General features: G+C 38.6%; 1 protein-coding gene across 2 annotated transcripts; it reads right to left on the bottom strand.

Moving 5' to 3' along the window:
• Positions 1 to 19643: 19643 nt before the first annotated feature.
• Positions 19644 to 68397, bottom strand: LOC119782244 (growth/differentiation factor 11-like). Of its 2 annotated transcripts, none has more exons than XM_038283130.1 (3): positions 67629 to 68397; positions 36905 to 37278; positions 19644 to 23301 (listed from the first exon to the last, which is right to left on the bottom strand). In XM_038283130.1, exons 1-3 carry the CDS (start codon positions 68041 to 68043, stop codon positions 22921 to 22923), a joined length of 1170 nt encoding a protein of 389 aa, XP_038139058.1. In that variant the 5' UTR covers positions 68044 to 68397; the 3' UTR covers positions 19644 to 22920. The 2 variants fall into 2 exon arrangements, with proteins under 2 accessions (XP_038139058.1, XP_038139066.1); XM_038283138.1 differs by having other exon boundaries at positions 19644 to 23298.
• Between the last annotated feature and the right edge of the window lie 3692 nt (positions 68398 to 72089).

Genomic DNA, 72089 nt, shown 5'->3' with positions numbered 1-72089 from the left:
AGGACCCCCAAGCTGATTGTGAGATGGAGCGGGAACCCCCTAATTATATACAGTATATTGTATGAAATTGTGCTATATCAAACCGGTCCTACAGTCATGGATGGAGTCATGTAATGAAAGTAATGTCTCCCTGGGATTATTAAAGTATTTCTGATTATGATTCCTGGTTGATGGGACAGGTGTTGTGAATGAAACGGTGCCCAGCTTGAAAGAGCTCCTGTGTGTCGCTGAATGTGTGCATTGATGACTGAAAGACATCTTCTGCCTCCATTTATCTGTTTACTACAGCGTGTTGAATTCATGTTAATGTGTATTTAAAGACATTTCAATTAGTGGAAAAAATGGAAAAAAAAGAAGTCTAATTAACCAAAACATTCGCGACCCCCATGCAGTACCTCTGCGGACCACCTAGGGGTCACTGAACCCCTGTTGAAGACCTCTGCATTAATTGTTATGTCAGGGGCCATAACACGGTCACGACCAGTTCTACAGGGGCACTGGCCCCTGTTGGCCCCTGTTGGCCCCTATCCAGAACCGCCAATGATAGTCAGGTTATTTCAAAGACCCCTAATTTAAATCCAAATCAACTAAAACATCCCTTTTTCTTCTTCTTTTCTTGCTGTCATTTTAAGTGTTACAGTTTTATTAAGACTTTACATAAGCACCAGTTTAAAGACTTTTTGGCTAAAGTTATGTCATTATTAAACTCAAAGGCATGTTTGGAAATAGTTAATGGTTTCACTGATAGTCAGTGACAGTTTCACATTCTCGCTCTGAAAGATAATGATGTTGAGATCATGTTGGTTCCTAGCGGCTCACGATGGGAGCAGTTGGTTGACAGATACACTTATCTTATCTGAGCGACTCTGTCACCCAGGGCGCCGGCTTTTGGAGCAGATGGCTGCCTCAGTGGGCCAAGTTGAATGTCATTTAACAGTAAATGATCTTCTCAGTATGGGACCAAAACACTAGAAAAAAAAAAATGCAGAAGGAAGGCTGAGTTGTAACTAACTATAAGAAAAGAGATTTTCTTAGTTAAGGATGCAGGAGCGCATCTGCTGCTGAGCAGATTAGGTTTTGTTCCCAGCAAGATAAAAGTCTCAGCTGTGTCCACAATGATGGAGCCAATCTCCTGGGAAAGAGAGCGGCCATGCTCCTTTCTCAGGTCACTCTTCATTTGCTGATATAAATGTGCCTTTTTATATCACAAGTCAGATGTTCAACCATGATAAACTAGAGCTGCACTTCCTTCCTTAAATGCAAGGATAGCCATTAAGCATGAGTTCCATGAGGCAATCAGAGCCTTTATATCTGGATCTCTAATTCTTCATTTTCTGAACGTGGGGACCTGTTCACAATCAGTGTTCTGTGACATGAGGCCACGGGACAGGCTCAGCTACACCTGGGGGACACAGAGTTCAGCACTCGGAGAGCCTCTTAAAGAGCAGAAGGCCAAGACCCTCACCCTCAGCCGTGTTTGGAGACATAAAGGGAGGTAATCAGTGGGAACATGCATTTGCATGTGAGCTGTCCGGAGGTGGACCGAGGAAACATGTGCTTCACACAGGCAGAGGGCAGGCGCATGTCCAGCATGTTGATTTTGGAGAAGAATTGTTTTTTGAGTAGAAAAGAAAAGAAAAAAAAAGGCGGATTCAGAGGTGGAGTTGATGAATGTGTTGATGGTGGCGTTTTGATAGGGGTAATTTTGTCCTGACAGGGCCCAGGCTCTCTCATGAATCAAAATGTGTCAGGCAGGCGCTGGAGATGGAGGGTCGCTCATTGTGGCTCTGACACTCGTGTGAGGGGCCGAGGCTGCTGGGGGTCAAGTGTGACACCTCATTTGGGCGATGTTGATTTAGTGTGGCCACGGCGCAACAGACCTCCTCCCATGGGGTATGGAGAGGCTCTCTTAGCAAGGGGGTGGGGAGCGCCCTGCAACGAGGGGGAGAGGGGGGCTACTGCTCTTTATCTGCAACGCAGTCACAAGAAGCCTGCAAATCATGCACCTATGGTCCAAACGCAGCGCCACCCCACCGATACCCTGCTTGGGGTTCCTAAACTAGCATTTCATAAATCACAGAGGAGGCATGAGGAACTCCTTAAGGCATGAAGGATATGTGTATATAAAGGATTTGTGTTTCCTTGAAAGGAGCCCTGATTCGGTCAGTCCTCCCCCTCAATGACCCCTCTGCCCCTGACAGAATAATTCTGACCTTTCACCTTTGATCTTTCAATTTGAAATTGTTTTCCATAATGTCAAGATTGCTTCTGACAAGCTGCAATTGGTCTCACAGCCTGAAAGCAAACTGCTATTTGCTAAAGTAAGACCTAGTTTGTTTGCTGAGTAAAAAGCATGACGTGACATGATGTTTTTACACACCTCTGATGTAGGAGCGAAACTTATCAAAGGTTGTTCAGAAATTATTTTAGGGCCTAATCCTAATATTTTATTCTGTTCCTTTAACAGTTTGCTCATCACATGCAGATTAGCGTCCATATCATCATAGGCTACATTCCCACTGCAGGTCTTTATTCTCTAATCAGATATTTTCTTTAGGAATCACATTTTATTGTGTGGTTGTTCCCTTTACCTTTAAATGTTGCCTGTATCTGACTCCACTGTTTGCGGCTTCAAACTGACCTTCATGTGTGTAAAAACAATGAAGCGTTGTCACACGTAGCACAGAGGTAAACATGGGGAAATAGGTGTGATCTTTTCAATTTTCTCTGTTTAAAGATACGAAAGCTATAATGTTAACTATTTCCCATCTCCTGATGGTTCCTGTAAGCCATTTAAAACTGACCTGAATAAAGTTCTCACTCATATATTAACGAGCTCTAAGGTCGCGACGTCGCTACTCTGTCAATCACAGCAAAACTAAAACATGAGAAATTCAGTTTGTCTTAAATTAAGTGGATTACCCCTTGATTTTTTTTTTAATTCCAGCTTTTTATTGTCATTACACTGTCACAAGTACAGAGCAACGAAATTAACTCTCTGCATTTAACCCATCCCCTTGGGGAGCAGGGGGCTGCCATTGTGCAGCGGCCGGGGAGCAATTGAGGGATAAGGGTCTTGCTCAGTGACCCAGAGTGGCAGTCTGTGGAAGTGGGGCTCAACTCAGAACCTCAGGTTTCCAAGCTCTATGCCCTAATAACTAGACCGCTACTCTCCGGGTGAGCAGGTAAATGAGAAAATTAACCAAAGGAACAAAATTATTTATGCTTAAGATGGAAAATACAACCCTTTTATCTTATTTCAAATTCAAAACATCTAATTATCATGATTTTATGGCATAAATGCTCCTTCCATTGACAGATGATCGTATGTAGCTGCTTAAATTAATGGCAAAAACAATTAATATTTACAAATTTTCCATCAGTTATTGCAGTGTTACTATCCCAGTTTCTGTCGATTTAGCTAAATCCAAAAAGTTGGAAAGAAAGGGATGTCATAGTCACATCTAATCCACATTGGTCGTTCACACTAGAGCCACATTAAAGATCAGATATGAGTCGGATCAAGATCACATATGAATGTGGCTCAAATGTGGCTAGAAAAAGTCAGATGGGGGTCAGATGTGACCGTCCAGCCTGACCTGATGATTGGAACCAAAGAAAATTTCTTTTCAGTTTAATTCAGTTCAGTTTACTTCTATAGCGCCAATTCACAGCACATGTTATCTCAAGGCACTTTACAATTCACCAGATCATACAGTCACATTAATTCAAACTTTTCTATCTAAGGAAAATCCAGTTTATTGCATCGAATCTTTGACTCGAAGGCAATCCCTCACACTAAGCAGGCTTATAGCGACAGTGGAGAGGAAAAACTCCCTTTTAACAGGAAGAAACCTCCAGCATAACTAGGCTCAGTGTGTGCGGCCATCTGCTGAGGCTGACTGGGGTTCAAGGAGACAGAAGCAGAAATACAAAACGCAACACAAGGCGGCCCCATCCAGGAAACACACAGCTAGAAAGACAAGCTCCGAGCCAGCTCCCATGTCAGAGGATGAAGAGAGCACATCCAGCCAGTCACAGTCAGAGAAACAGGACTACACTGAAAAACAGGCCGATCTCCAACATCTATAAACAAAGGTGTTGATGGCAGCAGCACAGCTGATATTTCTATCCAGGATGGAGTCACAACCAAGCATGAAAAGATGAGGCAAAGCTACTATAAAAAAAAAAGCAGAGAGCAGAACATTAGAGATTGAACTAACAGAATTTGCATAGTGGGACAATAGAGAAATAATGAATCCTAATGATGAAATAGGGGTCTCTATGTCCTCCAGAAGTCTCAGCCTATAGCAGCTTAACTATAGAGATAGCTCAGGATAATCTGACACTTTAACTATAAGCTTTATCAAAAAGGAAAGTTTTAAGCCTAACTATAAATGTAGACCAGGTGTCTGCCTCACGGACTAAAACTGGAAGTTGTTTCCACAGGAGAGGAGCGTGATAACTAAAAATCCGACCTGGGTCACCTTTGCCTGCAGTCTGAATGGGGACATTTTATTTCACTTTTATGGTAATGAGAAACACTAAGCTGAACTTTCATCAGGCAAAGCTGAAACTACTGCAAGTCTTGATTTGAGTTGGAAAGATTTTAAAATGTTCCGCAAGGTGTTACCACTGTAAAAATAACCACTGTGCCAGTTTATTTTATATCAGTTTAAAACAGATGCAACCCAAACAAAAAATTAAATAAAAAATAAGTTGTTTCAGATGTACTGAAAAAGCAGGTGGAAAGGTCTGAGGTTGTGCCACGTTGGTTGAGGTTTGATTTGGCAGACCAGGACCACTTTGCCCCATCAGAAGTCTTTGATGGCGTTCCTCAGGGCTACACTCTTAGACCCTTTTTATTCAAAATATATTTACCCATCCATCTTTGGCTTTATAGCCGCATGTGACTTTTCACTACCGTTTCGTTGTATCACAAACCAAACATATGCCTAAAACGCTCAACTACGTTTCTGAATAATTATCTGTTCTAATGTCGTAGACTCAAACCTAAATCTAGCATCACAAAGGCTACTGCAAACTTAGCTTGCTAAAAATACGAGCATAAGAATAAACAGTTTCAGGTAAAAAAAAATGACAAAAAAAACAACAACAATGTGTGTTTTTTTTCTAAAGGGAAAATTATAGTAATGATGTCTTAAAGAGACATGCTGGAGCTGTTACCAGAGTCCTGACAAACACCAGGGACATTTCACACCGGTACTTCGGTCTCTACCTAGAAACCTGTTTGTTGAGAAATAGATCTGATAGCAACATTTTACCAAAATCACTAAAAAAACCTGTGACATGCAGAAACTGCTGGCCAAGTTAGGCCTGAAAAGCTATTATTGAAGCTAATTTTTATGCTGTCCTTATTGGTTTAAAATGTGCATTTTGACATTTCTTCAATTGCATCTGAGTCCTAAATTTAGTTTCTTTCAATTACATTTTCCTTAATGTAGTCTTTCACACATCTGTCTCCAATTTTCCTGTAAATCCCCTGTATGCCGCTGCAATTCAAATAAAACAGTTTTGTCTTTTTGTTTGTTTGTTTTATTAATCTATGTATGTAGTTTAGGTTCCATTAATTAGACCTGAGAGTATTTTTAATAATAAGGAGAAAAGCAACATTTCCGACAGACTTCAGTGAGCAGGCAGAGGAACGACTGACTGGCCTGTAGTTGTACTGCCCCTCTCTGGCCATATTACAAAACTGCATTTCAACTTTACAGTTACATGTAAGAAAAATGTCCCTTCCTGCTACTTTATGTAAAATTATTGAAATGCACTAAGAAAAGCATTTAGAGAATAATTTGTACATGATTCAAATGTGTTCAACTTGATCTGGATGATGTGCAAAATACCAAAAAGTAGCAATAAATCAACACATCAGATCCTCTGTGGAGTATTTTAATCACACCGTACAACCCCACGGTGCTGCATCTCAATGGTGCATTGAGAAAATGCACATCTGTCTCCTGCTGCTTTGGATGTGATTACACACGGCTTAGAGGCATCAGCTAAACATATCAGCTCGCCACAAACAATATTCCTAAAGAAAAGACATTAAGGGAACCTCTTTTGATGAATAGCTGAATTTAAAACCATAAAACACATGAACTAAATTAGAATATCACTGAATGCATGCGTGAATGATAAATTAGGCTTAACTCACTGCTTGTTTATTTACTGTTTAATCAGCAACACAGGGGTTATGTTTTCTATTTTGGGATGTGGTTTCTATGGAGGAATCGTGTTAAAAAAGCAAAAGTTAAAACAATAAAAGTGACCTTTTCCTTTTTCTATGGTTTGCACACTCGTGTATGCACCAATACGCACACACACACTTATACAAAACGCCCAGAGGACCATCTGTCTTCTCTGATGATGCAGATTTGAGAACACAATAAGGATTTAATGACATCTTATAGATTTTCCACAAAATATTTCAAACAACTAATGTTTTTTTTTTTTTGCATCTCATCTCAACTCTTACTGTAGAAAGAAATGCACAAGTTGCAGAAGATTATATTTCTCTCCAGTTTGCTGATGCATCCATTTTTTTTTTTGCAGATAATGAATGATTTATGAATGCTAGTATAGCTGATGTCACAGTCCACTTTTGTTGCCTTTTGAGATTTTACTCATTAGTCTGAATAATAACTGTCACTAATTCAAGCTGTTCTCAAATGGCTTTTTGAATAGAAAGAGAGGGAGAGAGCGCAAGCGAGAGAGGGGCAGCAATAGAGAAGAAGAAGAGAGGCCTGAGAGATTAACTCCAGTGAGCTCACTCTGTGAGGCCCAGGAACGGCTGAATATTGTTCTAGTGGTGGGGAGCTGGGGCTGCGGGGAGAGCTTGGTGGTGGTGGTGGGGAAGGAGAAAAAAAAAATCCCTATGCAACCAGAGAAATGAACTTGATGCTCTCAAGGGGGCGGGGGGAGGATCACAATTCCTTGCTCCTGACAATCAAAATTAGATTGGCCAGCACTGTGTCAACACTCGCCTCAGTTAAGGCATGACAGGAGAGGGAGGGAGGACGCCCTCCGTGGGTGTTTGAGAGTTTGCCATGTGAACTATGGAGACCCCACAGAGCCTTTCACTGACTGCTCAAGTCGCTCAAAGAAACGCACAAGCGCTTTTCATTGGCTGGCACTGTAGCCGATAGCATCTCTCTCCTGAGCTCTATGTTGGAAGCATCATCTTAGAAATAGATTTATTAGACATTTTTATACTTAGAATAAAACTAATTCAAGATTATTCTTTGAATTTCACTGGTGGCAATGAAGACATCTTTATATCAGCTCAAAATCATCAAGCGGACCTCTGACAACTAAATATGCTGCATTATACTTTTTGCACTATTTATAGCTTCGAAATACAGATAAAAACAGATAATAAACAGAGGTTACACCGTAATGCAAGATTTCAATGCATTGTTTATTTAATCCCAGTTTAAAAGAAAAAACTTCAGTCTGTTATTTTTCCTTCACATGGAGGTGAAGGGAAGGCTGAGCTGGTCCAAGGTTGTGTTTGTTTGGATGTTTGATCGGTGACCTGGATTATTTTGGTGTATCCAACGTTACCACATTAGAGAAAGAGAGAGTGCAGCTGTGTCCTCATATGACCTTCCTGGTTTTATTCACCCCCCACCCACCCCTCCCAAAAAAAAGAAACATCTCAAAAGAGCAGCCAACAACTCTTTAAGGGTTTCTCATTGCAGAAGCAAAGCTTGTCTTTTTATTACATTAGATTTTATTTGCTTTTTTTCAACCATCAGGAATGACTAACAAAGGTACAACAATATTTTCTCAAAAAATGAATAAAAAGAGAAGCATTAGAAATGCACCATGCTTTTTTTTCTCCCACACTTTACATTTGATCATTGCTAAACTTTATGGAATGGAAATCTTCATTTACTGTCTGAAAAGCTGTACTAAAATAATTTTACACTCATTGTATACAAAATCGCAATAAAAGTTGTCTAAGTTTAAGTAAAAAAGTGGACATGAGTTTGCAAATAATTGTGCGTCTGTAGAAGAAGGGCTTCTTCATCTTCTTGAAACAGATTGGTAGGATTTCTTTCCCCTTTTTTAATCTCTGCTTGCTTTTCAGATTCTTCATTCAATTCAATTCAGTTTATTTATATAGCGCCAAATTCACAACACATGTCATCTCAAGGCACTTTACAGTTCAACCAGATCATACAGTCAAATTGATACAAAGTTTTCTATCTAAGGAAAACCAGTTGATTGCATTGACTCATTGACTCAAATACAATCCCCCACACTAAGCATGCTTGTAGCGACAGTGGAGAGGAAAAACTCCCTTTTAACAGGAAGAAACCTCCAGCAGAACCAGGCTCAGTGTGAGCGGCCATCTGCCGAGGCCGACTGGGGTTCAAGGAGACAGAAGCAGAGATACAAAAAGCAGCTGTAAAAGGCGGCCCCGTCCAGGAAACACACAGCCAGGCAGACGAGCTCCAAGGCAGCTCCCATGCCAGAGGACGAAGAGAGCACATCCACTCAGTCACGGTCAGAGAAACAGGACCACACTGGAAAACCGGCCGATCTCCAACATCTATAAACAAGGGTGTTGATAGAAGGGTGTTGATTCTGTGCCTTGATGAATATATTTGCAGAAATCAACAGATTTTTTATGATACCTGAACAAAGAAAATGATAGATAGATCATACAGTGATGATCATACATTAATGTCTGGAGTTGTGGATCTAGAATGGACCTGTATGCAGACGGAGGCAAAACGGGGAGTTGAAACTTTAATTTTTTAAAAGAAAAATTAGCTTACAATCAGAATATTGGTTTTCCAGTGGGTAAATCTTTGCATGACTGAACATAGAAAACAGCATGGTATCAGTACAAAGATTCAAGGTCTGGAAAATGTGAAGGGTGAAAAAAAAACTGACAAGAAGTAGATGACAGGACAAATCAAGAGCCGGTAGGAGGTGGACTGAATTACACGATAAAGTGTCACACTCTGGAGTGAATTTTGTTTAGTTTTTGTTAAAGGAAAAGTCCGGTAATATTCTGAATTCAAACTTCTGAAAGTACTTTAAATATGAAATTATTTCAATAAATAATAAGTGTTTTTAATTAAGAGTAATTATCATTTGAATGTGCTTTACTGGAGACATCCATGTTTGTCAAAGAACACTACTGCCACCTACCGGTTTGTGACGTCACGGTGCGGTATCGGCTGTTGATCAAGTCCCAGTGCTGTATCTGGTGTTTGTCACAACGCGCTATTATCCAAGTCATCTTGAAAACATTCTTCTTCCAAATGTTGGCTACATATTACGTGTTTTTTCTCTGGCCAGAAGTTCGATGGCAAATCCTCCCTCTTCAAGTTGGCGATCCAACGACCAACCCGTCTGTGGAGGATCAGGAATCAGAAAGGTGAAATAACAAATTTTTTCACTTTTACGCGATGTATTACCGGACTTGTCCTTTAAAAGCAAAGACCACATTTTGTAAATTGAATAACAAAAAAAGGCAACCAAAAAAAAAATAAATTTTGATGGTTATTTTGCTGTTTCTTTTCCACATAATTTTTTTTTTATTTTCCTTTATTTCTTATTTTTTATATATATATATATATATATTTTTTTTTTTTACAGATTTTATAATTTAACGTTACTTTTTAACAGAAATGTTCTTTTACAGATTTTATATATGCATTCTTTTCATTTCTGTTTTTCAGATCGTGTTTTACTAATTGCATTCTTTTAAAACTATGTTTAAAAAAAAGATAAAAAGCATTCTGTTCTGTTTCATTCCTGGCCTGCAAGGACACATTTATTGGTCAAGATATCAGCAAGAGCAAGCATTTGTTTTGGGTTCAAGGTGAGGAAAATGTGATCTGTAAAACGCAGTTTGAAGATTTGCCATTTTTAAAACTTAACCTGAAAAAGACAGATATTAGAAAAACATTCAACATATGCATATGTAAAAATTGTAAAAAAAAAAAAAAAAAAAAAGTTTCAAAGAAGAAAGTTTGAAAAAATTAAAATAGTAAAGTAAAAAATATTCAAAACAGCAATTACTATCTTTTGGTTTAAAGGATTTTTTAAACTTTCAATTCTAGATTGTATTCTTTCAAATTTCCATTTACAAAATATGTTCTATACTGGAACAAAATTCACTCTGTGAAGATTGTGCTGATTACCGTGTTAGGTAAATAAAAATCAATAAAACAGAATTTTAACAAATGTGAGAAGATGCTAACAAATTAAAACACGATGATGAAGATGGAAGTAAAACAAAACAAAAAAACTGAGTGGAAAAATACTTAAGAATAAACTAATCCACGTGAAAAACACCTAAGAATACGAACATGGCGAAACCCAAAATGCAAAACTAATGACAGACTACTGCAAGACCAAAACACAGAATTCCTCAAGTTAAGGACTAACATATAACAAGAAAATAACTCCCATGAAAAATTATGAAAAAAATAAAACAAACTCTGAACACCTCAGAAAACTCCAGACCATGATAAAACAGACAAACGCATGGATGGGCTCAATGCCTTTAGTCATCGAAACATAGCAAAGATGACTTAAAGGAATAGTACACCCAAAGCATGATTAGCCTTCATTTTCTACTCACCCCCATGCTGAACAACACTCTGGAGTAATTTTTTGATATCTCAAATGCATCTGGAGATCTGGGAGGCTTCTTGCTGTCTGCTGACATTCAAATAATGGAGGTCTATGGTGCCCGAGGCAGAAAGGTCCATAAAAGTCCACAAAAAACGTGTCAATATTCCTCCATACTGCTCGTCCAATGTATTCCAAGGGTCCTGAGTGGGTAGCGTCCATAATTTACTCGAAACGAAGTCATTTAGAATGTTTTTAGAGCATAAACAGTAGTGTATAGGATTTCCTAAAAGCGCGTTCACGACTCTACGGAAACCGCGGCAGACCAAACCAGACGAAAGTGCGCATTCAGCTCGGCAAAGAACTCATGCTCTTCCTCAACACTGAAGTCCTCAGACATTTTTCTTTCGTTGTTTCTTTCTTTGCACAGGTAAACAGCACATTTCTTCTTCTACGCTTGCACTATCGGCAGAGCAGGCGCTGAATGCTAACTCTTATGCTTCAAGTCCCTCTTTTCTTTGGCTAAATCAAACTGCAGCCCCGACCTGTCGTTCCTAGCTCCTTTCCCTTCACCTTTTGCGGGGTCAGCAGCTAACCTCCATCCAGTGAATGAAAGATACTTCAGACTGTTTTGGTGAGTCACTTATAGAGTTGCCAACCTTCCCTTGAAAACGGAATTGTTCCGTATTTAGAAATAAAACTACCTGTCCCGTATTTAGTGCAAAAGGAACGGACTTTGTCCCGCATCACTGTGACAATAAAAAAAAAACATGAACTGACAACATATATGTAACAATCCAGTATACCCTCATCCCAATGGTCGAGCCAAGTGTTGCTCATGGAGAAGATAGTTGCAGACAACAGAGCAGTATGAGGGCCGAACGGAGTCATTTAAAGGAAAAGGAATCCTGGCAGCCCAAAGGAACAGCAGAGAGGTGGATGGAGGTTCTTCAGGTAGCTGACCTTCACAACATCCAAGCTGCTGTTTCCTTTGACCTCAGCATCCCATGTTCCACTGGTTTTGTGGAGAAGATTTTCTCCTTAATGAACAACAAATGGACTTATGTGCGGAACAAATGTTCCACTGAATTAATTAAAGCCAAGCTCATTGTCAGCCTCAATTATGAACTGTCTTGCTCATGGCAATCCCTAACGTACCACTGCTTTAGTTTAGGTGTGCTTACTGATCTTGGGTATTTAGATTGCCTTTTTCTGTTTTACTTTTTTTTTAAATGTTGTTTAGCTGTTTTCTTCAGTAACAGGCAGTGGAGGTATCCCTACCTTCCCTTGTACTTTGGTAGACATGCTGTTCTGTTTACATACCCTGCTGTGTACTGTACATGCTGGAGAACAAGTCTCTGCACCTCTTGCTATTGACAGACTAAAGCTGGCCTATTCCCAGTCCCTGCTCATTCATACTTAAATGTCTGCTCTCATTCACTAACTCATATTGTATCTTTTAAGTCACATTACAATGTGTAAAAATTGTTACTTAACCAGACAAAGAAAAAAAAATGAGGTAGTGTTCAGGAGAAAAACGTTTGAAAGAAATGCACAACGTAAGCAATCACAATCTGGTGGAAGTGAACTTAGTTCTTGTAGAAGTTAACAAAATATTTTTTCCTGACTCTATGGTAATTTTTTAGCAGCTCCGGTTATTAAGTTAGAGAAGTGTGCAAAGATTGGCAAAGGGAACGTCCATCCAGCTCAGAAACTGAGATGGAGAAAGTTAGCAGCTCATTAGAACCTGTTCAAGTGGGGTGAAGTGACTTAAATGTCGTTCGGAGCTGGAATTCAACTGTAGGAACCAGAGTAAACTCTTTTGGTTGAAACGGACAGGAAGCGTTGAAGGACAGCTACTAGTTCTGAAATGTTGTTCTTGAGTTTTGTCTTCTCTTATTCATCTCTTATCCATACTCCCTGCAATAGTTTCTGCACAGGCTTATTTGACTCCACCACAGCTGCTCACTATCATGACCCTGGGTGAATTGTTGATAAACATCCTGTTATCTGGCCACAACCTTCAGTGTGGATGGGTGAATCATTGGATGATGAATGAATGGATGATGGGTGGATAAGTGGATGGATGGATGGATGGATGATGGATGGATCAATGGATAGATGCATGAATGGATGATGGGTGGATAAGTGGATGGATGGATGGATGGATGGATGGATGGATGGATGGGTGGATAAATGGATGGTGAAAGATGGATGGATGGATGGATGGATGGGTGAATCAATGTATGAATGAATGCATGATGGCTGGATGGATGAATGGATGAATGAATGAATAAATGAATGGATGGATCAATTACTGAATGGATGATGGTTGGATAAGTGGATACATGGATGGATGGATGGATGAACGAATGAATGAATGGAGGGATGAATAGATTGATGGATTATGGAAGAATAAGTGGATGGATGTAGGAATGGATGAAAGATGGATAAAATGGATGGATGAATAAATAGATGAATGGATGGATGGAAGGAAGGAAGGATGGATGGATGGATCAATAGATTGATGGATGAATAGTAATAGATGGATGGATAATTGAATGGATGAATGGATGATTGATTGATGAACAGATGGATGGGTGGATGGATGAATGATGGATGACGGATGGATTGGTGGATGATGGATCAATGGATGGAAGAGGGAATATATGGTCATAGAGGGATAAATGGATGGTTTAATGGATGGGTTAATGGATGGATGGGTGAATGGATAGATGAATGGGTGAATGGATGGATGGGTGAATCCATGGATGAATGGGTGAGTTGATGGAAGAATGGATGGATGAATGCGTTAATGGATGGATGGTTTTGCAAACTTAATGTCTTAAAGGGCCCTACGATAGACTGGCAACCTCTCCAGGTTGAACCCTGCTTTTCGCCCAATGGAAGCTGCAGACTCCTCGCGACAACAGTAGGGATATGCATGATGGAAAATGGAAGAATGGATGCACTAATGGATTTAAGCAGTCATAAAAGCCAGAGGATGTAGAAAAAGTATTATACTTCATTCGTTATGTTTCGGTTTATCATCCGCTTTTTTTTCTCTTTTTGATGTGACTGAAATTATATCATCCTAATGGTTTTATTTGGCAGGAGTCTATTTAGTTTCATCAGTGTATGTAGGACCCGAAGTGAAACAGCTGCTTGAACTTGCTTTTAAAACTCATTTTTCTACCAGTGGGTTATATCTGGTAAGATAATTTCAAAATTTTAACTATTCTTCAGCCTGCATTTATAAACACCACTCTTTGATACTCATTCAACTTCAGCCATCTGTCTTTTTAATAGTCAGCCTTGACTATAATTTAGACCTATTACTACTTTTTGCTGGATGGCTGGAAAGGAAATCCCTCAGGGTATGGGTGGTCATCTTATTAGCGGTTGAGCTTGCAGGATCTGCTGGATGATGCTGAAACATGCCCCGGCATGGCCGCGACTCAAACCATCTGTGGCAGAGCCCGTAATTGTCAGCTTCTGAAGCAGATGGTGTGCTAGGAGCACAAAAGACTGACAGCTGTCATTCACGAAAGCTGCAACTGCACTTCAGTGGAGAGCTGTCAATGCAAAGAAGAGGCCAGTTTTGCTGTATAAAAACCATCTGTAACAGCAGTACTGAAAAATCTGAAATAAACCATTAATGCCTCAGAATATAATGATGGGAAACACTAAAGTAGGCATCCCCAAAGTCAGTCCTCGAGGGCCGAGGTACTGCAGGTTTTAGAGGTTTCTCTGCTTTACCACAGCTGATTATGTTGATTGCAATTCAGTAAAAGCGAGTTAATCAACTACCAATGTAAATCAACTTTCCAGGAGCAGGAAAGTAGCCCTCGAGGACCGACTTTGGGGGTGCCTGAAGTTATGTCTATCATCAACAGTTATATTGATTTAAAAGAGCTTCTATAAAAAAACTCTTGCGGCAGAAAATTTCAATTGTGACATTGTCCTATCTTCTAATTCTTCATGTATTTCTTCTATCTCATCTTTTCATTTTGCTTTCATGTAAGTTTCTTGCATCTTTTTGATCTTTCTTGTGCAGTCGTCCCCTCTAAATAGTCACTAAGCCAGAGCAGTGTACAGCAATTTAAGCTATTGCGATCTGTCCGGTTTACCCTCACTATAAACTTTATGGCTATAATTGCCCCAAAACTCCTCCTCAATCCTCTCAGCTCCTTCGTTTAACTACTTTGAAACATGTTCAATATTGATTGTACTGTTGGCTATTGCTTTTCTTCAGCAAGCATCTCTATTGCAGAGTTTATTCAGTGAAGCAAGGTCAGAGTTTAACATATCAGCTGCAAGGAAACTCTAGGTGATGCATTAAATCTCACACAATCAATTTCAACTAATACAACGGCTTCTTATGCCCCAAAACAACAATGAAAAACAAAACAAACTCTAATTAATGTCCTCCCTTGTCTTTAGAGGGTGGGTATGACTGATAACCAGAGGTGTCAAAAGTATTTATCTTTATTACTCCAGTAGAAGTAGAAATCCTGCTTTATTTTTATAGAAGTTAGAGTATCAACTTAAGCTTTTCACTCAAGTAAAACTGTAAAAGTAAAATTCTTTAAAACTGCTTAAAGTATAAAAGTAAAAGTAAAGCAGAAAAAAATGTTAAGGACAGATGCTTTACTGCACTGCCTTATTAAAATAACATGTTTCTACAATTCTGGATGATAATTTCTTTAGACATAATTTGTTTAATAACTAATGGCAACACTGTCAAATTTAATGTTTCATCAACTTAAAGAACTATTTATTTTTTTTGGTATGTGGTGAACAACAAGTTGGTGCAGCACCGAGTCCAACCACAAAGAAATGATCTGGATGAAACAAATGATTTTGATGGTTTCAATTGTTTTAAATACCAACAAGCCGTAAGGAAAATGAGCTCAAATAAAACAAAACTAACGAGTCTATTTTTAAAATGAAAGGAGCAGAAAGTAGAGATTATTGCAAAAATATTTCTACTTAGTAAGGTATAAGAGTATTTAAACTTGATGCCTCTGCTGATGACGTGTATGGACAGGAGACTGTGTGAAATTTAAACTGTTTGTTTATATGGAGTGAGAATTTGTCAAAAGGTTTATGTCATTCCTGGCATCAGACTCTGCGAGCTTGCACTGGGTGGTCTTTGTTTGCATGCGTAAAGAGCTGCGCTCTCGCTCTCATTTGATTCTCTAAATTAGGTTGATGAGAGGCCCTCCTATCAGGTGGCATATTAATTGGGTCAGACTGGATCTTATATGAAATCCAAATAATAACAAGCAGAAACTGTAACACTAACCCTTTGTTTTCAGAATGTTGTCTTACACCAATTAGCTGATTTTGATTTCTGTGATTTCTCCTGCCTGTTTCTGTTTTCCAATAATAACATTGCAACCAGTGGGTCACCAGAACTGTGTTTTCTTTAAGGTCTATTAATTTTACAGATTTATGAACTTAATGTTTAGAACACTTTAAAAAGGCATCCAATAATGCTTCTCCTGCAACACAAAGACAAAAAAAAACCTTCAACACAATTTTTTTTATTCCACTATGCATAGATACGAAGTCAGAATTCTCACAAAATTTTATGCGTGTAGTAAACACACACTTTTATTTAAAACCTTTGTGTGAACTACTCGCCACTAGCATTAAGAACACATATTTTGTGTGCATATTTAATACCATGAGTACCCAACATGTATGGAAGTAAAACAGTGTCATTGAAATCTGCCTTTTTTGCACACCAAATTTTAAACACTGAATTGTTTTTAACACATTGAAGTGCTTACACTGAATTTTTATCTGGTGAAAATTCAGCTGCAAAACAAATTCAGCTGCAAAAAATTTGCCTGCAAAAAATTTGACTGCAAATGTTTTGACCTTTTGATGAAATCAAGCCAAAGCAGTCTACATTTGATGCAGTCGAGCAGCTACTAGCCAATGAAATTAGCTCATTTTGGCAGAAAAAAAACTACGTTTGCCACCGGTAGCTTATTCCGGATTAAAACAAGATCCTTGAAAGACAGGGATGCAGCACTAGCTGTGATCTGCTCAGTTAATTCACCCAGTCCGCTTAGATGAAAAATTCTAATGGCTGTCTATTAGAAGCTACCTGGCATTTTGTAATCATATCTATTTTACAAAAAAACTCATCAGCTTCATTCAGCTGGGAACCAAGCTATGCCCAACTGTTGTGTCACGTGACCAGATGAGCTCATTTCATTGGCTAGAAGCTTCTCGACTGCATTGAGTATTGATTGCTTTGGCTTGAGTTCACCAAAAGGTCAACACATTTGCAGTTCAATTTCTTGCAGCTGAATTTTTTGCAGGCAAATATTCGCAGCCAAATTTTTTCTCGCAGCTGACTTTTTTGCAGTGGAATTTTTTGCTGGCAAATTTTGACCAGATATAAATATACACTACCGCTCAAAAATTTGGGGTCACATTGAAATGTCCTTATTTTTGAAGGAAAAACACTGTACTTTTCAATGAAGATAACTTTAAACTAGTCTTAACTTTAAAGAAATGCACTCTATACATTGCTAATGTAGTAAATGACTAGCTGCAAATGTCTGGTTTTTGGTGCAATATCTACATAGGTGTATAGAGGCCCATTTCCAGCACCTATCACTCCAGTGTTCTGATGGTACAATGTGTTTGCTCATTGGCTCAGAAGGCTAATTGATGATTAGAAAACCCTTGTGCAATCATGTTCACACATCTCAAAACAGTTTAGCTCGTTACAGAAGCTACAAAACTGACCTTCCTTTGAGCAGATTGAGTTTCTGGAGCATCACATTTGTGGGGTCAATTAAACGCTCAAAATGGCCAGAAAAAGAGAACTTTCATCTGCCAGAAAAAGAGAACTTTCATCTGAAACTCGACAGTCTATTCTTGTTCTTAGAAATGAAGGCTATTCAATGCGAAAAAATTGCTAAGAAATTGAAGATTTCCTGCAACGGTGTGTACTACTCCCTTCAGAGGACAGCACAAACAGGCTCTAACCAGAGTAGAAAAAGACGTGGGAGGCCGCGTTGCACAACTGAGCAAGAAGGTAAGTTCATTAGAGTCTCTAGTTTGAGAAACAGATGCCTCACAGGTCCCCAACTGGCATCTTCATTAAATAGTACCCGCAAAACACCAATGCCAAGATCTACAGTGAAGAGGTGGCTGCAGGATTCTGGGCTTCAGGGCAGAGTGGCAAAGAAAAAGCCACATCTGAGACTGGCCAATAAAAGAAAAAGATTAAGATGGGCAAAAGAACACAGACATTGGACAGAGGAAGACTGGAAAAAGTGTTTTGGACGGATAAATCCAAGTTTGAGGTGTTTAGATCACAAAGAAGAACGTTTATGAGACGGTTTATGTGATGGTTTGGGGTTGCTTTGGTGCTGGTAAGGTGGGAGATTTGTACAGGGTAAAAGGGATTCTGAATAAGGAAGGCTATGACTCCATTTCCATTTCGTTTTCCATGGTCCAATATTGTATCACAAACATAAAATAAATGATGTACCAGTTTAATAATGGAGAATCAATTAGTCAGCTTTATATTTTTTTAATATATAAAAACTATTTTCTGAGAATGTGTTTATTTAAGAGCAACTATACAAATTCACAAACATCTAGAAAAAGTAATCTATGTTATATTATTTCCATTGTAAATCCCAGATTGTTCATTCTTCTTTGCCTTTTCTAAAATGTGCTTTAAATCGGTCATAGCTGTCTTTATCCGTACTGGGTCAGATCCTGACGTTTGAAAAAGGAGGCAGCGAAAGCACAATGAAGCATTAGCCTCTTCTTGCTAAACCAGTTCCTGGAAAAGGACCCAGTGTACAGCCTCCCTCTGTCTTTGGACTGCTGATTAATATTGATGTTTGGCTGATCAGTGCCAAGAGGCTACACATCTATTTTTTCTTGCGCCGTTTCCCTATCTCTGTCTCCAATGCGTTTTCAAATCCAACAACTCGACCTGTCAATCACCCACAAAACATCTACGCGGTGGCGGGAGGTGGTGAGCAAATACGCTTCCTGTTACCTCAGGTCACTGCTTAGCTGCACCCTGGGCCATCCTATACGTTTGTATTGCATGTACAACTTTTAACGAGAGTAAATTTGTAAACATTCTTGTGCCCTAGGGCGGAAATATGTCACCAATCTGAAAAAAAAAATGAAATGGCGCTTTACTCGTCATTTAAGATGAAATATTTATCTTGCACACTTAAAAAATTATATATTAATATATTTCAAAATATTTGCCATTTTAATTTAAAATTGAATTATAATTTTTTTTGTGTGTTAATCAGGATCATTGAGTGTGTGGGGCAGCACCCTAACACCCTCTTTTGGTCAGCCGCCACTTCTATGAACCTTCCACATAAATGCCTTTTGCACCATGTCTCTCCTACACTGTTTACATTTTGATCACCGCTGCACTAGAAATGTTCATTTCACTGCTACAGTAAGCTGATCATTCACTATCAAAACAGCTGTATATATTGAAATTCCAATAAAGTTTGTCTAAATTTAAGTCTAAGACTCTCTGAAACACTGGTTTTATTTCTTTCCTCCAACGCCTTCCCATTCAAAGGTTTGCTTTTAAAAAAAAATAATTTTCAGCCTTTCCACGTGTTTTATCATGGCTAGCCTCAGCTTTGTCTTTCCTGGCCTCAGTTTTGTGTTTGATAGCCACAGTTATGTGTTTGTAGCCTGAGTTTTATGTTTCCTAGCCTCAGTGTGTTTGTAGCCTCAGCTTTTTTCTTTCTTCTTCTTAAAGTTTCAGTTTTGTCTTTGCTAGCCTCAGTTTTGTGTTTATACCCTAAGTTTTGCATTAGCCTTCCTCTGATTTTTTTTTAATGCTAGCCTTAGCTTACAGGCTTATTTTTACAGTCTCTTGTCTGTGCCATACTTTTTGTATTTGCAGCACATTTACTCATTTTCAGCATTCACACCCTTAGACAGTGGTACAACAATCTTTGCAAATAAAAGACAAAAATCAAAACACAACGCAAACCATATAAGCTAAATAAATGATTTATTGTACAAAAGAAAATGACAGTAAATAAAAAACAAAAGGCAAAAAAAATAATACAGTTATTCATACACACATCCATTAAACTACAGAAATGGGGGTGATTTCCTTTCTTTTTCACTACACAGAGAACAGGTATGAAAGGGGGAAAAGAGGGAGACACAATTAGAAGCGGTGAACCTGTCCAAAGCATGATAAAAGTTAACATTTGGGTTGTATTTACATAGATATTTGTTACTCTCATATATTTATATGAAAACAAAAGCAAAACTCTCAGACATACAAGTTTTAAAAACACTAAAAGAAAACTCTCAAGAGCTTTGAGCACAGTCAAACCCCAGAGGTGGGCACAACTAACTGTTTTTCCTTTGACCATGCATGACCGTCAGTCACTCTGTTAGCGACCTAACCTGAACCTGAGAGCAAGGGGACCCTGTGCTTTACGTCAACAAGTTTTGGAGGGGATGTCGCTCTTTTCATTTGTATGTCGGCACTGTTTTTTCTGAAAATAATAGAATAACAAATTGAGGGTAAAGTGAGGTAGACATACTTGGAAATGCATTTTGAAACAATAAATAACTGATCTGTTGATTTCCGTTGATTTATTTTTTTTTTTAACCACAGCCCCTGAACCAGCCTTATCCTCCCTTTGAAATTTTCTAGCATGTTCCTGCAGTCACAAAGGTTATGGTGCACAACTCGTCGTCCTCTGCTTTGGCTAACGATTCCTGGAGACTCCTCCCATTTCCCTTATTTTAAATTAAAATGGCTGCTCTCATTTACAATACACACATAAGGAAAACAATACAAGACAGATGCACGTTTACAGTTTCCAATTTTTTACACAATAACAAATTAAGGTTGATGGGTGGGCCACTTCCAGTTAAAGCATCTCTTTAGATCAAGACATATATTACACAGAACACATAGGAACAGAGGCCTCTAAGGCTGCCTTTACAGTACATCTTGGTTCCAGATTGAATCCGAGTGTTGGCGTGTGGGTGAGTGAGTGTGTGTGAATGGACAGGCCCCCGCTTCAGACAAGGTCAGGAAGTGTGATGGTATCAAAAACAAGTGAAATCCTCTCAACTATATGGTTTATCACCAGAAGCATGAATATTTCTTTTTTTTTTTTTCATCCTATACTGTACAAGCTCTCTTGTGCTTGGTAAAACGCAAACAACACTTCAGCTCCTCACGCCATGAACGTCCCATAGTGCAAAATTTATTGTTGGTAAGGTAGAGTGCCCCCCAAAAGGGTTTTTGTAACCTCTTTTTTAATATATACATATATCATTTATATATAATGTCAGAAGGCTCTCACTTTATCCAACAGCATAGTGCTTTCGTTTTTATAACATAGGATATCTTTGCTTTGACATCCAGGAGACAAAGACAAGCTTCGAGCATACTAATCTACTCTGTTTAAGCACTAACATTTTTTTCCCATTATGACAGCGATGATGATGATGATGATGATGATGTGGTGGAGGCTGAGATGGAAGGGGGCATTTCAAAATGCAATCCAAATGTTTTTTAAGCTAAAGTTGGTTTTAATGCTGGTATTTTGAAATTTTTTTTTCAGTTCTTCTAGTCCCAGATTTGATATATTGTTAGTTTTGGTAGTAATCTCATTTCCTGTCAAAGCTACTACTTCACTGTCTAGCACTGAAAAAAGGGACATCATTTAAGCTTTTAATTTTTTTTTATTTTAGTTTTTTTTTTACAAAGATGTAAATATAGAAATTGTTATTCTTCTTGTTCGTTGGTAAAATTATACATACTGGCTTTCCCTCAGCAAGTTGCAGACAAATCATTTATTGCAGGCATCAATAAGGTCCTAGTATAATTTTACCAAAATATTTGTGCACTGCTCTTTGCAGAATCAGTTGGGATTCAAGCCTTAAAGCCTTCCTTGTCTATTGCAGAACCATTTTTTGTGTGTTTTGGGTCGCTGTCTTGTTGCTTGCACAACCCTCCTTTGAAACAAATTGTCGACATCAGAGGAGAGAATATCATTTGCTATATAAGGACAACCAGAATAAGATGCAAGAATGTGTGGAGCGGTAAAGGTGAGCTTTTCTAAGTCAGGAACACTGCCACGTGTCAAGGGTGTGTGATTTGTACTTGTAAATGTATAACTGCTGCTTGTAAATGTGTGACTCTTTTTTTTGCACATTTGTGATTTGTGTGATTTGTAAGAATAAAAGTCTGATATGTACTCATTAATTTGTACTTGTAAATTTGTGATTTGAACTTGTATTGTTGCAAAGTTGTATTTTTATGACTTTTATTTATACATTTTTTAATTTATTGATTAATTATATAGTGATATATGATAAATGGGATCACATGTTACCGTTTCTAAATGACCTAGCAGAAGGTTGTCCTTTCGTCCCTCTAAATCCACAACTGCATTCGCACAATGTTTTCATCTCAGACCTCAATTGAGTGTTATTGGCTAAATCTTTCCCATCTACATGTTCTGGGACTTCTGCTTCATGTTTTACAGAATTAAACCAGGTAAAAGTTTAATTAACTTAAAAAGTGTAAATATCAAAGCCATTAAGAGGAAACAGATTTGGTTTTGGATTTTCACAAACTTTTAGTTTCCTAAACATCAGCAGACAACATTCTAAATTTGTTCAAACATCTTTTAAGTAAAAGTAAAACCTCTGTTTGTTTTTGTCGTCAATATTATTTGCAGCTATTGAGATGTTTTAAAATGCATGAATTGCAAAATGATAATGATCATGCCCCCCCGCCCTTCTCAACTTCTTTGCAGAAATCTAAATGGATACATTTTTTTTTATTTCCCAAAAGTAAGAGTAACTGAAACTCAAATATATTTTGGAACAAACCCTATGAAACTGACGCTGCTTGATGAAATATACTCATGTCAGCTGTCACCACATTCCACTAACCTGGACACTTCACAAAGATGCCATAAAAAATAGAAATCACAAAACTAACATGGACTCTAGAACATAGTTTTGTCTCACCGTTTTCTGAGGCTGCTCCACAAGCAGACCCGAATCATTCATTAAATACTGTATTTCCATCTTTAGCTTTTTTCTTTTTTTGATTCTTTTTTTCATTTATAACTTTTTATACAGTTAGAATCAAATTAATTACTGAAAAAAAAAAAAAATGGAAACCCAGCAGGATGTTTCGAGCGAAAGTGAAATGTGGAGTGGAGAGCTCCGTTAGGGTTTTGGGTGGTTTGATGAGGGTTGAATTTAAGTGTGTGTATCTTTCACATCCTAGGAGCAGCCGCACCGATCCACCACCATCCCTGGGATCTTGCCATGAATTATCTGCTGCTTGTCGTTGAAGTAAAGCATGTTAATGGGGGACATCTTGGTCGGGGTGCAGCAGGGCCCCGCGGAGCCGCGCGGGTTGGCGTGCTGCACCAGGTGGGTGTGCGGATACTTCTGCATGAACATGTACTCGCACTGGCCAGAGCAGTAGTTGGCTTTGTAACGCTTGGGGGCAATGATCCAGTCCCAGCCGAAGGCCTCAAAGTCCACAGTCAGAGGGTAGCGGCAGCAGCGAGACTCAGTGGAGTGCTCATCGCAGTCCAAACCAAGGTTCCTTCGAGAACGTTTGGCGGTCTCAAGAACCTTCACCTCCAGGAACGGCTGCTGGAATCAATGGGAGGGAGCGTGCAGACAGAAAGAGGTGGTTATAAGAGAACAACGGCACAATGAATGAAATACAGAGGAATGAGTCAGACTATAGATGTGTTTCAGATAAAGATCTTTATTCACTGCACTTTCACACCAGCTACTGATTCATTACCCAACAGGTGTGTCGTGGTTTTGGGTTTCTTTTGATTTACTTTTGCATTTTAGTTTTCTCTTATTTGGTTTATTTTATGAACTTATAACTTTAGTCCAATAACTGTATTTGTTATAACACTGAAAATTGATACGTGGTGCTGGATCCTGGTTATTTATGTTTTAATTTTATATTTTCACTTTTTATTTTCTATATTTTCCTTTTTGGGTTGTTATTTTTTATAGGAATTCTGTGTTTTGGTTTTTGCCTTAAGTCCGTTGATAGTTTTGTTATTTTGGGTCTATTTATTTTCTAGCCATTTTTTGTTTATTTCTATGTGTTTTTAGCTCTATCTTTTTCTTTCATTTTTGTACTTTCTGTAGTATTATATAGTTTGGGGTTTTGTGATCTATTCTCTTCTTTATTCCTTCCAGTGTTGATCCCTTTTTATTCCCCCTCAGCCAGAGTCTATTAATCCTATTATTTAGTTAATTCCTCTTTTGTTTTCCTCTCTACCTAAGCCTCAGTGATTTGCCAGTATTTATCAGGTCCTCAGATATTTTTATGTTTCTGTGCCTTTTTCTGTATTATCTTTCATCTTCAAATCTCATCATGTTTCTCCCGAGCGTCAGTCAGCATTTTGATCCAAATAATGAATTATGACAACATGACCATTGATTTAAGGTGTTTATTAGATTTTAATGGGTAACTTTCTCACCTTTATAACCTTGATGACACAGTAGGCTACACTTGTGAGCTGAATGCCTAAAAATGAACCACACAAAACACAATATGCTTACAGCACCACTCTAATGGGGCGCTAATAAAACAGATAAAGCTAAGCTATCCAGCATGTTAATCTATCTATATTAGACAAAGAAGTTGGTGGAGAGGAAGATTTTTTTAACTTTCACTCTATTATTTCTGTAAATCCTTCGTAGACTCTGTTTTTTTGTTTTTACTTTTGGTTTGCTAGAGAGTTTTTTCTGCAGTAACAATATGGCTCAGTCCCAGCTATCAGGGCCAGATTATTGAGGATAATGATGTTTTTGCTGATGCCATTGTTCATGATCTTATTCTCGGGGACCAGTGGTGAGAGAGGGTTTTAGTATTTTCTTAGGGTTCCCTACTTCCTGATCCTGATCTGCCTCTTATCCACATGTCCTGACATGAGCATGTCCTGTCTTGGCTTATTGGCGAGAACAAGTTATTAGCTTTTCGTAGTGTTCCAGATATCCTGCCTTGTTCATCCTCTCTACTGCTGAGCTTGCCTGTTCCCATCTGAACGTCCTAACTGAACTCTCTGTTGGACTCCTAGAACCCTGAACCAAACTGTTCCTGCTCTGAATCCCTGACCGGGCTACAGGCTCCTGGACCTCTGAGCATTCCTGTTCAAAGCTGTTCCCCTGACCTGGTTTGAAAACATGCTTGCCCTCTGGGACAGTAGCATCTGGTTCACTCCAGGCGGCACCTGCCACATCTTGTTGGCAGCCCTTCAGTTGGATCCTACCACGTTCTATGGATAATCATCATCTGTCAGATGTGTTTTTCTCCACCAGAGTTTCCAGTGATAGGCGGTGCCCTGCCTTACTTGAGCCGCTGCAGATCCACAGCTCTGAGTTGGTTTCAATAAGCGCCTTTAAAGTAATCACTGTCTGTCTTGCCTGAATTCTGGGTCCTATGTTCTGCGCTTATTACACAATTACTGTGCGGGAGGCGGGCCCATAAAAGGCCCATTCTGTAACCATAAAGGGCTGGTTATGATGCAGATATCTTTGATTTAGGCTTGGTCTGAGCTATGTTATTCCACGCCACAATGGAAGAGGGACCATCAGAATCTAGCTGTGGGTCTAGATACAACCGAGGCGGTGAGGAAGTGGGGGCAAGTTTGTGCGACAATGGAGGGACATGAGGGCGAAAAAGAACGGGGATCCAGGTGGAAAAAGGGTCCCAGCGTTCTCACGCACCTCGCTTTTCTATCTGGTCCATCTACACGAGTCATTTTCCACAATGGCGATCATACAAACAAAACAAGCCAGTAAGGTACCAACCAGGAAACATTCATACAGTAGAGCAGATGTAGATTTGACCAATCACAGGACTCCTCACTGCTGTTACCTACAATTTTGGAGAGGTGCACCAGAGTGTCTGCGGAAGGGGCGGGGCCATATGCGTTAAAGCTACAGTGTGTAATTTTCAGCGACATCTAGCGGTCAGACTGCAGACTGCAGCAACATGAACGTCTCCCCCCCACCGCTTCTCCCCCCCAACAGTACGGCGAGCGTTACGGGACAAAATGTCTTCGACGACGTCCGCATCACCTACCTTCTCAAGTGATGAGGTTTGTTTACATAGATAATTTTACAGATAGTATTTCATTAGTCTGTGTAGGGTATAGATTTCATGTAGACTTAAGATAATAAATATACCCGTTATTTTTTCTACGTCGTTGTGACGTTTTGGTGAGCTGCTTTGCATGGTGATATAAACAGACGAAGTAATTGTAGTCATTAGTTTAACAGCGAGATTGTGTTCGCTGGAAGAATATATATTCCCCGTTTACAGAGTCCAAGTCTTGTTTGTGGCACGGGGGTTACAAGGCAAGGAAGAGGGAAAGGAAGAGGGCAGAGAGGCCGGGGTGAGCGTGCAGCTGGGGCCAGGCGAGAGAGGGGAGCCAGCGGGGTGAGAGCAGAGGAGGAAAGGCTTGAAGATCTCCAAAGGAGCCGGAGAGAAGTAACCGAGGTATATATCCAGAAAATTATTTTACAGAAAATTACTGAATCATTACCTGTGAAACGTCAGGGACGTTGCTGAATAAGTATACTGGAGAGTAACAGCATCATCACGCAGCATGTTATTGTTTTAGACAGGTCTGAGCATCCTGTACTCCAAAAACTGCAGTGATATTAGACAATTGTGTGTGTAGGATTAATTACCTGTCCAAGAGAAAACTGGCAACTTGAGCGTCACTTTGAAAACCTTTTTCCTCCATCAGTGACTTCCATCGTGTAAATGCCGTGCCAATGTTGATCCGTGTTTTTTGTCGTTTCTTGTCACTCTTGCGTTTATTCTCGTCGTGTTTCCGCTTCTTAGATGACGGGGGTTCGGTGTCCGCCGCTTTTCGTTGTGATACAGAGTAGGCATGATCCTCCATTCGTCTGATGTTTGGCCACACAGTGCCAAACAGTTTGCAAAGTCACTCACGCCTGCCGCCTTGTTTACCTTTCTTGTTACCGAGGCGCAGTATACCTGCTTCTTCTTCTTCTTTGGTTTCAGGCAGACTAAACGCTTCTCAGGCATAATACTGCCATCTACTGTTCAGTACCGTCTCAGTTCATCTCTCTCAACTTGCCGCAGTTATTTTCGAGCGTCATGGGAGATCTCGCAATCGCTAGTTTGTTGCCTCTGCGCTGCCGTAGCGCAAAGATGTCAGCCTCCATGGCTGCGAGACCCGCTCCTATGTAATTATAAATAACGAATTCTAAGGCAACGCAAATGTTATGGTTAAAAGGCTGAGCTCATAGGTGATGATAAATAACATAGTTATGTATAATACATTAAATTTCTGAATTTATATGCCTGTAATTATTACACACTGTAGCTTTAACTGTGGCAAACACGCAGACAACCTGGTTTCTGAGCATAAACCAGCCTTAACAGTCAAGGCTGCAGCTGCAATGAAAAGATGTTTAATTGATGGCATTTATTACACCATGAAAGATCTGTTTATATGGTTTATATGGTTAACATTAACAGGGCGACAGTGGCGTTGGATGTAGGAGTTTGCCCTGAAATCCAAGGATTGACAGTTCAAGCCCTGACTCCGACTTTCAGTGTCGTTGTGTCCGTGGGCAAGACACTTCACCTGCATTGTCTACTGATGGTGGTCAGAGGGCCCGGTGGTGCCAGTGTACGGCAGCCCCGCTTCTGTCAGTGAGCCCCAGGGCAGCTGTGGCTACAATGTAGCTTGCCACTATCAGTGTGTGAGTGAATGGGTGAATGAATGTAGTGTAAAGCGCTTTGGTCAAGTCTCCTGACTTGAATAAAGGCGCTATATAAGTACATGCCATTTACACAACTTGCTATAACAAAAGACCTTATTGTGTCTCAATAGTAGTTATTTGATTGGTTGTAAATTCTTTCCTTAGACAGTCATGCTGATTCACACCAAACCACTCACTGAGTTTGCAAAACTTAAAGCACAAACACTGGTTTGCACTCAGTTTTTTTATTTTGTAAAAAACTTTGCAAAACTGTGGGTTCAATCCTCTGCACAGCACTCTTTTAGCAGAACTGTAAACACAACTCCTTGCTTTACATTCCTAGCAAAACTATAGAAATACTGTATATATTATTTACACTATTTTGCCAACTGTCTGGCACACTGTCACATGTAAAAAAGGTTTTAGATTATTAGTTCACTTTGCAATCAGCCTAAGCACTAAAAATAAGCCACAGGTGAGCTGTCTGTTTGGAGATCATGGAGGGAACAAGAAGAATAATAATTAGAGGAGGAAGAGGATGTGGAGGTGAAGCAGTAGGAGAAAGAGGAAGAGGAGACCAGATATGTCCTCATATGGGACAGTATTAGTTTCCACAGAGCTGCTTTGAGTCTATGACTGTCATCCCCATCAAAGCACAACCCTTTTACTGGCAACTGAGGAGGCATGGGGTGGGTGGATGGGTGAGGGGTGGGTGGGGCTTGTATTGACCAGGCATCATGTCAGGCCTGGATGGGGCATTCCAGGAGATATTTTCCCAGGTGCCTTGGACAAGAGGAAATTGCATATGCATGAAGTCTTGTAGCCGGACCCAAAGAGACGACACGATGTTGACAGATTTTTTTTCTCTCCACAATTTGGTGTTTTGACTTAGAATAAAAAAAAACTTGTGTTGATGTGAGTAAATAAACACCAATACTTGAAGTTTGGATCCCTGTGAGCTTTGGATCCCTGTGTGTTTACAGAACTAAGACAAAATTATGTCTTCAATCTGACAGAGCTTACTTTGTGCACAGAGAAAGCAAAAGCCGCATGTTTTTATTTATTTATACCATCAGTTTGTAGTTGGCACATTGAGTGCTTATTAATATGACGACTTGTTAGAACTGTTAGATATAAAAATACAATTTTTAAGAAGGTCTGAAGAGTTAAGCAAGGTTTATTAGCTTTTGAAAGAGAACTACAATGTTTTGCTGATTTGGTGAAAGGTTTTCTTAATTGAATGAAGAGTTTTGCAAAAATAACCAATAGTTACAAAACTTGTGCTTAAGCCATCAGAAAAAACAGTAATAGCAGCTAAAATGTAGAAATAGGCTACATAAGGGTTTTTAATACACTTTAATAACAAATGGCAATCTTACAAACTTAGCAGTTTCTTAAAAGAAATTTTTCATGTTATTTTTAGAACAGAATGACATTAAAAGTACGAGAAATATGGTTTTGAATTTCAATTTCATTTTTTTTCTTTCAATTTTCTTGTTAGTTTTTTTTTTTTGCACATTAAATAACATTATATTGAAGAAAAATCCATGCTTCCTGTTTATAAGGCATGTTATGTTTACTTTTGTTTTCATACCTAAAACCATAAATAAAATAATGGTTTCTTAAAATGGCAACAGATTTTCTACAGCAGATATTCAACAAAAATGATCACTTGTTTTATTGAAAGGTATTATATAATATTGGGACAGTTAATGATTTTTTTTTTTAGCTGCATTTGGGGCTCTTTGCATTTTAAAGGTTTCACATCCCCGGTTTAGACTTTAATCTGACTCAGATGCTGTAGCTTGACATTCAGTCGAAAAACCAAAAATTTGTCTAACTGTTATACGAAGAAGGGGGCTAAAGATGCTGTGGGGGTCATGTTAAAGATTAATTTCCAGTTACAAACACTTCATGTTGGTTGTTGCCACCAAAGCAGTTTAAAAGTTCAACACTTTTTTAGATACAGTCGGATCAGTCAGTGAAAACCTCCTTTTTCTTATAAAGGGTCGGTTTCCTTTTTGCTTTTCATATTTCTTTCTTTTTTTAGTGCCCAAAGAGCAGTAACAAAGAGGCCAATAATTTTTTTGGTGTAGTAAGATAAACAAAACTACATTTGCAACCAAGAAGCGATAGAAAGAAGTAGGATCAAAGTAAGTTTGGAAGCAGAAGGAAAACAAGTGATGACTTAAATCCACATCAGTGAGATTTAATAGTTAAGAAACTACAAGGGCACAAAGGCAGAGTGGCCAGTAATGAAAAGCAGCACAGAATAAACGGCTTGAAATTGAAAGTTTACACCCATAAGATGAATGATGAATGGCACGGCGGCCAAAGTCGGCCATAAAGTTCAGTCACGGGTCAAGACTGAATGTGGAGGTAAAATACCAACGACGAAGATTAGATCGATTCCACCTTCTTCTTCCAGTAAAACTCTTCTCAGGCCGACAAGATATGTTTCTATCAATATAATCTGTTCACCGTAAACTTTTCAAACAAGGACCATTTACCTGTGATTCTGTTAGTTTAATGATGGCCAGAACCAAAACATTAACTCTCTGTGTGGGTTTTATTTTTGATGATGTTATTTTAACATTCCTGGTGCTCTTACATTCTGATGCATTTTTATGATGGACTCGTGGGAAATTTAGACTTAGACAGATTTATTTGTCTTTTATTTTTTACACAAGTGTAAAACAAAAAGGAATTTCGTTTGGAACGGCTCATTGGACAATTTCATCCTTTTTAAAGGTGCAGCCTTAAAAAATAGTTTAAAAAAAAACATACATATGCCTTTAAATTTACACTTCTAAATTTTTTTTTTAATATAATGATAAAATATAATAAATATAATACAGTACAATACCCATTTTGCAAAACATTCAGCAAATAAATGTGTGCTTATGTTTTTGGATAACAATCCTTTGTAATCTTATCTTAAAGGAATAGTACACCCAAAACATGATTAGCCTTCATTTTCTACTCACCCCTATGCTGAACCACACTCTGGAGTACTTTTTTGATATCTCAAATGCATCTGGAGATCTGGGAGGCTTCTTGCTGTCTGCTGACATTCAAATAATGGAGGTCTATGGCGCCCGAGGCAGAAAGGTCCATAAAAGTCCACAAAAAACGTTTCAATATTCCTCCATACTGCTCGTCCAATGTATTCCAAGTGTCCTGAGTGGGTAGCATCCAGAATTTACTCGAAACGAAGTCATTTAGAATGTTTTTAGAGCATAAACAGTAGTGTATAGGATTTCCTGAAGGCGCGTTCACGGCGCTACGGAAACCGCGGCAGACCAACCCAGACGAAAGTGCGCATTCAGCTCAGCAAAGAACTCATGCTCTTCCTCAACACTGAAGTCCTCAGACATTTTTCTTTTGTTGTTTCTTTCTTTGCACAGGTAAACAGCACATTTCTTCTTCTACGCTTGCATTATTGGCAGAGCAGACGCTGAATGCGCACTTTCATCTGGTTTGGTCTGCCGGCTTCCGTAGCGTCATGAACGCGCATGTGCACGCTTTCAGGAAATCCTATACACTACTGTTTATGCTCTAAAAACATTCTAAATGACTTTGTTTCCAGTAAATTCTGGATGCTACCCACTCAGGACACTTGGAATACATTGGACGAGCAGTATGGAGGAATATTGACACGTTTTTTGTGGACTTTTATGGACCTTTCTGCCTCGGGCACCATAGACCTCCATTATTTGAATGTCAGCAGACAGCAAGAAGCCTCCCAGATCTCCAGATGCATTTGAGATATCAAAAAAGTACTCCAGGGTGTTGTTCAGCATGGGGGTGAGTAGAAAATGAAGGCTAATCATGTTTTGGGTGTACTATTCCTTTAAAGGTTAAGGTTAAGCTTAAATTGTTGACCCAGATGCTTATGTTTTTACTATTGTTGCCTACTGTCTACCTCTGAATGCAAGGAAAAAAATAAACTTAAAAAAAAAAAAGATAGCTTTATCTTATTGGTGAAATTGGTAAGAGGTATAATTCAATCAATTTGTAATTTTCAAGATTGAAGGGCTGCATCTAACTAGCTTTTACCCCCACAACTGGCCAACTGTGTATGCTTGAGTTGACCTCTGACCCAGAAGGTCATCTGCAGGCTACCATAACCTTGACCTTTGGGTGCAGCATGCAGATCAAATATTTTACTTCAGCATGTTTGTTTTACAAAGCTGCTCTCTACCCTCAGTGATTCCAGCTGGGCTGCAGCAAATTTTTGTTTTCTTTTTGTAATAAAAAAAAAAAGAGGAAATAAATTGAAAGGGAACGAGGCTGGTTAGTCTTTTATTAAGTAAAATCCCTCAGAAGATCAAGGAAAAAGTTGTTTGTTTCCTCTTTCTTTTCTGGATTGTTGTGTTTGGTGATGTTGTTGTAGATACCCTCCTGTGTTTTGTATTTAATTATTGTCTTTGGTTAAGAACAATAAAGCACACTGCTGTGCGCTCAAAGGCCAGCGGTTTATTGGCCAAGACACCAGAGCTGACCTCCAATGTTGTCTGAAGATCTGACCCGAAAACCCACTTGGTAAATATTTGGCATTGCTTAACTAGGGTAAGTGGCCCACATAATTCAACAAAGATGTTGTATTTAACTGTCAGTAACTTGAACTAGATGAATGGCTCGCCGATGGCATTTGCTTTGAGGCCAAAGTTTGAACTCATTTGTGGAGGTCCATTTATCTTGACAGAACCACCGTTTATGAAATAATCAAAAAATGCACCCAACATCCTTAATCTTGTCTCTCGTTCTACAAATTGAAAAATTTATTTTGTCATCTTGTCAATCTTTATTAGGCTGCAAGGAAAATAAAATCATGAAAACAGTTAATTAGCAGAAAAAGAGGATTGAAAAGTTTCCATCAACACAACGTATCTATGATTTAGTTTACTTTGAATCTAAAAGACTCCGAAGAGACCTAATTTATATTTCCAAAATGGAAAACCTTTTTTTTAAAGGTTCTTTTTTCTGAAGTCCAAGTCAACCTCTTTTGTCCCAAGTAGTGTCTAACATCTCTAAGAACTGAAATAAACATTTTGTTATTTGATTAATCAACTATGCCTATAATCTTTAATTATTTAAACCTAATTTAAACCATGAATATCTTGATTTTTGTAGAAGAATGGGCTTTATTATATTAATAGACATTTATAAAACCGCTGTTAACCGTTTCAAGAATTATTATTCACTCAGAAAATTAAACATGCATTTATGATTAAAAATGTTGCCTTGTAGCAGGAAGGTCTTTGGTCTTAGATCCCAGCTTGGGGTCTTTCTACAAAGTGTTTACATGTTCCTAAGACATTTCATCCCAGCACTGCGTGTCCAGAGCCCGTAACACTATCAATGACCCCTCACACCCCCACCATGGATTGTTCTCCCTGCTGCCCTCTGGGAAGAGGCTTTGCAGCATTTGATGCAGGTCCAACAGATTCTGCAGCAGCTTCTTCCCCACTGCCCTCAGAAAGCTGAACTGTTGTGAAAATTCTAAATCATGTCACCGACTCTGCATTGCACTGATAACGCCTATCAAAAACTGCATATTTGCACCATACAGGGAATGCTTCGGTGGCGCAGTGGTTAGCCCATGTACAGTGGCCTACCCACGTTTGTATCAGACCTGTGGTCCTTTGTGGCATGTCTCTCCCCTTCTTTCATACCCCATTCCTGTCAACTTGCTGTTGAAAAAACGAGCCACTAGTGTCGCTAAAAATACAAATATTTGCACCATACGTATTTAATGCTCTGAACTTCCATTCCATATCAATGCGATATTTTGCAGCATGTTTTTTTTCCACACACTGTTTACATTTGTTCACTGCTGCACTTTAAGGCATGGAAATGTTATGAAAGCGGTACATAAGAAAATTTTGTTTTGCATACACTCTGTGTACAAAATGACAATAAAAGTTGTCTAAGTCTCTTCCTGTTCTTTATAGGTACTCCTTCCACAGTCCTATGACAAAACTGTTAACTGGTGACTCTAAATTTCCCTTAACTGAGTGTCTGGGAGACTGTGAGGGTGTGCCCTTCCTTCCATCCATAGACTGCTAGAAATAGGCTGCACCCCGTCCCATGACCCCCACTGACAAGCATTTATGGGTGGATGGTTACCAGTGGCCTGAATTTAGAATGTTTGAATGGACAAAAAAGGATACCGACAGGTCTTTCACCGTTGATTGCAAAGGGTACAACTCTCTTGTCTTCTCAGCAGGAATTTGGGTCAAGCTTTTATTTTTCAAGGTGAAAATATATCTCAAATCAAAGAATAAAGTCTTAAGTACTGGCAGTAAACATCCAAGTCATATTTTGCGTCTTTGAAGTGTGACTGGTCCTTGGTATGCCTTTCCGGCTGTCTGTGTGGTCATCCTTCTCGAATCGGTGTTGGGGCGCGCCATTTTAAAAAACCGAGTAACAACTACAATGGACAACTACTACGAAAGGTTAATCTGTCTTCTTGCCAACTCCATTAACAGAACCTGTTCCTCTTCGATATCTAGCAACTCTAGATCCATCCGTGACCATGATATTTTGCAGACGCACCATTGTTGTTTTGAAAGATAAACACTACCGCCAGCACCGCCGAAGTTCTTGTGACCATCCGCTGAAGTTCTCGTGAGTTCTCAAATAGGCTCTCCCTTGCGCTTTGGCGGGAAACTGCTGCACGTCCCTAGAAATTCCAGATCGATGGTGCCAAAGGCGTAATGACACAACAATAGGCCCATAAGCAACATTACCTGGGTGGGCCCCTTATAAAGTACAACACGTGATAAAGGTTCAGGATACGGCGACAGTTCCATAAATTGGCCAAGAAGATCCAATTATACAATTCTTCGTAGTATATGATCACACATCACACCCGGAAAAATAGTGACTGCGCACCTTGAATGGAACCATTGGTGACATAATGCTATAATGTTTATTGCTGTTTTAAACATATTATATGAGTGCATTTTTTACCAACTGTTTAATGAATCTTAAACAGTTATTAACATAGTAACTAAAAGTACCACTGTTTGCTTGGCTATTGGTGTCGTGTTTGAACGGATCACCATCATGTTGAAATCTGGCATGTGTTGCGCTATAACTATGGTATGGTGCGGTCAGTCTCTTCAGGATCAGGTGGGTTTAAGAGGAATTTTTCGCTCCACTACTTCTGCAAAGAGTCTTCCTAGTCTACAATTTGCATAGGGGTGCTATCAGGTGTCAGTGAAGGGGCACCTAAGAACTCGTGGGCCCTGCCGTTGAAGCAGGATTTGCTCACACTGCGCATGTGCAAACAAGTGAGTTCTTCTTCTTCCAAATTGACGAGTCCAACCAGCGGCGTTAGGCTGTACTGTGTGAGAGCATGCATCGGGAGTTGTGAACTTTTAAACTCTGTGGTTACTTCCTACAGTTTGAGCTGAAGCTGAGTACAACGATTGAAAAAAAAATGTACAGTCTATATCCGGCTTAAGTCTGTTCTCTCTGAGCCAGATTGTACAATTATAAAATAAACGCAGACTTATTAATGTATTTTACAACTGATATAAAAGAATGGACAACATCTGACCATCATTCCAAAAGGTATTTCGCATTTTGGCAATTAAGGAATGTAGATGAGTAAAATTAGTAATATCTAAGCATTTAAGTAAGTTTGGGGAAAATGTAGCTCAAATAAATGTATTTCCATTATGAAAAATTTAATCTAATGCTAATTTATATAATGTCGTAGAACAATACAGGATTAAAAGCTCCTGCAGACAATACATTGAAATTATTATGTAGCTAAATTTTAAACGATCAAAAAAGAGCAACGGTTGCCAAAAATAAATGTTTTGATGACATCTCTAGCACTGATTTGTTAATGCAAAACGGGAAAAGCAGCTCATGGGAAAGTGCAGCAAAGTCATTTTACATTATTGGGATAAATTTGAAAGATTTTAAATATAAATAAGCAATGATTATTTAAAAGACAGATGTTGTAGATCTTCTAACGCTGTTTAATTTCTAATACTGTTTTCTTGTTGGTAAGAGAGGCAAACAACTCCTGGGAGTGTTTAGCGAGTTAGCTTCCCACAAATTAGGTCAATTTGAAATGCTAAGATGATGAGCCAATGCTTGTTCAAACATAAGATTTGGCTTTATTCATATACTGTGTCTAAACAAAACATTAATAAAATAGTCAATATAGTAAGATGGTGTTTCTCTACTGTAGATTTAGTGTGGATAATTAGCTCCATGTCTAAATTTACATTAATTATAGCTGCAAGGTTGAAATTAACAACATCTATTTAGTTTAACATTTGAAGGACAGCAAAAAGTACATTTTGTTTGTACAACTACACATAATTTTAAAATTAAAGCATTTATTTAGTAAATTAGGCCTTTTAATCTATCTTAGAGACAAAAGCAACAATCTCTATGACTAAATATCTGAGCCTTTAGAAGTGAAACAGGACGGATATGTTAAAATGTTGTCTTCTATATTTTTTAAACACTGACTGAGATTATTTGTAAGGGTATGATTGCAAAGTCATGCAATCGTATAAGCAGCTAACTTAGCTTTTCACTGTAATATGTAGAAAAATATGGAGTGAATTTTGTTCCATTATTGTTGCAAGAAAAATGTAAAATTTAACTTTGATTGAAAAAAAATGTCATCCACAATGAAACTTTGAAAAATTACTTAATTGAAATAAGGTTAGACAGTAACTTTGTGGTTTTTTATTATTTTTTCACAATATTTGATTTATTCTTTGTTTTGTAATATCTTATTTTTAAAGTTCTATTTGTCCAGATTTAATATTTATTTTATATTTTCAAATAAAATGCTTCTAATTTCTGTTCTTTAGATGGAGTTTTACGAAATGCATTATTTTCAAATTGTGCTTTACAGATCACATAATCTTTCCCCAAATAATTGCTCTTAAAAGATGAACACATTTTATTTTGCTAACATCCATGCAGACCAATAGAAATGCATCTTCACTCCTTACTCCAGAGGAAATCCCGCCCCTAGAAGTAAAGAGAATGTGATCTGTAAAAGGCAATTTGAAAAGGATTAAATTAGTAAAACCTGAAAACCAGAAATTTGAAAAAATATCTACAGTAAATATACTTTCTGTGAATAAGAATATTTTAATGAAAAATATGTAAAAAAAAATCTGACAAAACAGTAAAGTTACTCTAAAAACTATTTAAAAAACTTTCTCGATTGGGTTTTTTTTAAATTTCCATTTACAAAATATGTTCTTTAGTTACAACAATAATGGAACAAAAGTCACTATATAGAAACTAATCCTGCCAAGAAAGATTTAAAAAATTTGCATGATGCAAACTGAGTCATATATTTTAAAGATGTCTCTTAATTTAGAGGCAAGAATTTGGCTGCCTGTTTTTACAATTAAATGAATTACATAAAAGTGAGCTGTGGTGGAAGTAAAATCCCCTCCCTGGCCCTGGGGACAGGTCTGAGGGTCCTTACCAGCCCCTCCTCCCCGGGCCGCAGAGAGGTAACTGCCAGGTCATTGCCGCTTTCATCGAAGGCGTTGATATCGATTCCCCAGTTGGTGTGGGGCTGTTTAAACCAGTTCTGCAACACATGCTTGAAGTCAATGCTTTGCCAATGGCCGGCCCTGGAGTTGAGCTCGATCTTCAGGGAACGGATGCGGATGTGGCGGCTCCCCTGTTCCGTGACTGGCTTCAACCGCAGGATCTGCAGGTAGACGGTGGAGGTCTGCTGCAGTGGTCGTAGATACACCCATAGCTGGGCCTTCAGTACCTTAGTGAACATCAGTTTAGGGCTGAACTTGAAGAAGCAGCAGCTGGGCTTCCCATTCACCTGCACAAGGGGCTCCGCTGTGGAACAAAACAGAGATCTGGTTTTAATTTCCAAATCTGGTACACAAAGAGAATATGACAACAAACTATTCAAAAATTCAATAAATATCGCATTTAGTTGGCTTGTATGATAGTTTATAAATATTTGGATTCTCTTGCGGTGATAAGTAAGTGGAGCAATAGAGAAAAGGTTGCTGATACATTGGACATAAACACTAAATAGAGTTATCTCTATGGAGTGAATGTTGTTGCTTTATTGTCGCAAAGCAATAAGGTGTTTTGTAAACAGGAATCTGAAAAAATTTAAATTTTGTAAAATGGAGCCTAGGCGGAAGTTCAACTGAATAAACTGATTACTCGCCTTCATCCGCCTACGACACAAAAGCCAATAAGCATCCAAGTTCATCTTAAAAGGCCACCGATCCGCAACTCGTCTGCTAACTAGTGCGCAGGCGGTGGTTGCGCTGTATGACTTCATTCAGATGACCCCGTTTTAACCAACCTCCATGCCCTCCTCCACCATCGTAGCTAAAGCTTCATTAGAGTGTCATTCTTCCCGGACTCTTACTGCATTTCACGTCTCATTTCAACCGGTCCGGCAGAAGACCGCCATGTTGAGCCTGGTTCTGCCAGAAGTTTCTTCCCTGATGGAGAGTTTTTCCTCTCCAATGTCGCTTCATGCTTGCTCATCATGGACAGGTTCTCTTAACCTGTGTTATCCAACGGGACTTCCATCTTCCAGGTCCCTGAGTGAAGCTCTAGTATCAGCTCACGCAGTTCTCCCCATAAAGCAGCAGACCGTCTCTCTAACCAGCAGTCTACAGACTGACCAACTTCATCTATCTCCACTCCAACACAAGTTTCAGGCCTGGGGGGGAAACAGCCCTGTTCTTTACTCCTGTTCATGCATATCTATCAAAGTTCAGTGCTATGTTTCCTGTTGAGGTCTGAGCGCCAAAGACTAAGTAATTGTATCAATAAATTTCATCTAATTGCGTTTTCTCTCTGTGCAAGTTTTTCAGATTGAATTTATATAAAAAAAAAAATAAAAATAAAAAAACAATCTTTGGATGATTTGTTTTTTGTTTTCATATTTCATATTGAAATTATTTTTCACATATCATCTTCTCATTTTTTAACTTGTGTTATAATTTTCCCCCCCCAATTTTCTGCTTTTCAGGTTGAGTTTTACACATTGCATTCTTTTTTTTTTTTATTTGTGATTTGTGTTTTACAAATCCCATTCTCCTCTCTTCTAGGGGCAGGATTTCTTCTGGAGAGAGGAGCGAAGAAGTATTTCTGTTAGTCTGCTGGACATCAGCAACAATCAACAAAATTTTTATCAGTTAATATGCATTTACATGGTAAAAATCTGTATTGGGCTTGAAAAGAATATAAACAAAAACTCTAAAAAACAGAAATTTGAAAACATTTCAAAATATGAAATCTTTCAATGTTTTTCTTGAAAAATAGAAGAAAGTATAGACTGTTTTGGAATGGAAAATGACCAAGACTGCTTGCAGAAGTTGTTTTTTTTTTATTTATTTTATCTATCAAGCCCAAAGGCCAAACACAGGAAACAGGCTGGGCAAAGATTCAGCCAACAAGTGGATCATAGCTCTGGAGGAGCTGCTGGCAAATAACAGGAAGAACCTGTTTACAGGATTACGATGTGAGGCCTGTCTTAAACATTTATACTTCGATGTATCATGGTAAGCTTTTCAGAAAACTAACATCATCGCTCATTTTAAACAGTCCATCCTTCCCGTAAAGAGTCATGGTGCCGGCTTCCTGTTTATCAAACTTCATGTGAGCATGGATAGAATCAGAGATGGCAAAAGTACTCACTTTCCGTACTTGAGTAAAAATACAGATACTTGTGTTAAAAAATACTCTGGTAAAAGTGGAAGTACTGATTAAACTTCTTTACTCAAGTAAAAGTAACAAAGTACAGGCTTGTAAATTTATTTAAAGTATAAAAGTAAAAGTAGAAACCACTTTTTTCCTGCCGTTGCCTACATTTTAAATGGATGTCCCTATGGGGCCAAAATTGTTGCTTTATTATTTCCAAGTGTATGTGGAGAGTTGTACATCTGTATCTCGATTTGTGCGTGTGCAGGGGGATTTGAAAATGTGTAAATGAAACTGTAAATGTGTGAGGAGATTTGTGTGTCTGTACAACAATCTGCAAATGTGCAAAACTACTTGTGTGTGTGTAATCTGGTTTGCAAATGTGTAAAAAATCCACAAATCTGTCTTCAGATGTGCAAATATGTACTGAGATTTACAAATCTGTAGTAAGATTTACAAATGTGTAGAACAATCTATAAGCACACACAGAGACACTGTGTCCAAAGTATTTTCGCTTCAACACTCAGAAATACAGACACATCATTGGTTACAAGTCCAGCGGAGCTGCAGATCTGGGATCTCCGTTGTGTTCATTTTCAATCATCTCGTCGTCCATGCTACTATGCTAACGCTACCGCCACCAAGCTGCAATGATTTGCCGAGAATGAATACCGCCGAATCTGTCGATTCATCTTGTAGTGGTGCGTCAAATGCAATGTAGATTCCCATCCAATTAGATTGAATTTGGTATTGATGACGTGAAAAATAATAACGGTAACTCCATTGAAATGATTCAAAACTAAAGTAACGAGCCAATTTTTTAAAATGTAAGGAGTAGAAAGTACAGATATTTGTGTAAAAATGTAAGGAGTAGAAGTAAAAAGTCGCCATAAAAATAAGTAGTAAAGTAAAGTAAAAATATCAGAAAAATCTACTTGAGTACAGTAACGAAGTATTTGTACTTCGTTACTTCCTGTCTCTGGATAGAATGAAATACAGGACAGTCCTTAAATAAATCTAAATAGAGGTAGCAAAACATCTGAGAATAGGAGATCTAGACTCTAGTTGAACAACAGCCCAGGACATAGAGCCAGAGTTACAATGGGGCAGTGTAGTTTAGTGCATACTCATGTGCTGGGGTGGACCAACCAAAGTCCAGACCTGCAACCAGTTTGGATTTTGTTGCACGGCATGTTTCCTGATAGTCTCCATCCAAACTGACTGAGCTTTTCTATCATACAAAGAACAATTGAGGGACTTTTTTGCATCCAGATGTGCATTCGTTAAAAGGTTTTTATTCAAAAAAAAAGCGTCAATTCAGAAAAACAAAAGCTTGATACATTTTTCTTAATTTCCTGCTTCAGAATTGTGCATTTCTTTACCAAACAGTGTGACCCCCTAGAGCACCACAGAACCCTAACCGGTACAATCCATGGACTTTCTAAACCCAGCTGGAAAGGTAACAGTCTAACCATTCGCAAATATACACTATTCTGAATTCATGCTCCTCTACAGTAGAAAGAAAAAGGAAAAAAGGTTTGCAGGATAAGAAAATGCTGATTCCACAAAGAAAATACCTGCCTTGTGTCTCAATAGTATCATCATATCTGTCATGCACTGCAAAAACATTTAATAGTTTTGTACACAAAAGTTATTTAGTATATTTTGCATACTACATTTTCCATATTCAGACAAAAAAAACAAAAACAAAAAAACAGCGGTATTTCCTTATCCCTGGAAAGGAAGCGCAAAAAATATATATTTAATTTATCTTTCGTCACAGCATTATCATTTCATAATAAAAATAAACAGCAAAAACAGACCAATGTTCAGAAACTATTGTGTTAAGCAAATTAGATAATGTACTCAAGCTTTAAAACATTTTTGTGATATCTATTTTACTTTTTAGTTGAAATAAAAGGCTCTCATATGGAAGAGGATTAGGGCCACTGACAAAATAAAAAAAGGTAACTGATTATTTTTACTTTATTTTTCCAAGTATATGAAAAAAAACAGAATTCTGAGTTTAATCTCAGAATTTTGGATGAAGGAAGGGATGTGGGAGCTTTGCTTGGCTTCACTGACAAAGATGTGAGCTGTTTGGGAGGACCAGTAACATATTGGTGGAAAATGACGGAATTAGGCGACTTTTTACATGTCGAGGGGTCCCTGGTGATGCTATTTCAATAATGGAAGAACAAAAGGTGATTAAAACAAGAGAGCTAGTTTAGTCTGTAAAACAGACATGGCTATGGGTTGATGCTAACAGCAGAATTCTGAGATTAAAGTCAGAATTCTTAAAAAAAAAAAATTAGAATTCAGAAAAAAATTCAGAATTCTGACTTTTTTCCCATATTAAACTGAAATAATATTTGATAATCAGTTAACTTTTTTTTATTTTTCAGTGGCCCTAATCCTTTTCCGCTCAAATTCCTCAATGCCAAAGCAACTCAAATAGAGCTAGCTTCTAGCGGAAACAGACGATGCTACAAAATATGTAAATATATTAAGATAATATATGAAGATATAAACCTTTAAAATGATCTCTTGTCTTTTTTCCTTATTGCTTTATTATCGCAGCTGTTTACCATAAAAACACAAACTACGACATTTTAGTTAGACAGGGGAGAGTTTAATGTTACTTAGAAACACTAAGTTACATTTTCATCTTAATATTTCCTCTTCTAAAGTTCCCCTGATCAGGGATGGATTTAGGAAATTTGGGGCCCCAGGCAAAGACAGGCAGGGGGTCATCTGAATTGAGAAGACAACACATAAAACAGCCCATTATACAGATAGAGAAATTTTAATAAAATAGACATCCATTATTTGTTCTAGGTTTTGTCCCTCTCTTCTTGTCCCTTTTCTTCTTGTTTTCCTCTCTATGTTTTATACTCAGCTGACTTTTCATGCTGTCTCTAAAGGGATGAAAGATTTTTTCCAAGCACTAAGCTCACTTAGCTGATTGCTCCTTCCTGTGTTTCCAAAAAGGCGACGGCAAAAGTAAATAACCCAGTCCTTCTTTTCACTGTAGACAAGCCATGATCTGCTTATCTGTTCTCCATTTTTCATTTGGATGAAATAATAGCTGCATGAATAATGACAGCAGACAAGATAGAAGAGAGCAGGAGGCGGGGTTACCAATCTACTCGCTCTGGAGAGCAGAATTCGCTGCTTTTGGATGTTGTCGCCAAAGTCTCCACTAGCAGAACAAAAGTCGCCAGATTTGGCGCTTTTTTAAAATCAAATTGCTAGAGGGGTCTGAACAGTCGCTAAATATAGCAACAAAAGCTCTAAGTTGGCAACACTGCTCTTTGCATCGTTTGTTTTTAAATGGTTTGCTGCTGTCTGTTTGGACATTTCTGAACATGAGCAGCAATTAGACTGATCCAATATGGTGGACACTGAAGGGGGGGCTGAAACACACGTAATATTATAAGCGTTCTGATGGCATTTTAGGGATTGGATTTTGATCAAAAACATAATTTATGTGCACAAATAGGGAATTGTTGTATGAACCATAGATTTAAAATGAGTTTTATGGGGCCACCAGGAACTTGGGGCCATAGGCAACTGCTTAGTATTGCTTAATTTTAAATCCCTGCCTGCCCATGATGGGGATCTAAATATTTAGGAGATGATTGAGGGTCCTGACATCTCCCCCTACAAGGTGTGGTAGGAAAAACACACTTGTAACTTTTATGCCACCGACATGGTGGCTCTGTTTCAGTCCTCAGGGTTAGATGAACAGCTTTATTGAAGCCCAACGTAAGGCCATTGGTACGAATAGCAACAAGGCCCTCACAATGCTGACCACAGCTGATCATAGAAAACTTTTGGATCCTTGAGGTATACGTTGTGGCAGAGCCAGCAAAAAAAAAAAAAAAAAAAAAAATGGAAAGAAAAGGAAACCTTTGCAGAGGAAAAGAAGAGAAAACTTCAACCCGATTGGGACAGGGCTCACAACAGAGTGAATTTGGGCAAAACACATCATGTTTATACCCAAAACAAATGCAACAAGTGTAAGAAAGGTTAAATTATACAATTATTAGGAATAAAAGTATTTATTTTTTCAGCGTGATGTCAGAAAACAGTTATTTATCTTTATAGAGAGTTCTTTTTGTATGCTTTTCTATGTGTTTGAAAGCTTCTGCTCTCTCGTGCACATGGCCCTGTTCTTTGCTCTATTCAGTTAGGGTACATTTGTGATTACTTTGACGCTGCAAAATAGAACCATTTGCATATTAAAACAGGAATCAGTTATAGTGGCCAGTGGCCAGATGGTAACCTTAGATTCCCCTGGGTACGCCTTGATGAAATGGACTACCCTGAAACGGCACCAAGCAGAAATAAAACATCTCAAGTCTTTTTTTTTACTCCTTTTTTTTTTACTCCAGGGCTTGCCTTTTGTTGGACATATAGTTAGGGTGTGGATTAAGTGTTATGTCAGAGAACGCTTGAACGTAGATTTATTCCTGTCATGATTCACAGCTTGAACATTTCTCTGATTGGTTGCATACACCAGATCTGCAAAAGGTTCATTTACATAGACCTCCATCTGATCGAATGTCACCCATCCGTAAAATTCATACATTCATTTCCATGGAAAGTGTTCGTTTATTTAGGGAAATGTATTCTGTGTCTATCAGGCATAATAATGTGGCAAGGCAGCACAATAGACTATCTATCCTGCTGTTTTCTCAGATTATGGCCAATACAAAAAGCAACAAAAAACAGGAAAAGGAGAAGACGAAAAAAACAGCTTACTTCTGTCATTTATTTAGTGAAGTAATTACTTTGATAATCCTGTTAAAAAAAACAGTCAAATTTAAGGTGGATCTGTCAATCACAATTTAATCTGAGGTTGCTAAGGCAACCTGCAAATGCTTCCTGGGTCAAAAGGTTATTTGGCACCTCAGTCTAGTTAAGAAATGGGATCAGGGGTCAAAACCGTCAGCCTCTTTACATCTCGAGTGGGGGGGGACTCTAACAGCCAGATTGAGTTTGAAGGTCAAGGTCAACCCTATGGCGATGGTAATATGTCTTTCCTCACATCATGGCTGTTCACTAAAAAATCACTCAAAACCTTAAATAAAACATGCAACAGCTCTGAATAAGTCATGGCTTTTTGTTTTGTTTGGATGAGGGAGGAGATTCTCCGATTAACAGTGACCCGTTTATCTGGAAAAAAACATGGCACCCAGCTATTTTTATTTTTAAACAACTTTTGAAATTTGGGCATGCATTCAGGGCTATGAATTCACCACTCTGCACTGAATAAGGGCCAAACCAGGGACAGACGTGGCCCTTTAGTCCCTACTTCCAAACACAGTCATTAGTGAGTGTAAATTCTACAGTGTCTCACGCTGGACAAACAATATGTCAATGTTCTCAGCTGTTGGTGGGTTGTTGAGGTCGCAGCAATTAACGTGGCCGGTGTTGTGTTTGCTCATCAGGACCAAAATGGGAAGGAATAATTCTGCAGTTTGCTTTTGGTTTTCTAGTATTAGGGACAGCAGATTATCTCTTTGCCTGTCGTTTTATTTTTTCTTACTTTCCTGGGGTTTATAAAAATAAGGGGCAAACTCCAAAGAGACAGAGCGGTTCAGCTTTTTATGAAGAAGTAACCTGAGAAAGCGGCGCCTGTTTGGTAGTAATCCAATTCAGGTCCCCAGTTATTAAACACACCTGCTCCACATATGAGCTACGTCATGTTAAACAATGACTGCATTGATACGAGAAATCAATTTGTGCTTTTATAGATCCTGTAAACGTACAGGCTCAAGGCACAGATGAATGCCTGCAGCTTAATTACAACCCACATCTTGGCGGAGCATGCAACTTGTGGCAAAAGAGCAACGTTAGCTTGTAAAGCTCAGAGAACCCAGGAAACATTTAATCCTTCCATCTTCCTCTCTTTAGCAGCAAGAACTAATATTCAGGAGGTGGAGGGACCTTTTTATGGCTTCATTTCCTGCTTAATTTGCAGAGTTAAAGCTTAGTACTTTTAATAGTTTTTTATACTCAATATGCCCTGTCACACAACATTTCTCTGCTGAATGTAATGAGATAAAACCTGTACTAACTTTTTTTGGGTAAATTCATCATAGTTATCAATAAAATAAAAGTTAAATATTTGCAGGATAATATCTGAAAAAAATGCAGCCGCTTTTGGCTTTTACTTAATCATATTTAGTTACTTTCACACAATTATTTTATGTTCTACCTTGCTAACATGAAACAATTGTGTTAAAGAAACTAAATATGATTAAGTAAATGCCAAAAATGGTTGCATTATTTTTTTCAGGTATAGTGGAGGATTTTCGTGAAGTTTTGAAAAAAAAAACCCTCTCCACTTTAAAAACATTTGCACATTTTACTGCTTGTTTTTGTTTGGTTGTGTGTGTCTCTTCCTGGTGTCTGTTTGCAGGTTCTCCTACAGGTTTTCCCTCGGGTTTTTTTCACAGTGACCATTGGAATTTTTTGTTTTCTACAGATACAGCAGCTGATTCTATGTTTGTTTTTTTCTTCTCCTATCCCCCTGTCAGGTAAAGCAGTATTGGATGATGTAAAGGAGGTTTTTCTTTCTGACAACCCTCCCTTGGCAAAGCAAACGTGTTTGGAAGAGCACGGGACTCAGATTCCAGTTCTGTTGCCATAATGCTGAACACAACAAGGGGAAAATATATATATAAATATTTACACATGCACAACTCTGTACACTTTCCCGAGAGGGAATGCCTATTAAATGCGTGCACAAGCCCATTTTTCCTCGTGCACGCTCTGTTTAAAAGTTGCTGTTCTCATAGGTCATACTAGCTTACTGTGTCTGATCGACTCCTCTAACTCCTAAATCCCTCAATCACTATACAGAGCGGGGACTATACAGTGGTCAGATGATCAGATGATCACTACTTTTTACTCCCGATTGGTCACGTAACTCTGCCTTCATTGCGCTTTGCCTGCGCCATCTTTGTTATCAGTCGCCGCTGTCGGGTAGCAACAGCATATGGTGACAGTGGGTCACTGTGAAAGCAAATCCCATAATGCTTTGCGAGGAGAGCTCTCTTCTGAGGCCTTTCTTTTCTTCTCATGCACTTTGTTGACTCTTTTTCGCTTACAAGCCTCGACCATTTTCAAGGTGTGAAAGGTGATCTTCAATGACTGGCTGAAACCGTAGCTCACCACACATCTATGCCTGAAAGTGCGCATGAGCAGAAAAAGATAGCTAACGGGACGAGCACGTAGGACGGCCTTATGTAAAGATGTGACCTGAATGATTGACAATTAGGAGGACCACTTATTTTGATGATCCACCCGGAAAAATAACATTCTTCAATATACCGTTAAAAAGTAAAGGCAGGGGATAGAGTTTACCATCCAATAACCTAAATGTTTCCTGCTGAAAAGAAGTCTAAAATGTACAAGATCATGGCTTAAAGCCCACTGACAATCTGAAACCTGCAAAAAAATCAACAAGTTTTTCTTGGAATATGGCATCAGGAGCGACAAGCTAGCAGTAGCATTTTGCCACTAATAGCAATCCCTTTACTTATGTATTTTTACTTGGAAATTAAAAATAATAAATAAAGAGATTTAGCACAGTCAAGAAACGGGGAAGGGTGAAATAACTACTTGTAAACACTGTGCCAAACTCTTTATCAGAGAAAGTCTTTAGTGGCTGCCCTAGAAGTCTCTAGATTAAATCATCACCTAAATTACTAATTGGTAATGTTTTGATCCAGCTGCAGGAGAGATGTATAACACTGAGAAGAAAAAAAGTGGATAAAACCGCTCTAAATATGTTACAAACTAAAACCCTACTGTATAAAATGAGTCAGGTACCTAATAATATTTTACCCACACCAAACCCCATAAATCAATATTTTTATGATATCAAATTTAACTTAAAGACAGTTAGCAGACACACAGTGGATGAGATTGTGTTGCATTTGAATGCAGGTGAGATCTACTTTAGTGCAAGTTTCAAAGAGAAAAATGTGAAGTTAAATATTACATTTATAGTTGGCTTTAGAAGGGATTATTTAAAGATTGTGTGGTTCACTTTCAATGAGAAAAAAGACGAGTCGGACGTGTCTCTCTGCCTGCAGGCAGAGCTTGCTGCTGACTGATTGCCTGCCAGCACTTTGGAGAAGCTGGCAGTAGCTCTCACTGCTCGCTGAAGACATTAAAGAGGTAATAGAATGATTCTATAGGGTATTTGTTGCTGGTCCTTAAGGTCTCTGAATAAGGTGTGTAGTATTGGTTGGGCTGAAAATGGCATATTTGCTGTTCTATGAGCCCTAATGCAGCCTGGTTAAAAGCCCTAGAATGAAACGACAGGTTTTTTTCCTTTTATGCTATGCTCATGAATATTTAGATGAGCTGTGCACTGATTGGTTGGTTTACAACGAGCAAAGCTGCTGTGCAAAGACGCATCATAGCAACAATTACTCACTCACTGAAACATCAAATTGTTGATATGGTAGGGTGACTAGACGTCCTGTTTTTCCTGGACATGTCCTACTTTTCATACCTATTAAAATGTCCTGGGGGGAATTTCAAAATCGTCCGGGATTTTGGTCGACTACAGTGCAGCACGTAGTCGAAACACAACAGGCATTCGAACGTCAGCTCCGGGGCTGGTCCAGGAACCCCGGCGGACAGGGGAAGGGAGCCAGCAGGGCATGGAACAACCAAACCCAACCTGCTGACGGTAGCCTGGACACAGGCAGCCACGTGCTTCCCCCGGCTGAGGACCGGCAGCTCATGGTTCTCTGTTGAGGTCCGGTCCAGTCAGTGGCCCAGCAGTTGACACTTCACACCCGCCCCTCCCTTGGGCCAGTGAACCAGTAGGCTGGTCTGTATGTAAATTTTGGGGCGTGACCGAAGTACAGGCCAGAACCAAATAATGCAACATTGTTTACGTCAACTCTGGGTTTCGTTTGGATTTGTCCGTTTTATGGTGGAAGTTCAGAATTGTGAGATTTGCAGAGAAGGGAGGAGTCGATGGGGTTTGAACTTCTATGTACGTCCATTTCCGCCACTGAACTATCGTTATTCATCCATGACAACGTAAACTCGGTTTTGCATTCTATGACCCCTTTAAGCATGCAGTGTTGTTTGGTAACAATGGATAATGTAAAAAAAATCTCAGATTTAGTCACATGACACTTTCGAAAACAAAATGTCACTATCGGGTTCTGAAAAGTCCCTACATATAGCGTCAAAGTCGCTAAGTTGGCAGTATTGAATGTTAAGTCCTAGATCTCGCAAAAATCATGCTAGTAAAGCCAGGCATACACTGTAAGATTTTTTGCCCTTTTCGGGACGATTGTCCAGTCTTGCGAGAATGGATTGATCGGGCCAAATTTCAGCCTCATTGTACTTCCTGCATTGTTTAGTATAAAGGATGTAACGATGTGTGATTAGCCTCTCACGACCACCTCCCGATCAGGAATTGTAAGGTCGGGAGAAAATCAAACATGTTTGAGATTCAGTCGGTCGGTGCTCGTGGACAAATCCTGCTGTTGAAGCAGAGCTACGAGGCGATTTACCAGAACCTCGATCACTGCGCATGTGCAAAGAAGGGGGTTCTCTCCCCGGACGGCAGTGCGAGCAGATAGATCGCATCAGAGCGTCGGGTCACACAGTGTGAGAACATACATCTTAAACTAAGAACTTTTAAACCCTGTGTTTCGTCATGCAGTTGAGCTTTAGCTGCATGCAGGGATTGAAAATATTGCACTGTGTATGCCTGGCTTAAGCTAACCCTCTACTAAGAGCTATTCAATGAGCCTTCAGATAAGACAAAGGTGCATACTGCTGCACTGTGAAGCTCATTACTTTTAACAGCATCTGATGTGCATGGGCGCAAATTCGATGTGTTGACCAAAATGCAGCGCATGGGGGCTACCAAGCATGATGCAGTCAAAGTTCAGCATAGTTGCACAGATGTGCGGTTAGCAGAAACATTCATCAAGTGAGGGACCAGAGAACAAAATGGAGGAGAAGTTAGCTTATTGTTTGTCTGATTTGTATCAACCCTTGACCTCACTGTTTCGACTCTCCCAGGTAAACTCTCAAATTGCTATTCAGTAGTCAATATTAACCTGGAGAATGAAGGTCTTTCACAAGCCTGAAATCCCAGAGCTACACACAGCCTTTGCTTCAATGATACTCTTTTCTCCCCAAAATAGTAGGGCTAATGTTAGAGCTTCCAGTGCTGAGCCATCATACCTCTTCATTGAACATGGCAGGCGCACCGCAGACTGTATACTGTCTGAAATACCCAACATACAAAATATGAGTGCTGAAACACAAACAATAAAATACTAGCTATCAAGACAGGGTTTCAATAGGTCATTAAAAATCATTAAAAGTCCTCAAATTATATATATATTTTTAAATTGAGGCCTTGATTGGCATTAAAATGTGTGAAACGTGATAATTATTGCATTTAAAATGCTTTATAAAAAAAAAAAAAAAACACTTGATATAATTTCGTCAGCTATATAATATTGCGATATATTTTTGCAAAACTGCTTCAGGTTGATCTCAAAGCCATATGTTCGGAAAAGAAGCTCGAGGCAGAGAAAAAACTAGAGAATTGGAAAATGCAAATTTCAACCAAAGTGGCTGGAAAATGAGGAATTCGGCACATGGCTGCAGCCTGTCGACGGTAAACATCACGAAAGATTTTGCCATATTATTTATATATATATGAGAGTCATGGGTACTTGTTGATGGCTTTGAAATTATTTCTAATAGCATTAAAAGAGCAATAAAATACATTTAATTAGAGTTACTCATTCCTGTATAGACCCTGCAAGACTGAACACCTGATACTAAAGCTAGGTCATACATTAACGCTTATGAATAAGCTTATTTTAGTGACCATCATACCATGTTTGTTAAAAGTTGCAGGATTTACTACATGCTGCAAACCCTTCGGTAAAATGCTAATCTAGATAACGACCCCCCTTTCAGAGGCATAGACCAGTATCGGGCACTGCAGGCTAACAAAGAACCCAAACGACCCCGATCCCAAAGGGGTGGACCTGCTCTTCCGGTTAGATTTGCATGTTTTCTAAGCCCCAACAAGGCTTTGTTTTGGGCTACTCTATAAAGCGTCGAACTCAATGCTAATTCTGACGTTTAGAACTGGAAAGCTTCCTGGATGGGAAGAAAAACGTCTTCAAACTTGGAAACTAAGTCCAGTGGATTGTTTTTGTTACTTTTTTTTTTTGGAAATCTAGATAATGTTAAAGTAAACATGCTGGCATGCATCTTAGCTAACATTTTTTTCCTAAAATTTAAAAAATCTGACCTAATGCTAACTGCAGTCTACACATACAGTACAACACACCTAAGATTCAAACTGGTGTGTTTTATCAAGCTTACAGTAATTAGCTTTTGCAGCGTTCTGAGGTTAATATTAATCAGACCACTTTGAAATGAAAAACGTTGAGCTAAAAGTTGTGATACTTTTTAAAAACCCATGTCATACATAAGCTTTACTGTTTCACCCCCCAACCATGCAGTACACATAAAATACTTAGTCTCATGTAAAATTTATTTCATTGATATGCTGTTATTTAAAAAACATTGCATCATAGACTTTCCCTACCTGTTTTGGGGTCTGATCCCATTTAGGCCATATCCCCTATCTAATTTCCTGCTAATGGGAATTTATCTTTCATAAAATCACCTTTCAGACATGGAAAAAGTATAGAAAATGTAATTAAATGATCAGTTTCCAAACCTAATAATAGGCTGCGATTTGACATCTGTGTATACTGGAAAAATCTGACGAAATAACCAAAACTACAAAAAAAGAAAAATTACAAGCAACAACAATGTAAAAAACAAACAAAAAAACCACTTGTTAGCACAGTTATGAAGTTAAATCTTTATAAATTTGACACTTGATGCTCTTTGGTAGCTGAAACAAGTCAGTTTTACTAAGGGCTTTTTTCGATATATGTTGAAACAAAATAAGTTTTATTACAGCAACTCAGATTATTGTAATGTAAGAGTAATATCGCTTATAATTATGTTATCACAGAGATCACTAAGCTAACTGCTTTACCCCTAATTCTGAAAACACAATCTAAACTCTCAGTAGGTTTAAAAAGTTAAACTTTGAGTTTAAGCAAAATGTCAAAGCAAGGAATCCAATGATTTTTTTTTCTTCTTCAACAACCATATTTAATATTCGTTCAGAAGTTGCTGCAGCCTGCTTCTTTATTACAGCGGCTTATTTCCCAGTGGTATAATTGCAGCATATGCAGTGCATTAATTTTACTGCCAACACACAGCAGGCCTGCAGGTGGGCCTATCAAACATCTGGCTGACTCCCTGGGTACCTGTGTTCCATACTCAGCCTCCTATACATGCATGCAAGGGGAGGCATATAGAATATAGGGGTTTTATTCACAGCGCCATCTGTTCAATATCATACGACCACAGCCCATTTAAATGGCTTTAGCTGTAATGTCACTTAGGCGTAGATGGAAAACAAGCTTGTTAATCTGTTGAAAGTTGATGGATTTAGAAGCTTACTAATACAATTATTTTGTTTGTTCAAAGCTCTAGATTAATGACTATATATTCTTTTAAACAATATTTTTTTTTACTGTTTATATGAAAGTTCTGGTTGTTCCTATGAGCAAATATTGCTGCCCACCTTTTCCCAAAAAAACCTCACAAAAAACTAAAGTGGGACTTACATTTCTATCAACGAAAATTACCAATGACTAAATCAATCTTTAATATCTTAAGTTTTGGGGTATCATTTAGGCCTGCAATTATCATGCAACTGAAGTGCAATACAATGTACCTAATCCGAACTTTGCATGCTACATGGATCAGTAACGTAGACCAATCAGGTGAAAATGCACAGCTCAGATGGTGCAGGGAGGGAAATTCTTTTGTTAATGCCCAAATGGGTAATGCATAATGGCACAAACCTAGATAGGAGTTTCATTTGCATATATATTTATAATTTCTTTTCTTAATGGGAAATGCAAATGTGCCATTTTGCGGCAAATGTGAGTGTTTGGGACTCTTTGTGTTGAATAAATGTGACTCTAGGGTATCCCCACGCAGCTCGGCATATTAATCATCGTGACACGTTCACGACCCTTCTAATAAGACAGGGGCCACGGCAAACCCCCTCAAACATCCCATCCAACCCCAGCCCCTCTCCCTCTTTGTCTCTCGGACAGTCCTAAGGGAGCGGAAAGGATGGTGGGGGAGGCCGAGCTCGAGCCGAGGATGGAGGGGTGTTGGGGGGGTAGGTGTTTGTGTGTGTGTGTGTGTGTGTGTGTGAGAGTGAGAGAGAGGGAGAGAGCGTGTGTGTGAAGTTAGACCCCTTCATTCAAAGCCCTCCCCTGGGACAACGGCAGGCACAAGACTCCTATTAGGGCTGAGCACGGTAGCCCCCCAGGAGCAACAAAAGACACCTCCTAATGCTCCCTATTCTAGCTCAGTGAACACGCACACATGGAAACAAGCAGCCCCACATAAACACACAACATCCACGGCCTCCAAACTGCCTTCAGCAGGGAACACGCTCCCAGCTCATTGTTTTTAGTGTTACATATGTTTGTATTATGAGAACGTGGGACAAGAAGAGCACTGAAGTGCGATAAGGTGGACAGCTGGACAGCACCAGGCATGCCGGGTGTTACTGCTACTGTTTGTGCGCGTCCACACATGCATGCAAATCACAATGTGGTTCTCTGTCACAGGCAGAACATTCTCCATACTTTACATATGCTAATAAATGACCAGCCCGTCCAAAAGGCTTCAATTAAACACAATTTACTCAAAGCATGACGAAGGCAATCTGTTTATTGTAAACAAGTCTCTGGAAACCTATTTTTTCATAGCCACTTAATTGTTATTTTATTCAACCAAGAAGTAAGCAAATAAAACGTTTTAATTGACTAATTTAGCCAAAATCAGCATGACTGCACGTTTGCAATGCAGATGCTATGTAGTTGCACTGGTAAAAATCGAAATCTAGATAAGTAATTTTTTTTCTTAAAATAAGTGCATTTGTTCTTGGATTGAGGAGGTAAAAGAGACATTTTGCCAATTGAACAAGACAATTTAAATTTGATATAAGAAAACATAATTGCATTGTCTTAGGTAAGCTGTATACAACAGCTTACCTGTTAGATTCAAAGATAATTAAAAATGTTCCTATTCATTTTTAATATTCCAGATATTTCTTTATATTCCAGCACGTCTTATCAGAATCAGATATACTTTAATAATCCCAGAGGGAAATTACAGTAATTATTGTTATAATTGTTATGGTTGCTGTAGTTATCTGTAGCTCTGTTCCTTTATTTTCTATTCTATGGGTTCTGTTCCTTTATTTTCTCTAAAGCTTGTATTACCTATCATAAAAATTATAATAAACAAATAAGTAATGTAATTCACAATACAGAAATAGGTTTTAATGTTTGTTTTTTTTCCCGACTGTTTTACTAAAATGCTGAGATTTCTGTTTTCTTTAGACTTTAGTTTGTGTTAAATCACCCGAGTGTTGTTGGACTTCAGTTTGGCTGGAGTCTATATGTTCCTTTCAAGCACAAAAACCAGCCAAGGCACAAGTTTAGCTTTGTTCATCTGTCATCACAAACTCGTTTCACAAATTCTAGGCTGGCACAAAATGTCCCTTTGAGCTTATTAGATAAAATATTTGGCTACACTTTGTAACAGGATAGTAAGACTGGCAAAAATATTGTTTACAAAGAGACAGTAAAAATTCAATCTACTATGCAATAGAAAAACATGAAAGCAAAAAAACAAAATGTGTCACTGGGTTTGTGTACAGATAATGTCGACGTGAATTATATTCTTTGCACATTTACATTTAATTGTTTCCTTTTTCTAAGGGGAAGCGACAGATAGGGGTCATCCATGTGGCCACCCCCCAGCAGGTGTTTCTTTGTTCCCAGGTGGACATGATTCACTCCTCAGGACAAGCAGTTCATCTCTAAACCAGCGGGGGCGGCGGATATACTCTCAGTAGGAATGTCCTAATTAATTTAAAGCTATAGTGGAGGATGTCCTTCTTCCGGGTGGATCATCAAAATAAGTGTTCCTCCTAATTGTCAATCATTCTGGTGATATGTTTACGTTAAGGCCGTTCTACGTGTTCGTCCCCATTTTCACTTAACAGCGGTGAGTCTGATATGGTGGAGAAATTGCACACCTTCTTTTGGAAAGTAAACTTGTATGAGTGATGCAAACAGTAACTTTTAAACAGAACGTGCACAAGGAAAAATGGGCTTGCAAAAATCCTGGGCACAGGGTTGTGCATGTGCATTTTATTTTTTTTAAAGTAGACATGGTGGGTCTTTTAAAAAAATCACGAAGATCCTCCACAATACTGCTTAGTGACGCAGCGGGTAGCATTGCTGATTTGCAGCAAGAAGGTTTCGGGTTCAATTTCCGGCCTGGGGTCTTTCTGCATGGAGTTTGCATGTTCTCCCTGAGCACGCGTGGGTTCTCTCCAGGTACTCTAGCTTCCTCCCACAGTCCAAAACATGACTGTTAGGTTAACTGGCCTCTCTAAATTCTCCTTAGGTGTGTGTGTGCGTGAATGGTTGTTTGTCCTGTTTGTCTCTGTGCTGCCCTGCGATGGACCAGTGGCCTGTCCAGGGTGGACCCCGCCTCTCGCCGTTGACATCTGGAGATAGGCACACGTAACCCTCTCGACCCCAGAGGGATAAAGCATGATGGAAAGTGCATGGATGGATATAAGAATATTAACCTTAAACTAACAGAAAAAACTGTAATTATTCACTTGAATATACTAAAATAAAACATAGGAAGGAAAAGTTATTTGTCTTCATAAACAAATGCTAAACCCATTTAATGTGTGTGTTAAGCAGTACAGTAGATGATTAGTAGACAGCATAGATTTATTGCTATGTTCATATATTCATAAACAAGTTTTTCATTAAAATCTAATCTGCCTTTAGTGACGTAGTTGCGTGTAAGAATATGTTGCTCTTGTTTATTTTCCTGTTGGTGGAGTCTGATTAATGTGGGAACTGGTTTAGGTGCCTGCATGTTTTCAGCCACCCTCCACTGCCCCTGGCTCAGCCATTGGCAGCACAGGTTCATGTAAAACAATTATAATAACAGACAAAATATAATAAATCTTGTTTATTTAGGGTTTATTGAAAAGGAAAAGTCAAAAATACAATCATACTTTTCCAGAAAGTCTGTTGAAAAGTATCTTTCCTATAATAGTGATGAAATCCTTCCTATAGTTGCTGTCCAGCTCTAAGCATGTCTATACTGATATTTCTAAAAACCGAGTACCAAGTCTGTGATGTAAATCTCCCAGAACGAACACAGGGATCAAATTAAAAGGTGAGAATATTTCTATATTTGACAGGACTATAAAAATTTATATTAATTAAATTTTGCGAAAAACATCAGGCAAACATTTCTAAACATTTAAAATATGCACACAGCTAAATCCTGAGGAAATGTCCTTGCAGTAAGAGAATCATAATCATAATTTCAAAATAAAGATTGATTTTTACAAAAAGCAGGCGTCATTTATTACCCTGTTACGTTTACTTCAATAACGTCTTGAAAAAAAGGGACTTGTAGAAGTAGTTTCACTAAACCGTGCTCTTTTATCAGCTTTTATCAGCAGCTGTTTACAGAGCAACTAGTGATGCTGTTTCCGCAGATGAGCGAGTGTGGATGTGTAGCGTGAGCTGCATCCATTCGGCATGATGGCTCAGACGGCAAAAGCTTTGAAAATCAGAAAATCGATCAGATATGTGTCTGATTTAGCTCCACATGTAGAAGAATAACTTTTAGATGAAAACATTAGAATCAGGCCCCTGAAAAAGTTGAATTTGGGTAAAAAGAACAGATCTGCACTGCAAAAACGATCTAGAAATGAAAGTGTGTTTACCCTTAATTTGAATTGGTTAATAAGATAATTTGCAAATAGAATGAGTATATTAACTCTTAAAATAAGATAATTAGATAAAATGCACTTCAAAAAGACAGTTTCCTTATTTTAAATGTAAATTATCTTGTTCCATTGGCAAATTGTCACACTTAACTCCTCAATTCAAGAGAAAATGCACTTATTTAGATTTCAGTTTTTTGCAGTGTGGGTCACATTTGCTTCAGTGTGAACACATCCTTTTCTGATCTATTTCATGTTTATCTTTTACCTTTACTAGAGCAAAAATATGTTGCATTACTGCTACTCTTTATTACAACTTTTTGGACACTCCAAACACCTCTGCCTTTTAGACCCTCTGCCTCTGTTTCTCCTCTGGCAGATTGGTGTTTTAGAAGCAGCCTTCAGTTGTTACGTAAGCTCACTGTTTATTGGGAGGGAGTGCGACAGCGGAGAGTCCAGCCTTGTTTCTCTATTGTAGCGTTTGCTTTAATTGAAAGTGAAAAAGACATCAACAAGAATGACGACAATGGTTTCCATGGTTCTGACACTAGCAACACTTCACAAGCGACTTGTAAAGTCGACACACATGCCTTATGTTTGATGTTTAACTAGTTTCTCTTTTAAGTCGTAGAGGAGCAGAAACCATGATTTCAAAATGATAGTTAAAAGATAATTTGTAGTTGAGTTATAGTGAGTACCTATGAACAGTTACTATCTTACTTCCAGCAGACAGCTGCTTGAACAAACCCGGGTATAAATGAGTCACCTTGGGCCATTGATTTCCAGGACTGGCTATTGTTGGTCATGCAAAAATAAATACACTGCTTTAGAAAAAATATTTTCTTTCAAAGTCATCTACTTTCATCTTATACTATTCAATTCAGTCTATTTCTATAGCGCCAATTCACAACACATATAATCTCAAGGCACTTTACAGTTCACCAGATCATACAGTCAAATTGATTCAAAGTTTTCTAAGGAAAACCAGTTGATTGCATCGACTCATTGACTCGAAGGCAATCCCTCACACTAAGCATGCTTGTAGCGACAGTAGAGAGGAAAAACTCCCTTTTAACAGGAAGAAACCTCCAGCAGAACCAGGCTCAGTGTGAGCGGCCATCTGCTGAGGCCGACTGGGGTTCATGGAGACAGAAGCAGAGATACAAAAAGCAGCTGTAAAAGTCCAGGAAACACACAGCCAGACAGACGAGCTCCGAACCAGCTCCCATGTCAGAGGATGAAGAGAGCACAACCAGCCAGTCACAGTCAGAGAAAAGATTAAATACGGACTTTAATCTTTGGTCGTTTGTCACCTTTGTCACCTAGATTATCCGTAGAGAGCAGAGGTTGAAGGAAAAGTCCATCCGACATACCAAAAATATTTTCCCCATCCTGAAGTTACGGGGCTGCTCAGTGGTGCAGTGGGTAGCACTGCTGCCTTGCAGCAAGAAGGTTCTGGGTTAAATTCCTGGATTTCTGCATGGAGTTTGCATGTTCTCCCTGAGCATGTGTGGGTTCTCTCCGGGTACTCCGTCTTCCTCCCACAGTCCAAAAACATCACTGTTACTGTAGGTTAATTGGCTTCTCTAAATTCTTTTTAGATGTGAATGTGTGTGAATGGTTGTTTGACTCTGTGTACCCCGCCTCTCGCCTGTAGACAGCTGAAGAAGGCTCCAGCACCCCTCGTGACCCCAGTGGGGATTAAGCGTGTCAGAAAATGGATGGATGCAAAAGTTACATAAATAACAGTAATTTTTTTAAGTATCAGAGTTCAAAAATGGGTTGCTCCGTAACACCAATCACAACGACTCACGGAATAAAAAGACCGCCCATCTCTCAGATAGTCGTGTTAGACTGAAGGATCAGAGGAAATTTCTAAAGGAGGTGTCAAACACAATACTTCTTAAAGTGAAATGTAGTTTTAAATCATCCTGGGAAATGGATTTTAAGTTAAATTCTATTTCAAAGCATTTCTCTGGTGCCCCAAACTGGATGTATGATAGTGCCTGCTTATACATACTCTGAAAATCCCACTTTGAAAAATTATCACTTTTCCAAAGGTTTTACTCAAATGTGTCAATTATATATGAAGGATTTTCTCAAGCAAAAAGACTTTGAAGCTCATTAGAAAGATGTCTTTGCTTTTCACTTAAGTGCATGAAAAGAGAAAGCATAAAAGCCGTCTATGGTGAGGATTTGTCAGCTTTTCCAACATGGATTTCAAATCTTACAATCTGTCAAAATCTTTAATGAAATTTGGATTCAACATAAGACTCAGTCTTTTTTCAAATTAAACTGAGTTTTTCTTTAAGTCTTCCTTTCAATTAGCATTTCAAATTTAAACATGGCTTTAATGACAGCCCAAAGAGTGGGAAACCCCCAAAAAACATCTCTGTATTTAGATGCAAACAAGAAGTCAGGTAATTATATTAGTTTTCAAATACATTTACACATTAAAATGACATTTGATGCATCATTTTAAATGGATTTCTAATAATTCACTTGGAACTTTAATTCCTTAATTGTGCATTTCAAAACTTAATGGTATATTTACTGTAATGTTTGAATCAGTATTAGTAATACTTCTAATCTAAAATGTAATGTTTACATATTTCGTGGGAAATATATACATCTGTGTTTCATGAAACATATTGTAAAATCTCAAAGTCAAGTTAACTAAGTTGGACATTTTATTCTGTTAAGTACAGGGCGGTGGTGTCTAAAGGGCCACACATACAGGGACCGCTTCTAGAATTAGGCTTGATATTCACAGGTGATTGATGATGATACTGTTTTATCTTTTAGGCTGAGACTCCGGCAACCACAAAACAGCCTTAAATTGGAGGCAACTGGATAAACAACAACAAAATATTGATCTACTGCAAGCCGACAGAACTAACAAAGCCTGCTGAATAGGTCCAGAAATGTCCTAAAAAAAAAGCTGCTTATGTCCGATATGAGTCTGCTTTGTGTTTTTTTTTAGGCAAGAGAAAAGTGATCATCCTCTTCACCAGACTGTTAAACAAGAGTGTTTAATCAAAGGCTTCTCCAGACCCAGATGTTACCGCTACAGATGATCCTCCCTGCCTAAAGCTATCAAGACCTACAACTGATAAAAAAACAAAAACATTTAGGAGTTGCTGTAGCATTTGGATTAATGTAAGTACAGTTGAATTTTAATTTTAATGATTTTCTTCTCAAATTATTCTTTGGGAAAAAAAACCTTTGACACCAGAAAATGAATAGAAAAGAATTCCTTCACTGAATTAGAATTTAGGTCATTTTAAAACTACATGGAGTAATTTATCATTAATTGAAACTGAATTTAATCGCTTCAATTGTATTTGTTTGCTTTATATATGTAATTGGTTTGTGTAGTTCATGTATTCATTTTGGGTCCTTAAACCACCAAAGTAGTCCAACACATTTAGACTACAGATCAATGTTTAAGCTAATTTTTGTTTTTGACATTTGAAGCTGTAGCAGAGCGACCAAATGAGCTGATTAAAATGATCATGTTTTTAAAGTATCATGTAAACAGACTAATAAAAAGTTGTGTTTGGCTAATTGTAGCAGCTACCTGTACCTGTCACTACCCGATCCGTCCCGGAAGCACAATCCGTCCTGTGCATGCGCAAACAGATGTATACAATAATTATGGTAATAAAATTACTTATTTCTATCGCTTAACTCTCTAAAGAATGCTAATGAATTTAAAAAAATTTAAAACATTTTTATTGACTTTTGTGAGACAATTTTGATACTTTTTACAATTTCTTTGTTGCGACAAAATATTAAACGATGTTTATCCGCATTTTAGTTGTTCCTTTCTTGAGATTACACACTATATACCATAATGTTAACAGGAAAGGAAAATATAAAACTCAAAAAGACTCGATTTATGTTTAAATCCGAAGCTGAAAATTTAGCTCCTGGAAGTAGCGTAGGATCCCATTTCAGATCGGGCAGAGACCAGTGATAAAACAGAAAGATCAGGAAATACATTATTAACCTTCAACACGTGATTAGGGCTCGGTAAAAAAAATCGATTTAATCGATTGCTTTACATTTTTGTAAAATCGATGTCTAGGGAATGAGATCGATTAGTTTTATAGTGACGCGTGTGACGTTTACATTCAAATGAGCAGGAATGATGCACTCAAAATACTTCAAGCCAGACAGCTGCAAATATAGCCAATAGTTTGACTGAAGACATTAACAAATGGGGGCTGACCAGCAAACACCCTGTAGTTGTTAGAGACTACACTGCAAATATGGTTTGTGCATGGAAGATAATGCAGCTCATGCATGTCTGCTGTGTCCCCGCTGTGTCAGGTCTGCTCGCTCGAGTGAGGCCTTTTCACTTTTCACAAACAAGTTTGCACTTTTGAGACAATTTTGTTCACATTTCAAGTTTAAACTCTTTTTTACAAGTTTGCACTTTGTGTTTAATTTGACTGGAAAAGATAAAATACATGAGTATTTTGAAACACAGTTGAAACATTTTCATTATTGTAATAACAGATCGAATCGAAATTAATCGATTTAAAACTGAATGAACCAAAATCGAATCGATTCAAGACTTTGGCAAAAATACTCAGCCCTACACGTTATATTTTAGTACGTTTACTGTTTTTGGGGAGTGAAAAACGTCATTTAGGTATTTTCAACAAAACAAAATCGAGGGCAGCCTGGACGTATATCTGGATGCGCAAATGAGCTGATGGCGCGTGTGCAGGACGGATCGTGCTTCCGGGACGGATCAGGTAGTGACAGCACATGTAGCTACTTGCTACAGATGCTACTTTAGCATAGAGTGGTGCTGGTGTTTTGTTGCTCTGAATCGATTAACAGGTTATGACGCAGACCCAGCTTATGATCGCCTCAGTGCTTCAGCTCAAAAAGTGATAAAAAAAAAAGTTTAGCCTGAAATGAAATGTTTTTCTGTGACTCTGCTTTAAGGAGCCGATTGTCTGAAACAAAGAAACCGAATTTTCGAAAATAAAATCAAATTGAACAAAAAATGTATGGAATAAAGGCGACAAATTGCATTTTAAAGCAAATTAAATACAGTTTCAAACCATTGAACTCAGTTATAATTTAGTGACATGCATTGTTTTAATTCATTCAAAATGACATAAATACAAATAATTTGATTTCAGTTTTTGATGCAGCAAGTTTTTGCCCTTAAGATTCCATCTTGTTTTGTAATTATTACTATTCTTATGGACAACAAGCCCACTCTACTTCCCACAGGATGTTATTTCTTTGATAGTTAGGGGGAACTCTGCAAAAACCAACATCTGTATATTTCCAAAGCCTTTTCTCTAAGCACAAAGACCAATGGCAATGCAACGATGTAATGCCAACAAAAAAACATTAAACATTTCTACAAAAAAACAAAAAAAAACACTTTATGAGCGTCTCCTTGGTGTATTATGTAGCATAAATCTTCAAAACCGCCTTTAAGTTCCTAGAAATTTTCAGAAAGTCTGCACATAACCAAGCAACTGCAACAAGAAGCTGTTCCTCCTCTCTGTGCCAAAGAGAAGAGGCTAATTAAATTTTCATGCCGATAATCAGGAGCTAATCCAGCGTTAATTGTGCTTCTTTCCTCGTGGGATCAAACGTTATGCCCATGCAGCGTTTGGTTTGCTTAAACGCCTCTTAGATTTAATGGACTCTTCCATAAACTCATCCTCGGCACCTCCTCGCTCGCGACCACACAGAAGCCTGAGCACATCCATCAACAATAATCCCTTCAATGATCTCCATTTTATCTTTTCACCACCCTCCTCCTCCTACTTTTCACCCATGTCCCTACAAAAGGCTTAATTACTGGTGTGAGGTAATTATTTTCTTTATTAGTGAAACGTAACATCTGTTTCAGCTCTTTTTAATTGTACCTATAAAACCCTTCCATTATTTCTGTCCCTTTAGGATAGTATTGGGCTGCATGTTGCTCCCTGTGGACTCCCTCATTCAGCCCTACAGCATAAGCTTCGATACACTCAGCTCCATTCATGCTGTTTAACATCGATTGCAGAGGAACTGAGGGGCTGTTGGAGAAAAAAGAGAAACAGGCAAAAGAAGGACACCTTTGCAAACTTCCATCTAAGTTTTAGTGTTTCCGGATTTTTCACCAAACTCCAAAGAGCGTATTTCCTAAAGCAGAGGAGACCCTGAGGGGTGCAGAGAATGGTCCAAAGGAGCGTGGGAATAGAGGAAGGAGTGAGATTCCTGAAGTTCTAGGGAAATGTTGTCCTCTTATTAATAGACTTTGGTTCCTTTGAAATTTTATTAGCCATAAAGTTGACAGTAAGTTGTGCAGTTTCTACAGCCCTGTGGAGCCTCTTCGCCTTAAACAAACTGCTTATTTCTCAGCGTCCGTGCAATAAAGCTTCAGGGTTTCTGCGGACCCTCCGCTGAGGGCAGCAGCTACACAAGAAGAGCAGGTGTCATCGTCAAACTGAGACCTCCGAGGAATAAATAAATCTATAAAAACCTCACATAGTCACCGACTTCCAGCAAACACTGACCAGTTAGCCCAGGACCGTCCGGCTTCTGGAGCTCTGTCCTTTTAGCGCTCTCCCTTTTTCTTTTTCTTTTTTTTTTATGGTTCCTGCACCTTCAGGAAATGACCCTTTTATAGGGTCAACACTATAAAACACTTGTTTTTCTTGGGACTGGTTAGTGCACAAGTGTGTGTGTAGTGGGGGTATAAGTGTTGAAGTTACTACCGGTTCGTCTTTGGTGCCAAAGAAAGAGACCTGATGAGGCTAATAGTCTTCTCGTCCTATATATCACATAACTGTGAACTCCGTGACCTTTTTTGTCAATAGCAGAACTTTTCTCTGGAGTGTGTGTGTGAGACTGGGGCGTGCACGACTATCCCTGTGTGTCCACCCAAAAGTGCACATGTGGAAATCTGCACTGTCATACCCAAACAAGTGTGTTGATGCAGGAGACGGTTTAGGCACCAAGTGCTTCATCTCAGCAGGGATTTGGAAAAATGTTGGAACTTTAAGTTTGGATTCTGACGTTTGAATGAAACTAATAACATTCAGATTAAAACATGGATTAGTTGATGAGGCAAGGAGGCAGCATCGATATGGTTGATGATAATCGATAGGTGCAGCTTTATTTATCACAAGAATTAGAAGAACATTTACAAAATCAGTTGGAACAACTTTGTTTTATTTCATTAACGTCTCTCAGGCAGCTTACTGTATAAAATACCCATCAGTCAGCATGAAGCAGGCTGAAACAAAATCAGACTGAAACAAAAGAGCAACGCTTAATGGCCTGAAGAACTAATGATAAATAAAGTCACTGCATCAAGACCTCTGGAATGTTTGGAAAGTTTATAATCCACATTGAGAAAAATTACAAAAGTTGCATCTTCCTAGAAGAGGCTTAACCAAAATTACTCAAAAAAGTGCATCAGTGGCTCCAAAAGAAGGTCCCAAATGAAGACCAGAACCTTTATCTAAAGCTAACTTTAATTTTCAAAGAGCTCGAGATAATTTAAAGAAGTTTTTATAAAAATATTCTGGGGACCCAAAAGAGAAATTACAAAACGTTTAGCATAAAAGTATTTTATGCATTTTAGAAAAAGAACCTCAGATTTGTGGCTGCTTTGATGGAAACGAAGGAACTTTGGAAAATAACAAGAAGAAAACCAACAAGTTCACCTTTGAATGGGTCAAAAGGGAAGGTTTGATCTGACAATTACCAGTTCTCCAAATCCAAACAGGTGTTAGATTGAAGGGGTGATTACTTCTTTTCATAGTGTCAGGACAGTTTAGAGAGTTTTCCATGTAAGAAAACTACATTTTGTGTTTTTTTCTAATATCAAGATGGGGTTTTAACAGGAAAAAGAAGCAAAGAGAGAGGAAATCTGTGGAAGAACATTAAGAATACAATGAAAAATTACATCACTGGATATCAGGTATTTATTCTGTAAGAAGACGGAAAATAAATTTACTCAGAATAGACGAAAACAATTAAGAACAAACATCAGGAGCAGAGATTCTAGACAGGATAAGGGAAACTTCTCTGGTTTATTACTAACCATTCAGAGCATCTCCAAGGTGTTTAAGGAAATCTCATCGAATAAACATGCAGGGAATGATTCACAAAACAGGTCAAGCAAGTTTAAAGACTAAATAGACTTCAGGTTATCCTTACACTTATTTACAGTAAAGCAAACTAAGCCCCAAAGTAAACTCTTCCCAGCCAATCATGCACTCAAAATCTGTGCAAATAATTTAGATTTCATGTCAAGCTGTGCTAAATTGTGCCATTTGAAACAGCTTTTCTACACAATATCCTGTAAATCCCACATATGATATAAAAAGCCCTATTTTTTCATGATATTTAATTAGAAACCAGGAAGCAAGGTCCTGATCAACCCCCACTCCAGCACCCACGTACCTTGAGTGAATACTAAGAAGCAACACAGGCACAGGTCCAATTCAGAATGTATTGTGTGAACCCCCATGGCCCATCAAAGGGAGCGTGCACACAACCATGAAAGGGTGATTGGGCTGGAGGTGCGCAGGGAATAGTGTTTGAAGTTCTCCTTCTATATAACAGAAGAAGGAAAAGGCATTTATAATCCGCTGGGATTGCTAATCACCATGGGCTAAAAAAGAAAAGAAAACAGAGATGCACTCATTCTCTCTCAGCTCTTCTATAAATACTGGAGGAAAGGATAAAAAAATAGGTATAAGGAGCTTGGGGGGGACAAACAAGGGGGGGGAACTGCTGCTGAGGTAAAAAGCTGAAACAAATGGATGAGAAGAGCCAGAGCTTTAGCTCACCATCATTAGTCTCTTCTTAAGAGGTGGGATGAGAACGACTGCTTATGTTCCTCGATAAACAATATTTAGTCCATATATAGAAAGATTCTGATCTAACACCCATGAAGTCATAAACTAAAGGACAATTAGAACGTTTTTGATTGAAAACGCTTAGATAAACGAAACCTTTCCCACAGGACGCTGCTGCCACCGACAGCTTCTTCAGATTCCCCAAACGCTACAGTCACATTAAATAAAGTGGAATTTGCGCTCCAGCAAGGCTTGTTTGTCGAAATTAAAAGCACTTTTTTACCAGAACAAACTATAAAGAGGTATCAAATATGCTTGACTTCATTTAGATGTCTAACGTAATGTTTTAACATCATGTCTCCATTGTCATAAAATCATATAAAGTCTGTTTTCTAATCTCAAAGCTGTGTTTTGCTTTATGAACTGAGCTGCTAAAATAAAACGTTTTAATTATATTCTCATTTATCCAATGGTTTTGTAATTGATACATTAACTAACTAGCTAGCTGGAGTTAGCTAGATGCCAAACAATAAGGCGAGAAAATAATAATTAATTAACTTTATTGATCTCACATTGGAGAAATTAACATCTGCATTTAACCCATTGGGCTGCCATTGTGCGGCGCCCAGGGAGTATGGGGTTAAGGGCCTTGCTCAGGCACCCAGAGTGGAGGCAGTGGGGTTCGTACTTTCAACCTTCTCAGAGTACAGAAGCACTGCTCTAGCACCATAGGCCCACACTCTTGATTTCCAGCTACTTTTCCCCGTAAATGTATTATTCTATTTGTTTAATTTGGGGTTATTGCTTTTTTTATGGCCTTAACTGTAAATTCTTTGTAGATAAGACAAGACAAGAGAAGACAAGACAAGACAAGGCTAGATAAGATGGGATAAGAGAAGACAAGACATGATAAGACAAGACAAGAGAAGATAAGATAAGATAAGACAAGTCTAGATGAGATAAGACAAGATAGGACAAGACAAGACTAGATAAGACAAGAGAAGACAACACAAGACTGGATAAGATGGGATAAGGGAAGAGAAGACAAGACATGATAAGATGGGATAGGAGAAGAAAAGACAATACATGATAAGACAAGATAAGATAAGACAAGTCTAAATGAGATAAGACAAGACTATGAGATAAGACAAGATAGGACAAGACAAGACTAGATAAAACAAGAGAAGACAACGCAAGACTGGATAAGACAGGATAAGGGAAGAGAAGACAAGACATGATAAGACAAGAGAAGATAAGATAAGATAAGACAAGTCTAGATGAGATAAGACAAGATAGGACAAGACAAGACTAGATAAGACAAGAGAAGACAACACAAGACTGGATAAGATGGGATAAGGGAAGAGAAGACAAGACATGATAAGACAAGACAAGAGAAGATAAGATAAGACAAGTCTAGATGAGATAAGACAAGACTAGATGAGATAAGACAAGATAGGACAAGACTAGATAAGACAAGAGAAGACAACACAAGACTGGATAAGATGGGATAACGGAAGAGAAGACAAGACATGATAAGATTAAACAAGACAAGAGAAGACAAGATAAGACAAGACTAGATAAGATAAGACAAGACTAGAAAAGATAAGATAAGACAGACTTTATGGATGTTACAGTTGAAAAATTAACTTGTCACATCGGCTCAATAGTCAAAAGAAGATAGACCACAGCATGATGCTGCCACCACCGCAGAACACTTCTGACAGATTCATTCTCTACTCAGGAGATCCTCATAAAAGCCAATATGTCTTGTTCTTCTGAGATATGAGCAAAGATGCTCATCAGATACCCGATGCCGTCCAGATAATCGCTCACAAAGGAGAGGGTTATAATTGGAAGTGTGTGTGCAGAATATATTATGTGTGTAAATGTTGTTGAGCCCCACGATTTACCGGGAAAAAGGTCACACACTCCCCTCGACCCGAAGTGTTTCGCTCTTTGTGTACTTGAGGTTAAAAGAGAGAGAGAGAGAGAGAGGGGATGGGGGGAAAACTGCGCCTATAAACTCCGCATTTAAAAGGCAAGTGCGGCCGGTGGGGGGGCCCTGCTGCATGACGGGGAACAATGGCAGGATTTTGGACACACTTTTTCTCACTGCGATGAACAGCAGGGAAACCGGTAGAGGCGCCTATAAAAAGAGCGATAGAGCACAGCTGTCAGGGTTCAACAGTAATTTTATAAAATGTCTCAGAGGGGCCTGCCTGTGGATTTATGGGAAACTAGAAGAGGACGAGCAAATTTCCAGCAGGCATCGATTATGGGCTCCTTTAATGGGCGATCACTCCAGATTTTAGAAAACATGCAACAAACAAAAGGATGAAAATGCAGAGAATCAGCTTTTTCTCAGTGTTTTGTTTTAAACCTGACTTTCCTCTATATTTAACCAAAAGTTTGAGCCTGGCTCTTTAATATTCTCCACCATCAGTAAAACCATCATCAGCATCACCACCATAAAAACCAACAGGCCATCTGAAGGCTGTGTGCCTCTGAATGACATGAATCCAGATTATTAAATTGCTCAGATTGGCAAATAATCCTAATCTAGAGAGGTTCAGGTGTTTGATTTTATATATATAAAAAGAAAACAATCAAAGCCAAACAAGCAGAAGGGATGTGAAAATGTCTGATGCTGTCACAGATCCATTTTAATCGCAGGACGCACATTTGGAGACGCATTCGCTGGATGATGCAGCGGTGTGACTTACGCTCAGAGGCCATGGTGATCACGGACTCGGTCGTGGCGTGATATTCGTCCTCCTCCATGAACTCATCCTGGGCCGACGCGTCTCCCTGGAAGTCGTGATGGTCCAGGAGCTGCTGGAGCGGGGGCGCCTTGGGCAGCAGCTGGTTGACCACCTCTCTGCTGATGTTGGGCGCCTGCTTCAGGCGCAGCTTGCTCAGGATCTGGGACTTAATGGTCTCCAGCCGCAGCACCTTGCTCTGCTCCCTCCACACGCACGCGGAGCACTCGTGGGAGCCGGCGTCCTCGTCCAGCAGGGACAGATCCGCGTCCGTGGGCGTCTCGCTGGCAGAAGGCATCAGCAGATTGGGCTCGTCGCTCCCTGACAGTCCCAGGAAGATGAGCGCCATCAAACATGGTAACAAGTCGTACCTCGGCATGATGAAGCTGGGAAACTTTTTTTCGCCTCTTTTAGTTGATTAATTCCTGGTTATATCCCTTTGGATCCTCGTCTCAGCCTAATAATAATAATAAAAACCTCCGGATCTTTCTAATCCACAATCAGCACAAATATGGTTTTCGTTTTTCCTGCACCGGGATGTTTAGAAATAAAGTAAAAAAAGAAAGAAAAAGTGCGTTCCAGTGTGTGATCTGCTTTTTTCTGTTTGATTGAAAGGTCAATTATCTGCTTGATGAATGCATAGCCAGCTCACTTGCAGTATATGATGGTCGCTGTGGGTCCCCGTGTGCAATTTAGTCCATGGAGGTGTGTGTGTGTGCATGTGCAGAAGTGTCACTGAAAAAAATGTGCAAGTGCGGTCAAAAAGGGGCTCTTTATATATCTCAGCAGCCCGGTGTCGTAATCCGCCTCCATTGGCTAAGATTGCAACAAAAGGCTTTTAGGTCTGTCACCAAGTCAAGAGGGACAGAGCGAAGGGAGGGTGGACGCGCTGTTATGGGACTAGAAATGTTTTTACAGTTCAGAACCGCTTTCAATTACAAACATTGACCAATTAAGGCTTTATAACAACCAGCTGACTTCTAAGCTCTGATTTTCTGCTTTTTACATGGAGTTTAGTCAACAAGAGCTGAACTGGCTAGTTTTGAATCACCAGACTTCATAAATTCAATACTTCTGAACATTATTCAGTGTATTTAAAAAAAAGATGTCCTCTGAGCATTTGTCTGCTGCTAAACCAGTCCACTGCATCCACATCATGGTAGAAATAGCTTTTGCAAAAAGAGTCAAAGTGGGGCATATGTGCAAAACAATCATACTTATAAAAAGTTAATCCGTGTGTAATAAGAGGAAAATTCATTTACAGCAACCTTCAGCAAAAGGCCTGCAATTTTTTATTTAAATATAATATATAAACATATTATCCTAGTTTTAGTTAAATTTGGATTTTTATTTTTATTACATGCTACATTATATTCCAACAAACTATTGTCAAAGAACTGTCAGTATAGCCATCCTTTTATGTTTAAGTGTGTGTGAATGTTTTTGTAAAAAGTTTTTATTTCTCTGGTACTGAGCTTTCCCTGCTGCATTATTGACTCACTACTGACACCTGCTGGTTAAAAAGCACACCTGCAGCTGTAATTTTGAGCTGCACAGATGGTTTTATTTACAGAAAGCTCAGAAAAACCGAATGAATGAGTGTGTGCATGAATGAATGAACGAATAACTATATTTCAGACGATACAGTAAAAAATAGTATAGTAAAAATAGTATAGAATAGTAAAAATAAATAGGTCTTATCTGTGAGAAGAGGGAGAAAGGCAAGGCAGGTTTATTTATTTAGCACAATTCTGTAGAAAGACAATTAAAAGTGTTTTAATTAAATAAATAAAAAACAAATATAAGAGAAATTAAAAGCAACAGCAAGTACAAATAAAAAACAATAAAAGCAGATAGAAAAGCAATTAAAAATTAAGGTCAGGGTGGTTCTAGATCAACTTTACCATGAGGGCCAGAATGGGCATTGCGTTTTTTCATGGGATCACAAAAAAAATTTGTAAAACAGAAAATGGGCAATTGTTAATCATTTGAAATATTGAGTCAAAGAGCTTTGGACACCTAAGATAGAGCAGATAAAACTGTATTTCTGTCTAAAGATCTCACCAAATATCTTACTCTGTGGTGTGGAGGCCGCAGCGCTGCAGACAGGAAGAAGGTGAGAACAGCAGAGGTGAGAACAATAAGACACATCACATCCACAAAACTTTCACTTTATTTCACAATATGACACATTTACATTATAGACAGCATATTAAAGTATATCAAAGATTTTTTAAACTTTATTAATCTAAAATGAGAAATTAAATTATACAAGATAATTCCAATAACAACAAAAATAATAATAGATTTTATTTACAGGTGCCTTTCTGGACACTCAAGGTCATCTTACAATTCATACATAAAAAAATACAAGACAGGCACATAGTTAAAACAGCAGAATAAATAAAATCATGATTAAGGTAAAACAGTAAAGATACTAATAAATTAAAGTGAATAAGAAAGTTTAAAATGGTGAGTTTTGAGCTAAGATTTGAAAGCTGATATAGAATTGGCTTACAATCAATTACCTTACTGTATACCAGAGGTCACAGATTAGCGGGCCAGGGTCCGGGTCCGGACCCCAAGGATTTAAAACATTTATAAATTATTGCATGTTGAAGACGAATATGAGAAAAAGAGAGCAGAGAAAGTGTGGACTGCTGGAAGAACTGCAGCGAACTGGTGAAAGAAAAGTGAAATGGTGCTCAAAGATGACCCTGCACATTTAGAGTATTGTAGAGGCAAGGATTCATTTTGGTAATGTCTCTAAGGGTAGGCTGCATGTGTTAAAGGTATGTATGGGCATGTGTGGGTGGAGCTATAAGTGGGTGTTGGCATGTGTTTGAGTGATTGTCTAATTAATATCACCTGGATCTGCTCTGAGGCTGTTTTTGTTTGTTTGATTCAGAGAGAGGCTAAGACAGGGTGCCAATATTTCTGTTGACCGCAAGTTGTAAGCAAATAAGTCTGCAAATCGACCTGTTGTACAATGCCTCACAGAAAAAGAGTACAATAAACATCCCTAACTGCAGAAAAGCTTTATGTTTCCTCCTTGGATTCAGCGCGTCGAACAGATCCCTGCTCTCCTCTCAGTGACTATTTTTTGGATGATAGTCGCCTACATTGTCAACAGAAATGGCAAAAGATCCAACACTTTGATTGAACTGTGCACGTAAGACAATGGACCACTCAGCCTTTTTGGACGCAAACTGTGAGTAAATGTGAATGAAAAGACGGAGCACAGCACAACCTGTGGTATGTTGGATTCAGTTTATTCATACTGTGAAGATCATATCTGTTTTGGACACAGTTGATGCTGGTTACCACTGCGTATTTGGATGCATAGATGCTGTGGCTGTTGGTTATATCATTCAGCTATATTACTCAAGACTGAATTAACTTGTGGAAACTGTGGATCACTCATTTGTGCATATCAAGATAAAGTTGGATTTGGATGTTTGATGCTGTTACTGCTGATGCTTAAGCCTGAATCAAAGTGTGGACATGCAATATTGGATTGTTCATGTATGGATGCAGATTTATGCCAAAAAACGCAACCCTGTTTGACTTGTGGACTGAAACCTGCTTTCTGAAATTCTGTGTTGCATTATTTGTTGGGCATCAAAGGCTGGTTCACAAGTAAATGACACTCATTGCAATGAAGTTTTTAAAAGGAAAACTTTTCCTACTGAAAAGGCCTTGATATGGAAAATGGAAACACTGCAGAAAGAACGCAAAGCAAAAGTGAATAAAATAAAAGGCCTCATCACTGCTTTAAATGAGCTCATAGAGAGGAATGATGATGTTTCTCAGGTGGAAACTGAGTTGGACAAGTTGATGCATTTGCATGAGGAGACAATTTCTCTGCATGAGTCACTGATGGAAATAATTCCTCAGGAAGAAAAGGACAAGCAAAAGGTGTGGTTTGAAAGTATCAATAAATATAACAAGGGATTTATTGAGGATGTAAAACAATGGATCTCTGAAACAAATGCACCATCCTTAAGACGTGCAACAAAGGATTCTGTGGTTGGTAAACAAAACAAAGAATGTGAAGAGCCACCATGTTTGTCACTACACGAGCCTCAGCTTGATGCTAAAGTGTCCTTAGACACAGGACAGGAAGGTTTTCCTGAAATAATAGACATGCAACAGGATGAAATTCAACCAAATGACAGCATCTCAAATGTTGGAAGCAGAAGACATGGATCAAAAAGTGGAACCTCAAGAACTTCAACCTCTTCTGTTTCATCTTCTCACATCAAAGCAGAAGCTGAAATAGCTGCTCTTCTTACTAGACAGAAATTATTCAAACAAAAGCAAGAGCTGGACCACCAAGAAGAGGAAATCAAGAAAAAGAAAGATTTGCGCTTGAGATGGAAATAGCTGCTGCTCAAGCTAAGATGGAGGTTCTAAGAGTCTCAG

This window comes from Cyprinodon tularosa, unplaced genomic scaffold (assembly GCF_016077235.1).
Source record: "Cyprinodon tularosa strain WSP-4 unplaced genomic scaffold, ASM1607723v1 ctg1044, whole genome shotgun sequence".
Lineage (NCBI taxonomy): Eukaryota > Metazoa > Chordata > Actinopteri > Cyprinodontiformes > Cyprinodontidae > Cyprinodon > Cyprinodon tularosa.
The sequence above is the reverse complement of the archived record's forward strand: the minus strand, read 5'-3'. Positions and strand labels throughout refer to the sequence as shown.

Coding starts and splice junctions, on each gene's coding strand:
- LOC119782244 (XM_038283130.1), bottom strand. CDS start 68,043: ATGCCGAGGTACGACTTGTTACCATGTTTGATGGCGCTCATCTTCCTG. Junction 37,279..67,628: donor GATCACCATGGCCTCTGAGC/GTAAGTCACACC, acceptor TTTGTTCCACAG/CGGAGCCCCTTGTGCAGGTG. Junction 23,302..36,904: donor GGCCCGGGGAGGAGGGGCTG/GTAAGGACCCTC, acceptor CATTGATTCCAG/CAGCCGTTCCTGGAGGTGAA.